Source organism: Dipodomys merriami, unplaced genomic scaffold, assembly GCF_024711535.1.
Source record: "Dipodomys merriami isolate MVZ:Mamm:240054 unplaced genomic scaffold, mDipMer1.0.p SCAF_5, whole genome shotgun sequence".
NCBI classification, from domain to species: domain Eukaryota; kingdom Metazoa; phylum Chordata; class Mammalia; order Rodentia; family Heteromyidae; genus Dipodomys; species Dipodomys merriami.
Window position 1 is genome coordinate 29,066,532 of NW_027206068.1, and position 72,089 is coordinate 29,138,620.

The window sequence follows — 72,089 nt, forward strand, 5'->3', positions numbered from 1 at the left end:
CAAGTAGTGTAGGGAATAGAAGCTGAACAATACATGGGAAGCAACTAGACAAATGCACACTGTAGTAGTCTGTGAGACAACTGTCCTCATCTCTTTTAGGCAAATGCCAAGAAGAAAGGAGCTGTGCTAGGTTAACATAGATTTAAAGGACTAAAGAGATATAGCTAGTTTCAATGGAAAACGTTGCAAGTTTAGACAATTGGGAAATTTGAATATGGTTTGAAGTAAAAATGTTTTGGAATGAGAAAGTGGAGATTGCCGACTAAAAAAATAAAAATGGTTACAAACCACGATGTCTGATCTTATGCTGAGGGACAGTGCCCAGGCCCAGACTTCAGGCCCCATGACTGACAAAAAAAGGGGGAGGGGCACTGAGAAGGTGGCTCAGTGGTAGAGTGCTTGTCTTGCATGTATGAGACCCTGGGTTCGATTCCTCAGCACCACATAAGCAGAAAAAGCTGGAAGTGGTGCTGTGGCTCAAGTGGTAGAGCCCTAGCCTTGAGCCGAAGAGCTGAGGGATAGTGCCCAGGCCCAGAGTTCAGGCCCCAAGACCGACCACAAAAAAAAAAAAAAAAAAAAAAAAAAAAAAAAAAAATATATATATATATATATATATATATATGCAGAGAGGTCGGAGGCAAGACTCAGCTGGTAGAGCACTAGCCAATGAGCAAAAGAAGCAGGTACTGAGTTCAAGTCCCAATCTTTGACCTAAAAGAAAAGAAAATAATAATATGCAGAGAATAAGATGAAGTAGGATATGCATTAAGATGTTAATTAGTGGTCATTTCTGAGTACTTGGAATTTAATGGTTTCTCTTTTGCTTTTCTACTTTTTTCAAGGTGTCCACAATTCCCTTATGTCACTTCTACGATAAAAAAAACGTTATTTTAAAACAAGAACATCTAGAAAGTGGTGGCTTTCCTTTCTCTGTTAGATAACTGAGTATAAACAGCACACAGTCCAATTCCTTGAGTACAGAACCAAAGATTTACTACCTTTCTGGTGACAGCATATCCCATTTGTGGGTAAAGTACTTAAACACAGAAAATTTTATGTCCTTAGCTTGCAAAGATAATACTAAAGAGTCACAGAAATGTCACTACACAGTAAGTGCAGGCAAGAGGCCACTATCTTTGAAATATTCAATTAAAAAGAACACAAGTAAGATACATCTTGCTATATGCATCATTCACCCTCCAAATCAAGCCTTGTCTACTAGCATTGATCCTTACCAAAAAAAAAAAAAAAAAAAAAGCTGGGATCTATTATTTCAAATGGATGGATGGATGGGTTGAGTTTTAGGTGAGGCGCTCCAACAACCCTCTCCCAGCCTGAGACCCTCCTCTATGCCTCAGGCGTGGTGGGAGTGGTGTTGGGCTCCAGGTCCTCCTGGGGAGGAGAAGCTGAGGCTTCTTGTTCCAGTGCTTCTCGATGCTGGCTGCCTAGGACTGCATCATGGATACTGTAGAATAACAGCTCCTGTAAGGCAGGATTTTCAAAAAACCTATTCCGAGTGAGGTCATTCACTACTTGTGCTGGACAAAAGAAATAAGAAGAAAGTTATTTCACTCCCTTGATTTTGGTCCTGAACAGTAAAAGTAATACTTTCATATAGCATAAACATGAAAATGCTGTAAACTCTCACTCCAATCACTGTCTTCATCACATCATACCTCTCCATCCCCAGAAAGCTACTATTATTACTATTTGGTGTATTCTGCCAGGATCTCAATGCAAATATAAATAAATATGAATATATATTCTGGCTGTTGTGATAGTGCACACCTGTAATCCCAGCCCTTGGGAGGATGAGGCAGAGAATTGTGACTTTGAGGCCAGCCTGAGCTATATAATGAGAACCTGTCTCAAAACCAAACAAAAGCAAAAACAAACATTTTCCTTATTACCAAAAAATACACTGAACAAATTATTTTAAACTATTTTTGCTATTTTAAACTATCTGCTGTTTGGTTACACAGATATAATCTTGAGTTTTTAGCCATTTTTTTTTCAGTTGACACGAGTTTTATTCAGTTGTTTGCTTTTATAAACAATTTTGTGATGACCAAAGTGATATAGATGTACATTTTGCTGTACTTGCAGCATCTAAGGCAAAGGCATTTGTAATGTAGATTTCTGCTCTTTTCCAATCATCCCTTCTGTCAGTCTCTCTGTGACCCTCCTGCCATAGCTTCCTGAGTGCTAGGATAATAGGTACGTATGAATTTCTTTCTTTTTTTCTTTTTTTTTTTGGTCTAATACTGGGACTTGAAGTCAGATGTAACATTTATTTATTTATTTATTTATTTATTTATTTATTTATTTATTTATTTATTTATTTAGTCAGTTGTGGGCCTTGAACTCTGGGCCTGGGCACTGTTCCTCAGCAATTTAGCTCAAGGCTAGCACTCTACCACTTTAGTCACAGTGCCACTTCCGTATTTTTTCTGCTTATGTGGTGCTGAGGAATCAAACCCAGGGCTTCATGCATGCAAGGCAAGCACTCTACCACTCAGCCACCTTCCCAGCCCCAGACATAATAGTTTTGCACACTGGCTGGTGCTTTCCCCCCCGAGCCACAACTCCAACCCCATGAATTTAATTTTTAAGGACTATTTTAATCAAAATATAATATAAAACAATAGCAGGCAAGGTATTCTAAAACCATTGCACACTGTACACATGAATGGAATTATTACCATGAACCCCACTCATATCACTAATGTTTGCTATTGCAAATGTAAAATTAAAAAAAAACTAGAATGCCAAGACATTCCATCTTAAAGGTGTACTCACCACTGCATCCTGCTAAATATACATAAATACCGACATCTCCGTATTCCTTTACAATCTGTAATAATGTTGAAATAAAGTTTAGTTTCTCTAGCTTCTGCCACTCACAAGCCATTTTCTACCAATATACGTTTGAGGATATGAAAACTCTTTTTTTTTACCTTGTGTTACTCAGCTTCAATAATTAGCATTTTTAGCTAATCCGTGAAAAGTAATTTTGTAGTTAAAAAAATTTTTCCCACAGTGATAATTAGTGGTATCAAAAATATTAAAATTGCTGGGCACCAGTAGCTCCTGTACCGGTAACTCAGGAGGCTGAGATCTGAGGATCATGATTGAAAGCCACCCAGGTAGGAAAGTCCTTGAGACTATTATCTTCAATTAACCACCAGAAAGCTAGAGTTCAAGTGGTAGAGTGCCCACAATGGGACAGAACTAGGCTCTGAATTCAAGCCCCAGGACTTGGCACAAAAAATATTAAAATTTACTTAGGTGTGGCCTTAGGTTTTTAAAAAGAATCTTATAGAGACAGACAACTGAAATATTTGACAGATGAAGTGATAACAGGCATGTGTTAAAATAAGAGAAAGTAGGTGAAAGGTATAAATGAAATCAGATTGTCCACAGATTTGTAATTATTGAAGCTGAGTGACAGCTACATGGAGATTCAGTATGCCATGCTCTTCACTTATGTATGCTTAATTTTTTTGCATAATCAAAAGTTGAAACAACAACAACACAGCGTGACAAAGGCCTGTAGTCCAGTTCTCTGCAGTGACTGATAGGAGAGTGGCCACAGAGAGTAGGGTCAAGGTGATGCTTACCCCTGCCAGAGTTTTTACTCCAACAGAATCAATAAAATTGACTTGTGTAAAATCCAGGATGATAGTGTGGACAGTCTCTCTGGGAGGCATGAATCTTTGTAGTTCTTCAGGAAATGTGTTTTTGATGACAATTGGAGGATATTTTACTTCATCCTCCTCCTCCTCAGGCTTAGTGCCATCTTCTTCAGGCTTGGTACCTTCTGCATCCTTTGTCAAAAATGAAATCAAATCAGAAGTCCATTTACAACTTTTGGTTTTGGATTTCTAATGGGAAATCAGCCCTTATATCTGCAAGTTACTGCCTATGCCACATTCCTTCTAGAATATTTGTTATATTCAGCTTCATAATATGACAAAATGTACATGTACAGAACACTTAGTTTTAGCTCAACTTCTTTTTCATCTCTTCCCACTGCTCCACATTTTTTATTTTTTTTGGTCGGTCGTGGGGCTTGAACTCTGGGCCTGGGTGTTGCTCTTCAGCTCAAGGCAAGCGCTCTACCACTTGAACTACAGCGCCACTTCTGGTTTTCTGGTGGTTTATTGGAGATAGGAGTCTCACGGTCTCTCCTGCCTGGGCTGGCTTTGAACCGCAATCCTCAGATCTCAGCCTCCTGAGTAGCTAGGATTACAGGCGTGAGCCACCAGCGCCCAGCTTGCTCCACATTTTTTAATCTAACACAATCTACACTTCTTAGTCAACTTCTCCATTTTGTGATAACTTCTAAAATGGTTCTAACGTCTCAAGCATGAGTTACCATAAATTTGAACAGCAAAAACAAGTCTTCGAGCTTTTCATCTATCAGCTGACTAAATCTATAACAAAGTTCCAATTTACCATTAGAGAGTGTGTAGTATTTCTCTTTCTTTTTCTTCTTTTTTTTTTTTTAAGAGTTGGCAGTGCCAGTGACTCATGCCTCTAATTCTAGATCTCAGAAGGCTGAGATCTGAGGATCATTGTTTGAAGCCAACCCAGGCAGGAATGTCCACGAGATTTTTATGACCAATTAACCACTAAAAGCCAAAAGTGGAGCCGTGGCTCAAGTGGTAGAGTGCTAGCCTTGAGCATAAAAACTCAGGTACAGTTCCCAGGCCCCAAGTTCAAGCCCTGGGTCTGTTTTCCTCCTAGTTAATTTTTATTTTTTTCAAAGCATTGTATTCAATATTTATTTCAAGAGTATCCTCATAACTAATCTTATGACATACTTTTTTTTTTGTCGGTTGTGGGGCTTGAACTCTAGGCTTGAGTGCTGTCCCTGCACTCTTCAGCTCAAGGTGAGCACTCTACTGCTTGAGCCACAACACTATTTCTGATTTTCTAGTGGTTTATTGGAGATAAGAGTCTCATGGACTTTGCTGCCCAGGCTGGTTGTGAACTGTGATCCTCAGATCTCAGCCTCCTGAGTAGGTAGGATTACAGGCATGAGCCACTGGCGGCCAGTTTATGACATACTTTTAATGCATAGAGGATAGATTATTTCCAGGCTTTACCCTATTAGTAACTTCATGCTGTGCTTAGGTTTCAACCATGAGGAAAGATGGGAGGCACTGCAGACCAAGAGGCAAAGAGAAGTGATCGTACAAAGACCTCAACTCACCACTTTGACCACTGTCGCGTTGGCCATGCTTGCATTTCCGACCTCCTTAGCATACTTTCTCATGGCCTTTCTTCTTGCACCCATTATGAGAGCTGGGTTCACTCCAGTCTTCACAAAACAGCAATGTTATAATATCACTTTATAGCTGCCAGGGAACCACTCAAATTCCACCAAATCTTCAATTCTCTCCCCATGGAACTTTCTGTGCCTAGTCCTGTTCTACTTTGCCTTTGATAACCTGAATTAAGTTACTCCATAAGAGAATATTAATAGCTTTTCTTAATTTTTCCTTTCTCAAATCATCGAAGAGAGGTTTTAGAGTGCTATTTACCACTTAGGTTTCTCAGATGCTTATATTTAAGACTTTGTCAGTTGATAGTTGGGGTTAAATTATAAACAAAACCGAAGAAACCCACATATCCCCCAAAGAAAATTTAAGATTATTTTTTCATTTTCTTTTTCTTTTTTCTTTTTTTTGGTTAGTCGTGGGGCTTGAACTCTGGGCTTGGGCGCTGTCCTTGTGCTCTTTAGCTCAAGGCGAGCACTCTACCACTTGAGCCACAGCGTCACTTCTGGTTTTCTAGTGGTTTATTGGAGATAAGAGTCTCATGGACTTTCCTGCCTAGGCTGGCTTTGAACTGCGATCCTCAGATCTCAGCCTCCTGAATAGCTAGGATTACAGGTGTGAGCCACCGGTGCCCGGCTATATTCTTTCACTGTCTTAAGGGAACATGTATACACATGTTATTTTAAAAAATGAGTAGTGGCAATAGCTGCACAACCATACAAATGTATTTATTGTCACTCACTGAGAATGTTTAAATGGTAAATTTAAGTCATGTATACTTTATCACAGTCAAAAAAGGAGGGAGGTGTAACTCCTTTGAACAATAAACAAACCATTTGACAAAATGGACACCAGGATGCTGAAACATGTTCTGGGGTGGGTGGGGAGAGACAGTGGGGGGGCCTAAGTATAGAAGGAGGCACGGTGAGCAAATATGGTCATTATATTCAATGTACACTAAGTCAATAAAGAGAAAGAAAATAAAGGAGAAGGACAATGAAATGGCGTGATAGTGTTAGGGAGACATTCAAACGGCCCTGCCAGCCCAGCCAATCCACAAGTCCCCTGCTGAGAGCAAGTACTAATAATTTCTTGTGACTCACCTTTCTTATTAATGCATTGCTGTATAAGTCACTATTTGCATAGTAAATTGGAGCATTTATTTGGAATATCTTTATTCCAGGAATTTCTTTCACCTGAGAAGTGAAACAGAGAACACGTTCACATATTAGAATGTATTTCAGAATGAGAAGTGCAATTGCCTCCCTCCTCCAAAGTGAACATGAATATAAAAATTGGGAAGGCTTTCCTCTACCCCCTTTCACTTTCTCTTTTTTGTCTTGGATAAAAACACTTATTAGACAATCACACCATACGACATCTTTATTAATATACCGGAAAAAGGTCCTACCTCCACGTATGCGTCTATGTCAATGTACACATCAGTGTCAGGAAGCTGTCCCAGGACTTTGTAGCTCGGACTAGAGACAGAGAGTGACAGCATGTGATTTAAACATGGCGTGTATAGATTTGCTAGTAAATTCCAGGATGCTTGATCGTGGCCTGGTGCCTTGGCGGAAGGTCTCATGCATAGCATATTCCCAGTGCCATTGTGTTGTGCATGGAGCGACACTGTGATTATTCATGGGAACTGAGGTCCCTCTGACTGGGGAAGCTGGGCTTCCAAGGATGAGGATTTCAACAGGCAGAGGAGGCGTGGGCTGTCTTGACTAGCCAGAGCACGCTGGCACCTGATTTGTGTAGGCTTCAATCTGATTGCTCCCAGCAAAAGTCAGTCCCCATTTACTTTCTTACTGACACTAGGGGTAAGGGAATCTCTTTCATAAGCTCCCATGGGTTTTATTACAGTATCGCTGATACTGTAGTACTTCACTTACACCTACCAAGGCACATGTAATTATATTTCACAGTTATGATGGAAGATGATAAACTGTGGCCTAAATGTCAGTCTCTAGATTCATACAAACCCACGTCTGTGTCATTGTCATATTACACAGTGATCTTGGGAAAGTTACCCAATCACATGAGGACTTAGTTTCCTTACTGTGGAGTAGGGCTAAGTAAGAGTCTTTGGGTTGTTGTAAGGATGAAATGTAAAAGTGTAAGTATTTGTAAATATCTGACAGATAAGTAACTGATAATTTAGCACCACCACTGCTTCATTACCATTATTTGCATTATCATTATTATGTGGCTGTCATCCTTAGGGAAATGGAACCTTTTTGGAGGGAAGACCTGTGTCTTATTTACTGCAATATCCTGAGAGTTTAATGCCTTCCTTGGAACATAACACACTCAACAAATATCCATTTTATTTAAGGAAAATTATAATTACTTTTACGGCACCAAACTGCAAGCTCTCTGGGGGCAGAAGTTAACACTCCATCACATTTCTAGTATCCATACTGCATGGGTGTGGTGCTTAGGATCTACTTGCTGAATGAAATGATTGTCTTGTAACCACCTCCTGATATGTAGCAGCTGATAATAAACAAGCATCCTGAGTGATGGCCAACCCCAGCAAGACCATCAATGAGTCAGGCACTGTGCAAACGTCTCTACATGCCTTCTCATTTAAATTTGCGATAACTATTTAAGGTAGCCAGTATGAGTCCCTTCTTACACACGCAGCACGGAAGTTATGTTTAATCACAGAGCTCACCCAAGTATAGCCAAGATCTGAACCCAGTTTCATCTGATTCTAAAGTTCTCTCTATCTTTGTGGTGATGTTTTTTAATGCCAACAGATTTTTTTTGAAGTATTTGATACCTAACTTACTGGGCTTAGCTTCCTCCCAGGAAGAAAGATGATAGGTTATAGTGGCCCAGAATAGAGGAAGAGTACCTAGGGAACTGTCACACTTCTAACAACTTTTTTCATTAGTTATTTGCACTCTATGCCAAAGCTTGCATTGCTGTGATCCTCCTATTGGTGATTTCTCTTGTTGCTAGGGATGACAGAAGTGCACCACCATGCCAAGCCATCCTATTTTCCCTGAAGTTTAGAAAACAGGTACACACTACTACAATCAACTTTGAGAACTTTTTTTTGTCTGGACTGGCTTTGATCCTAATGCCCTGATCTCTGACTCCTGCATAGCTAGAAATACAGGCTGAGACACTATATGGAGCTTTTTATTTGACATTCTGTTTATTTAGTCAGTGGGCCACATGAATGTTATACCACTCACACTAACTAATAATAACCAAAGGACTCTACTTTCAATAGCTTATGCTTACAGTCAACCTTGTAATCTCAGGAAGGACACTCACAGCCACTTCAAGATGGATACCCACCTCTGTGTTCTATAAATCACAGTCAGCAGAGCAATGATGACAGCAGTAATCAAACCGTAGTCCAATCCCAGGAACAAGGAGGACACGAAAGTGGTCAGCCAGATGGTCTAAGTGAAAGTCAGAACATGTTATAAAGAAGCACGTTATAATGAAGCACACAGGGGCTGGGAAAGTGGCTCAGTGGTAGAGCGCTTGCCTTGCATGCCTGAGGCCCTGGGTTCGATTCCTCAGCACCACATAAGCAAAAAGAAAAAGAGCCGGAAGTGGCGCTGTGGCTCAAGTGGTAGAGCGCTAGCCTTGAGCTGAAGAGCTGAGGGACATTGCCCAGGCCCAGAGTTTAGGCTCCACAACCGGACCCCCCCCCCCAAAAAAATGAAGCACACAAAGCCAAGTAGTATAATCCTAGCTACTCAGGAAGCTGAGGCCTGAGGATCATGGTTTGAAGCCAGTCTGGATAGGAAAATCTGTGAGACTCCAATTAACCACCACCACCACCCAAAAAAAAAAAAAGCTGGAAATGGAGCTGTGGCTTAGGTAGTAGAGTACTAGCCTTGAGCAAAAAAGCTAAGGGACAGTGCCCAGCCTTGAATTCAAGCCCTAGTACCAACAGACATGTGCGCACATGTGCATGCACCCACATACGCACAGAGCTTATCTTGCCTAACTGGACAGAACAAAGAACAACTAACTGCATTCTTCTCTATCTCACATTTTCCTTAACATCAATAACCATTGTTGCTGTGATAGGTGAGCCTAACCATCCCTTCACTTACCAGCTCTATTTTGCTGGTTCTCCAGAAGAAGGGGAGGTCTGAGAACTGCATAAACATTCCTTTCAGGTTGACGATCACAATGGCTGACAGCACAGCCTGAAACACAGTACACCACCCATGTCTCCCCTCTCCACACAACCCCCTTGCAGGGCCCTTCACTGTCCTTCCTGCTGCCCTCTTACCTCTTCTCTCCACTCACTTCCTATGTGGCACTTAGGGCATCTTTGGAGCCATGAGCCATGGGCCTTAAAAGAACCAAGCCTTGCGTCTTAGTTATCCAACCACACAGTGTGGCAGTCAAGAACCTTAGAATTAAACGTGGCAGGAGAAGTATTTCACCCATGGTCTTCTTTCTTAGGATTTTCTTTCCATTTTCCTCTTCTCTCCTGGACTACTATCTCAGCAAATAAATTTTGTATGTGTTGAGACATTCTCACGCCTTTAATAAAGGTGTAAGGTTACAAGTCAAATAGAGACTCTGGAAGTCAGCCACTCCAACCCCTTCTTTGCGGATAAGGAAAATGAGACAAAGGGATTTTGAGAAGGCTTTCCCAAGCTCTCCTGGTAGCTACCAGTTGGTTATGAGCAAGATCTTAGTTCTAGCCTTGGCTCTTTCCCATACCATCTTGCTAAGATTATAGTAAAAGCCCATAGGATGGCCACCAAAATAAAAATAAATAAAATAGCAAGATTCTACATATTACACACCTGGGGTAACGACTCAAAGAGGAATCCAGTGGCTAGTATGACCAGCAGAATCATTAATGAGGCCAAACAACCTGCAAGCTGATGAGAGAAAACACAGGGGAAGGGATATTAGGAGACTAGAATAAGAGGCAGAGCATAGGTTGGTCTTATTTTTTCCATAATCATTGTGGGAAAATCAAGAAAATATGGATTCAAATCAGTCATCCAAACCATCTCCATTTCATAAACTTACGCTCTATCCCTATCCCTCTTTGAAGTGTTTGCTCCTATTATTATTGTTATTATTATTATTTTGGTCGGAAGTGGGGCTTGCTTGGGCACTATCTCTCAGCTCTTCAGCTCAAGGCTAGCACTCTACCACTTGAGCTACAGCGCCACTTCCAGTTTTCTGGTGGTTTATTGGAGATAAGAGTGTCACAGACTTTTCTGTCTGGTCTGGCTTTGAACCACAAGCTTCAGATCTCAGTCTCCTGAATAGCTAGGATTACAGGTGAGAGCTACCAGCATCTGGCTTGATTGCTCATCTTCTACCTTTCAAACAGAGACTGAAATGCTTGGGTATCTTCAGAGAAATGCTTTTGTCATAGGAAGAAGAACGATATCTGATACCAACCTAAACCCCATTAGGGATAGAAGGTTTCAGACAATCACTTGCTGTCCCAAAAGGTAGCTACTTGCCACATGCAATTATTAGAACGTTTAAAGACTAAAATAAACATAAAAAGATTTCAGCTCTTAGTTACACTAGCTACATTTCAAATGCTCAAGAGTCGCAAGGTGCTGCCATATTGGGTTATGCAAAGACTGAACATTTTGATCACTGTAGAAAGTTCTACTGGATGTGCTGGTTTCCTGCCCATGCTTGGTGTCAAGCTTTCAGGGACAGTCTCTCATGTCTGAACTTTGAGGGTTACTGGTAGCAATCGGAATGTTGTATAGCTTTCCAATTCAACTGGAAAATATACCTCTGTCCTAGAGATTCAGTTTCTTGTGACTTGCTTCACCCAATCATGCCTTTCTCTGATTCACTACACAGCTCACTATAGCATGGATCTGCAGGCAGAGCATCTTTGTTTGGGTTCAGAATGGGATCAAGTGACTAACATTTAATTACTACCCAAACCACTGGTTCAAAGAGGCATTTTGTATACATACTTGAGTCTTCCCTCCAGTTCCCTCCTGAACCAGGCTTCGAGACAAGGAGCAAGAAATGGAAAAGGTCTGGAAGAGAGATCCAATGGAATTGCACAGTCCTAGGGCAATGAGCTCCTTTTTCATGTGAAAAAAAAACACAGAAGATATAGCTTACTCTTTAGACAGAAAAGCACTTCAGAAACAGTACAAGCTACCTCTTCGATATTCCTTCAGATACAAGAAACTCTTTAGTATAAACTCAAAATAGAAATTATGACATATTTTATGGTGGGAGAAAAAAAACCACTTTGGATTTTTATTGTGTTGGAGATAAATGCTCTGATTCCTATGCAACCTATTTCTTAAAATTTTCCCCTTCACAAAGCTTTTTACAAAAAGAAAAATAATGCAGTAAAAGGGAAAATAATTTTGTTGTTTAAAAGAAAGACTTTGATGTATATTTACTGCCCATGTTTTCCTGGGATCAGGAAGTCCTGCTCCTGGGCTGTTTAGGGATTTCTATTGATCACTGAATTTAGCAAAGATGTGGAACCTTAGATTTCTCCCTAGAAATGCACAGGGAAATTAATCTGTCATGAAAAGATTATAGCTCATGGTGTTTGGATCCAATACCCTATCTGTAGCTATGTTGTAAAACAAAAACAAAAACTGGCTTCAAACAGAATACTGTGGAATTTGGGTGATGAATCACAGAGTCAAGGTTTAATGAACAGACCTAGGTCTTCCTGATGAGCAAAAATGATTCTGGAGAGATATTTGACTCTCAGGCTGTGGAGTCTACCATGTCCTATCTAAACTTAAGGAAACCATCTGTAGGAATATGGCAGCTATATACTTCATATCCCAAACTTCACTGTGCTAGGTGAACTCCTTTTCCTGAAGTGAGGAAGGGAGGAAGACTCCACTCCTCAGAGTTTAATTACCTGCTGCTCATAAGTAACACAAGTTATACTTTGGAATAAATGTATGTTTTAAATATCTTCATTACTCCAACAAAGCGTTTTCTATCAAGACAGAGAAATCGAGTTCATTTGTCCTCAATACCAGAACATGGTAATTATAGAAGTATGACACCACTGTATGACAAAAGTGTAGCTGGTTTTTACCTGATTACCATCAACCTGGTAGCCATGTTTATTTGCCAAGGTCTTGGCCATTGAGATGGTCACTGAAAATCCAACGATGGCTATGGCAATTGCATCCACATACACGAGGTGGAAGAGGCTGGTGTCAGGGTTGGCTGGAGGGAGTAGCCTGAAAAGTTAATCTGACTTTAGCTCAAGTGTTGTGACCATGGGGACAGAAAGCAAAGACCAGAGTAGAGCATGTGAGAGGGGCATTTTGTGCAAATGAGGTGAGAAATGCTTGGGTACTTGTTTAGTCTGGTTTGGCATAAAAGAGCCCCTTCCCCCCTCATCCCTCCCCAACCCCCTACCCTGAAACAGAGAGAGGTTTTTCCTAGGTCCACACTAGAGAAGGCCAACTTCTCCTAGGATGGGTTATCAGCAGAGATCAGATGCCGGGTTATTTATAAGCAGAGTAATCTCACACCTCATGGCACCCTGATGAGAGGTGTAAGTAAGACTCAGAAGAGGAAGAGGAGAGGGTCAGTGAAGTGCTCAGATACCACAAGACATCTGAACCAGTCTAGGAGTGGGGAGGGTGTAGGACAGGGTAACTTAGAGGAGAACTCTGTCCTGGTAACATTATTCACTCTTCTCTCTTGCTATATTGGAGGTAAGGACTCTGAATCTATTAACTCTTCCTATGCCATTGTCCCTTCAATTGCTCTCTACTATGGGAAATAAGAAGCAGAAGATTAGACTCCTTGAGTCTCACTTGCAATGTAGAGAAGCCCAAAGTGCAACTCTTAGAGCCCTGTAGAAGGCAACCCAAGTTTTGTTCATTCTTAGGGTTTGGGATACTTTTCCTAAAGCATCCCAACCTGAAAGGGTTCCCTGGACTGTTAGAAGGGAAAGTGCCATAGGGGATTTTTAAAAAATTTTATTTATTTTTATTGTGAAAATACTGTACAGAGGGGTTACAATTACATGGGCAAGATAATGAGTACATTTCTTATCAAGCATTGTAGCCTCCTCCTTTGTTTCCCCTTCAGCCTGCTCCAGAGCGAGGCAATGGACTAAATAATAGTAACAATAATCACTTTATAGATTCAGAAGCTAGCTATTAGGTGCTTCCTATGTGACAGACTCTGTGTTTATTTTATTATTTCCTATAGCCTTGTCAACGAGACACCATTATAATCAGTATTTTGCAGCTGTGGAAAACAAGACCTAGTGAGGTGAAGCAAGTTGTCCCCAGGCAATCAGTTCATCTTCTAAATCCAATAACACTATGACAAAGGTGTTGGTCTACACCTGCTTCTCTTACCATATCACAGCATGGTGGCATAGAAGATGTTGCAAGTTCTGGAGTGAGGAAAGGGAGGGCAGTGAGGGGCTTCTATTACCTTTGTATGACATACTATATGTTTCATAAAATCCATCTCACTTTTCTCCACAACCATCCTATAAGATACATGCCAGGCATCCCAACTTCTAGGGGAAAACAAGTGTTTTCAGATCTTCAGTGATTTTCCCAAGATAGAACAGAAAGTTAAAACCAGGGTGCCCGAGTATAAAATGAGTTGTCTTTCCCTGCACTTTGTTGCATAAGTATTAACCAATAGGGATGGCCTTGTGGTGGGTTCTGACCTGGGAAATAATATGCAAAACGACTACTTTTGGAATGAGGTAAAAAAAAAGTCAGTTGTCACTTTCTGGCCCTGTGGTGTGTGAGCATTTATGAGTGTGTATAGCTGAGGGTGATTGTTTGCCTTCAAACCCAGTCAACACCATTCCTCTCATGCTTGCATGGGAACATGGCTTCTCCCTTGGCGATGAGGAATCTGTCTCCCCCACTTGCTGAATCAGGGCTGGCCCTTGAATATGTTTGGAACAACAGAGAATGGTGCAAAGGAGTTCATCTGAAAAGGCGTGGCAATTTCCCTGTTCTTCTTTCTTGTTACACAAGATACCCTGTAAAGCAGTGTGGCTTCCATGCTGTGGACCCTGGGGGAAATGTGATAACCAGGCAGCTCCTCGCTGTCACCGTCACTCAGGCTTGTAGACTATAAGCTAGTAGACTATAAGCTCCACAAATGCAAGGACTTTTAGCCTGTGTGACACAGATGTATGTGACTGACCATCTCTTAGGTCATTCAACAAGAGTTATACCTTCCCATGACCGATCTGCAGGAGGGACCCAAGGGAGACCAGCATCCTGGCTGCACCCAACCAAAACTGAAAAGTTACGTGTAAATGAATGCTTGCTGTTTGGGGTTATGTGGCATAGCAGTAAGACTCTCAGGTAAGAGCAATAGTATGATTGTATTTACTTAGAAAGGTAAGCTATTTGTTACTTACTAGTTTTGGGCAAAGTCCCAGAAAGATAAGGTTTCTGGGTAGCCAAGTTTCAGAAAGGTAAAATCTTCTTTATTTATTTAAGTTTAGCTATCACATATAGAAGGAAAGCAACATAGCTGACACAAGGCAAAGGGAAATGAAGGTATTAAGAATCAATTATGGTGCCTGAATTTTAACGCATCATTATATTTTTTAAAGGAGAAACTCACATGAAAGATTTTTATTTAATCAAAGTATTTGTGAGCAGAAACTAAATAGGATTATCTATTGTATCTAATCAGAGACTAATGTTTATCACAGGAGTGGGCTAGAGAGCCAGGGGTGAGGTAATGGAAAGAGCATACGCACGGGCTATCAGAAGACCAAGTTCTGGGTCCAGACTGGGTCTCACCAATGAGCTGCTGAGGCCCATACATGTGTCTCAAATATCACCTTCCCCTCTACCCAACCTGCAGCAGCAACCCCAGTCCTGCGGCCTCCTACTTGGTCCAGAGAGAGAGAGAGAGAGAGAGAGAGAGAGACAGAGACAGAGACAGAGACAGAGACAGAGACAGAGACAGAGACAGAGACAGAGAGACAGAGAGAGACAGAGAGACAGAAAGACAGAAAGACCGAGACAGAGACACAGAGAGAGACAGAGACAGACAGAGACAGAGACAGAGAGACAGAGGATCAGAGGTCGTGACTACTCATGCTCCTTCAAACAGAGAGAGAATAACAAATGTTAAAAATGTGGAGTCAGGCAGTGTAGGTCCAGTTTTCAGAGCATTTCTCACTATTTGTGTGTTAATTGCGTGATGAGCTGTGTCCAGTAGACTGTCAGCTTCAAAAATGCAAGGACCTTTAGCCTGTGTGTCTGTTTTTTGTTTTTAACTGTGGAGTCTCTGGACCCCATCGTGTCACCATACATTACTATCAACTCAAAATGGATTAAAGGCCTCAACATCAAACCCGAAACTTTAAAATGACTGCAGGACAGAATAGGAGACACACTAGAATGTATAAGCACAGGCAGGAACTTCCTGAACAGAGTTCCAGGGTCACAAGAAATTGGAGAGACCTGATAAATGGGACTACCTTAAAATAAAAAGTTTCTGCACAGGTAAAGACATAGCTTTCAAATTAGAAAGCCAGCCAACTAACTGGGAAAAGATATTTACCAGCTATATATCAAAGAAAGGCCTAATATCCATTATATACAGGGAACTCAAGAAACTAATTCCTCCTAAATCATTAAATGGGCAAGGGAAGTAAAGAGAGACTTCTCAGAAGAGATAAAAATGCAAAGAAACACATGAGAAAATGTTCATTATCCCTGTCTATAAAGGAAATGCAAATAAAAATAACCCTGAGACACCACTTTACCCTGCAGTCAGAATGGCCTATATCCTAAATTCAGCCGATGACAAATGCTGGTAGGGATACAGAGAAAGAAGAATCCTACTGCACTGCTGGTGGGAATGTAAACAAATACAACCACTCTGGAAAGCAGTCTGGAGGTTCCTTAGAAAGCAAAATATTAACCTTTCCTATGACTCAGCCATACCACTCCTAGGCATCTACCCTGACCAACAGAACCACGATACAAGGACACATGCACCTCCATGTTCATTGCTGAACTATTCACAATAGCCAGGATATGGAAATAACCCAGATGCCCCACTACAAATGAATGGATCAAAAAATTGTACAACCTATATTCAATGGAATATTATGCAGCCATTAGGAAGGACAAAATAATGGCATTTGCAGGGAAATGGATGGAACTAGAACAAATCATGTTGAGCAAGGTAAGCCAAGATCAGAGAGACAAACAGCACATGGTCTCCCTGATATACAGATATTAAATTCAAAATGCAAGAAGATATGACAAAGTACATGGGACTCAAGAAACAACGGACCTCTTCTTAATTTGTCATATCATTTCTAGGTGACTCCATGTTCTTGACCTCACATATGGTATATCCATGTGCACATCTGAGGGAAGCTAGGAGGTGGGCGCAGAATCAGAGGGAAACTGGAAAATACAACAGAGGGGCCCACCAGTTGCAGTGGACATGGATGAAAGTGAACTAAGCAACTCAAGGGCAGTGATGGGAGAGAGAATGATAGAGAAAGAGGGAACAGCTGGCATTAAGCAAAAGGAAAAAAGTGTACATAACACCTGATTTGGAAAAAATAGCTGTAGTATCAAAGTTTGTAGAGTCCATAAGCTTTATAGACCATCATAATGACAATGTGCCTCATGAAGGTTAAAATACGTTTGTGACTTTAAGTATCTATCCCATAATACTGTGAATTTTGTGAAATTTATGGAATCTGTAATCACTTAATCTCAATAAAGAAGAAGAAAGAAAGCATTGAGTTAACATATGTTGAATATAAAAATACACTTTCTTGTAAAAAGTTTATTATATACAGAATATAAACATCAACTGAGATGATAGATATAAAAGTAGTTTATCAAGCTGGGTGTGCTCACTCAAACCTGTAATCCTAGCTACTTTAGAGGCAGAATGGGGAATCAACGTTTGAGAAAATTTTGTGAGATTCCATCTTGACCAACAGGTAGAGATGGTAGTGTACCCCGAGCTACAGGGGAAGCAAAATGGCTAGATATGGTAGTGCATGTCCTGCATTCCATTGCCAAAAATAGGGGAATCACACTCCAGGCTGGCCTGGAAAGGTTAGCATGAGCATAAAGAGAGACTCTATCTTGAAAATAACCAGACCAGGGGGGAGTATGGGAAGGATGGGAAGGGGAAACAACGAGGAGGCAACAATGCTTGATAAGAAATGTACTCGTTATCTTGCCCATGTAATTGTAACCCCTCTGTACAGTATTCTCACAATAAAAAAAGAAAAAAAAAGATAATAACTAGACCAAACAGGACTGGAGGTGTGGCTTAAGTGGTAGAATGTGTGACACTAGCAAGCCTGGGGCTTGCTAGTTCAAATGCTAAAAAGTACATTTCAGAACTTTTTACGTCCATTGAAATAGAAATAAAAATGTAATTGCTATGCTATAGCTTAACACTGAGTCCTTCTAAGTAACATATCTATGGAACTGACGTTTTGTTTTGAAGTTTATAGATAGAGTACAAGTTTCCTCCCTTGACATGGCTCCATGGCTGAACTCTGCCACAGAACACTGACAACCAGACAGCCTCCAGCTGTCAGAGAGCATGCTCTGCTTCCTCGGCCTCCCAGGACACTCTAGGATGGATCTGAGGGTTCTGTTTGGCAAAAGTCTGACTGTTCTTTTGTCAGAGAGAAGAGGCTGATGAGAGAAAGAAATGGAAAGGGTAAAGGGGACGGAAAGCCAGAGACAAGCTGAGAGATGCAGAGAAAAAGAGAGGAGCAGCGGGGATCAGAAGGTGGTGACCACTTGTGCCCCTTCAAGCATAATGTTAAAAATGTGGAGTTAGGCAGTATAGGTCAAGAAAATAAGTAAGCACTAAAATAGAAAGTCTGCTAGAATAATAAGCCCCTGAAGCTGCGACCAGCCTGCCTGGGACATATGCTGGGAGTGCAGTAGCACCTGCTCTAAGCCCCTGCCTCCCGTGCTCTCTCTCACAGATGCCCTGGGGGTGAGTACATGCTACTGCATCCACCTGGCAGGCGAGGAAGCTGAAACTTTGCAAAAGTAAGTGACCTGGGCTGGGAAGGTGGCTCTGTGGTAGAGCGCTTGCCTTGCATGCATGAGGCCCTGGGTTCGATTCCTCAGTACCGCATAAGCAGAAAAAGCCAGAAGGGACACTGTGGCTCAAGTGGTAGAGCACTAGCCTTGAGCTGAAGAGCTGAGGGATAGCACCCAGGCCAAGAGTTCAGGCCCCACAACTGGCAACAAACAAACAAACAAACAAAGTAAGTGACCTGCCCAAAGCCACACTAACAAAGGTAGGCTGGGATTTAGGTATTTTTTTCTTCATTACTGGGTCATTCAAGGAGTGATAAAAAAAAAAAAAACAACTGTTAAGGAAAGCATAAGAAAACAAACCAACACAACAAAAAATATTCCCACTTTCAGTAGGATTCTAAAATGGTGCCACTGTTATGGAAACTAATACGGGGATTCTTAGGGGTGGGGTGGGGTTTTGGGGTGGGGGTGGGGGGTGGAGATGGTAAACCCTTTCAATTCAGAAGTCTATATCATCCAGTAATTCTATGTTTGGTGTATAGAATCAAAAGCTGACTCTTGAAGACCATGCCAAGAACAGCACTTTATATATGTGTGTGTGTGTGTGTGTGTGTGTGTGTGTGTGTGTGTGTGTGTGTGTGTGTGTGTGTGTGTGTGTGTGTGTGTGTGTGTGTGTGTGTGTGTATGTTTATAGTTATGTGGGTTGTTTCCACATAACTATATATGGATGAATGGAGAAACAAAATACAGTCTATACAAACAATGGGATGTTACTCTGCTTTTAAAAGGAAAGAAAACATTGTCATACTCTGTGGCATGCACAAAATCTTGAGGATACTATGTGAAGTGAAACAAGTTAGTCATAAAATTCTGTATGGTTCAACTGATAAATATCCAAAAGTAGTCAAAATTCATAGCAACAGAAAAGAACAGTGGTTATCAGGGACAGAGGGATGGTGAATGAGGGAGCTGTTTAATGGTGCACAGTTCCACATTTGCAAGTTAAAAAGTCCGAGATTTGTTTTACAGATTGAATGTACTTAATCCTGCTGGAGTGTATACTTAAAATTGGTTAAGATGGTAAACTTCGTGCAGTGCTTCTTTAAAAGCACAATAAACATACACATACACATGAACATTCTCACACCATGTGTGCCTCCAGCCCCGGGACTCCTCAATTATTCGACAGCTGGGAAAGCAATCATTTTTCATCCTAAGAATGCTATTACAGGAGGCAGAAACAGCAGACCCATGGACTGTTACTTCAGATAAACAATTTCCTACCCTAGCGGAAGTGTTCCAACAACATCCACATTGTATGATTCTTGCAAGTTAAATCCAGCTGAAATGCCAGTGCCCATGACCACCTAAAACAGACACAAATTGAAATACAGCTTTAGACAGGAATATTCAAATGTCACAAAAATCATCTTCAAAGAGTTTGCTAGCCAAGCCAAATTATTTCTCAATTAGTATCACAAACATTCAGACTTATGATACTGTTAGCTTTCAGTAATTCTAACTTCTCTCACTGACTACCTCACATAACTACAAGGGGCTGTCTGCTTCCCTGGAGTTCTGGAGTTGCTTCCTTTGCCCTTTATTCTCTTCCTGTTGAGATGTGTGGCGAGGTGACCCTGAAGCCTCTTTGGGGTTCACCTTTGGGTTATGATGATGATACAAAATTGCCCATCATCATGATGGACAATAGAATGCAGATCCTCCTGGCACCTCTTTTTCTAGGCCAGTGGCACCAATAGAGTCCGAGGCTTTTCCCAGCCTCCTACAGCTGTCTGAGAGGTGGCAGGACTTTTTTTTTTTTTGTCTTTGTGCTCTATACCAATCATTTGTTTTCATATCTCGAACCTTGTTTTTCAGTCTGGCTAAATTTGGACCAGACAACTATTGGTCTGGTTTTGCTTTTTTTGGAAAAGCTATTTACCATGTAACCCAGGTTGGCCCTGAACTCACGATCCTGTCTCAGTCTCCACAGACCTGAGACTACAGAAATGTGCTATCAGGGTTGGGCAACAAGTAGAGCTTTTAATTTTTACCTTTATAGCACCCATATTACGCACTTCAGAGCCTCAGATGCCAAAAGGATTTTACTGGGCATTTTGAATTTTAAAAGATTCACACTTGTAGTTAGAAGTAGGTCAGGGTTTGAGCATCGGTTCATAGATGACTCGTGTTTTGCTGAAGCAGGTAATTTAAACTACCCATGTGACCAGGAGGTAAGGGAATAGTGTCCACTCTGATCCCAAGGCTGAGGATTTGGACAGTTCCCACCAGGTGTACACATGAATAAATAATTGTGATTACTGAAAACTAATATTAACTTATAGTAAACTATTATAATCATTTTATGTACAAATGAAATTTATTTATCTACTGAAAATACTGTTGGTCATAAATATATATTAATGTTTGGTTGTACTACGTTTTAGAAATTTTTTTGGTCGTGGGGCTTGAACTCTGGGCTTGGGCGCTGTCCTTGTGCTCTTCAGCTCAAGGTGAGGGCTCTACGGCTTGAGCTACAATGCCACTTCCGGTTTTCCAGTAGTTTAATGGAGATAAGAGTCTCACAGACATTCCTGCCCTCCTGCCTGGGCTGGCTTTGAACCATGATCCTCAGATCTCAGCCTCCTGAATAGCTAGGATTACAGGCGTGAGCCACCAGCGCCCGGCTTGTACTACTTATTGAATGGAATGCTCAGGTATTTAGTTTGGCTTGAAAATGGCATGGAAATGAGAAAGATTGAGACCTTTTATTGAGATCTTTTATTCTTTCTGTCTTTTGTCACTATTAGAGTTTGAACTCGGGGCCTTGTCCTTGGTAAACTGGTTTGATCCTGATGAGCCACATCTCTACCCTCTTTAATTTTTGTTATCAAAGTAGTATATGCTCTTCATAAAAGAATTAGATAAAAATTTGATGAAAATAAATACTCTAAATTCCATCATTCTTGGGGACACATTAAAAATGTGAACATATAGTAGTCTTCAACTATCTTTTTTTTTGTTTTTTGTTTTTTTGCTGATACAGGGGGCTTGAACTCAGAGGCTGGGTGATATCCTGAGATTTTTGCTGAAGGCTAAGGCTCTACCACATGAGCCCAAGCCCCAGCTTTTTGATGGTTAATTGGAGATAAGAGTTCATAGACTTTCTTGCTTTAGCTGGCTTCCAAGGGCGATGCTTGAAGGTCAGCCTCTTGAGAAGTTAGTATCAAAGGCATGAGCCATTGGTGCCTGCTTCATTTATCTTTTAAAAGTAATCCATATGTATGTTTTAATTTTTTGAAAATTTTCTTTTTAGCTGTCTTTAGTTCTCTTGGAAGAACCAGCAGCAAATTAGACCTTGTGATTCTCCATGTCTTCCATGTCAGAATCCCTCATGAAGCCAGGTGCATGGGGTTGTGGGAGCTGCACAGGACTACCAGCCTGTGAGGACTTACCGCAAAGAACTCTAAAGGAATGGGTGCTGGCAGTTTCTCTTTAAATCTCTCATTAAACTCCTTGCCACCCAAGAGCAAACCAAAAACCATCAGGCCGACGCCTAGGGAACACACGTTGAGGTTTTTAATATTCTGCAACACAGCAACTGTACTCTGCAACACACAGGGAACACTGGAGGTTTATATCAAGAAATGGCCTCCTATTGCATGACTTCGTACACAGGGAGTACCTAGATCAGGCAATTCATGATCACAGAGGTCAAGGGCTAGTGGTCATCAGGGATGGGCAGAAGGCAGTGGGGAGCACCTGTTTATGGGTGTGGAGCTCCTGTTTAGGATGAGAGGGACTGGACAAGGAGGGTGTTATGATTATACACCGCTGAAAATAAATGAGTCCACTGAATTGCACACTTAAAGTGGTTCATTTTGTTAGTGGATTTTGCTGCAATAAAATATCTTCACACAATTCAGGTGAGCTCACTCTGAGGTGGGGCAGGAGGGGAAAGGGAAGGAGAATGGGAGTATGATTCCATGATAGAAGGTCATACTTAGTACGTGCAAGACCCTGGGTTCAATACCCAGCATAAATGAAGAGAAAAAAGAGAAGTCCATAGGCTGATATTTCTTTGTGGTTTATGCCAATTAGAAGACATTTTTACTTTGTTATACAATTTTGTGATTATAATTCATATTCAATAATCTTACACTTTTATTTTTGACATGCTGCTATCTTGACATTGTTACTATAAAATTCAGAAAACATAACATTGAGCTAACTGGGCACTAGTAGCCTACCCCTTTTATCCTAGATACTTAGGAGGGTCCCAGCACAAGGCCAGCCTGGGCAGGAAAGGTTATTGTGACTCTTATTTCTAGTTAACCATCAACAAGATAGAAGTAGAGCTTGGCTCTAGTGGTCAATGATCTAGTCTTGAGTGAAAAAGCTTAGGGATAGTGCCCAGTCCTTGAGTTCAAACCCCAATACTGGCACGTATACACACACATACACATTACACACACACACACACACACACACACACACACACACACACACACATCTTTAGCTTTAAATACTGAGAAAATAATTAAGGATTGACATCAGCAAAGTAATGCTGAAGTTAAACAGTCAGAAAACTTTCAGGAGCTCAAAAATGGAGAAATTATTGTTCACAGGTGAAAAAGAAATCATGTGGTCTTTGAAGTACAGAGAGTGACACTGGGGAAGAAAGACAGGAGAGTTAGAGAAGCGTCTGTGGTAAGATGCTGAAGTCACTGTCTGGGATTTCCAGATACAGTCATTCTCATTGAATAGTAAGAAGACTCCCTCCAACCCAAGCCCAGCATCCTTTCCTGTAGATGTCCTCAGCATCCTTGGGGATACTTGGATATTGCATCTTCTTGGGACAAGGAATTTTGAGAGGTCTCAGGCTAAAAAAGTACATGTTTAGCTATTATGGAAAACCATTTTTTCAATTTTAAAGTTTTTATTATAAAGGTGATATACAGTCACATAAATCAGGTAAAGATACATTTCTTTTTGGGCAATGTAATTCCTTCTCATATTCTCTCTTTCTCTTTTTCTCTTTCTCTCTCTCTGTTTTCTCTCCCTTCCCACCCACAAGTTATATAGTTCATTTTCAATATAATGTCTAGCAAGTACCACTGCTACATTTGTTCAGGAAAACCAACTATTTAGGGAATACCCTTGTAGCCTGATTTCATGTTAACCAATCAATCTTAATTTCCTCAATGAGATTTTCTTAGAAGCTTAAAGTGTAATTTGTCACTAACTTCATATTTATGTGATTTGTGATTTATCAGCAGCTATCTTCCTACTGGGCAGTGTCTACTAGTATCAGCTGTGTCCTAGTACTTAATAGAATCTGGCAAATAAATATCTGTAATAGCTAGCAGCATCTCTCAAGTTTTGGTATGGGTTATTTAACTGTCAATTGGTTCTAGGCATTTCCTAGTTTCATATTTATCTGCGTGGCATTTAGAAATGTATTTTCTGAGTTGGGCACTGATGGTTCATACCTACAATTCTAGCTACTCTGGAGGCTGAGATCTGAGGTATCTGAGACTGCAGTTCAAAGCCAACCCTGGCCAAGAAAGTCCACAAGATTCTTTTTTTTTTTTTTTTTTTTTGGGTCCGGTCTTGGGGCCTGAACTCTGGGCCTGGGTGCTGTCCCTCAGCAATTCAGCTCAAGGCTAGTGCTCTACCACTTGAGCCACAATGCCACTTCCGGCTTTTTTTCTTTTTGCTTATGTGGTGCTGGGGAATTGAACCCAGGGCCTCATGCATTCAAGGCAAGCGCTCTACCACTGAGCCACCTTCCCAGCCCCTTCACAAGATTCTTATTTCCAATTAACTACTAAAAAAAAAAGCCAAAAGTGAGGTTATTTCTCAATCGGTAAAGTACTACCCTTCAGCAAAAAACTCAGTGACTGCACCCAGGCCTTGAGTGCAAGCCCCAGGACTGGCACAAAAAAATAGGAAGGAAGGAAGGAAGGAAAGAAGGAAGGAAGGAAGGGAAGGGAAGGAAAAGTAAGGAAGGAGAAATGTGTTTTCTATTTCTTTTTTGGGGGGAAGGCGCTTCTAAGTGTACAGGACTTTTTTTGGGGGGGGGTCTGGTCGTGGGGCCTGAACTCTGGGCCTGGGCGCTGTCTCTTAGCTCTTCAGCTCAAGGCTAGTGCTCTACCACTTGAGCCACAGCGCCACTTCCGGCTTTTTTTCTTTTTGCTTATGTGGTGCTGAGGAATTGAACCCAGGGCCTCATGCATGCAAGGCAAGTGCTCTACCACTGAGCCACCTTCCCAGCCCTGTACAGGACTTTTCAAACTATATTTAGCTATTGATTTCTGGTTATTTTACACTGCATAAAAATACTGAATTTTAGATTTTTAATTAGTTTCATATAATAAATTTCAACCTGATCAGGTATTATCATTATTTTCACTGTGCTTGTAAATAATTTATATCTTCCCTCAATTACATATAGGATATATGTATATTTTATTATATTAAGTTGATTTTTGTGTTAATTAAATCTTTATAGCTTTATTATTATTTTTGTTCGAGCAGTTTTTCAAAGAGGTCTGTACTTCCACTATATTGTAATTATTTACCTGTGTCCAAAAAGCACATCATGTAGTCTTAAGAAAAAAACTATCCCTTCACCTAGTTAGATAATTGAGCCACCAAATTGTATCACCTAACAAAAAATTCCTTGTGAAGCAGGAAGAATCATAAATCAATAACATGGGATTTTAGAGTTTAATCCTTATGGCTCTCTTCTTGGAAATCCTTACAATGAACAACTCTTTTCTATGGCATTTCCTTTTCTGTAAATTCTTAAAACAAAGTAAAATGAGCCATGGAGATGAAAAGGATACACAAGAGGTGTGTGGCGGGGGAATAAAGAAGGAAGTTAGTCCTGAGAGGTCAGGATTTGCTTACTTACATACACCACTGAAAAGATCCCACTGTACCGCTTTGTTTTAACCCCGAACAGGTATTTTAACATGGAGGTGAAGACATGTACAGCCGCTGCAGTGGTGAATCCACGGACCAGAGGCTCTGTGAGGTAAATGGCCACGAATCCAAATCTACAGACACCTAGACAGAACTGGTTTTTTTTTTTTTTTTTAATGACAAAGAAATAAAACAAATAACATGGTAGGTTAGGAAGTTATGGCCAACTGAAAACATATCAAAGGTCTTTGTGGACCACATTCTACCACTGCAAAATTGAACCTGCAACAGCTCAAAGCTAGTAAATCAATGACTGGAAATAATGGGAAGTCTGCAGTGGCTAGAGCCCCCCAAGGGTCCTTACTCTCTGGGTCCCATGGAACCAGGATCATACTTGGTTATGTCAGCCACCGGGCATGATCACTGGCTATTCCTCCCCAAGCAGACAGGGGATGTCCTTTTTCCAGAACTAACAATGCTGCTATTTCAAACTTGTCTTGCTCTCGGGATCTCTAAAGTGCCTAATCTAGACTTGTTGGGCACTCCTAGTTGTAAATAAAGCCTGCAGTTGGGCTGGCATCCCTGAATGATATAAACCTTGAGCTCAGGAATTGGCTGGCTGACACTGACCACCTTGTACTAAGACTAGCTCAGATTGTTGATTAGATATTTAGTATTACCACAAACCAGAACCCATTTCCCCATCTTCAAGCCTTACCTGAATTATTCCCGAAAGCAAGGTCACAGACATGGCAACTTTGACCCTCAGGGCATCTCTGGCTTCTGTACCATTGGTGGTATTTACTCCTCCTGGAATGACTATGTCATCAGGTACTAATCGAACAGCCACACCACCAATCATCAAGCTAATAACAGCAAAAGGACCTGAAATGATGAAGTGTTAATGACTCTTGTTCAGGGACTCAAGGAAGCTCAACTGATGGGATGAGTTGAATGACTCCTGTTCAGGGGTTCAGGGAAATTGTTTCCACTGCACCTCATGTTGTAGTGGCCAGGGTGTAAGAAATGCAGTAAGAAACACAGGTCCATAGACAAGCAGAAAAGGTCAAAAGCTATGTACCTATGACCATATAAGATGATGCTAAGCGAAATGAACCCAAGATAGGGACACAGAGGTTTTTTTCTTTGTTGCTGTTGTTTTTAATGTACTATGTGATTTTTTTGGTTTCTTTTGTATGTTCCTCCCCCATGGTATAACCCCTGCTGTCACTGTATTTGATTCTAGTTCCCTGCATCTTGTATCTACATTTTTCTAATTTGGGGAATGGAAGGAAAATAACAAAATAATGAAACAAGAATACAGCTCAACCCATTATAACAATGAGACGCCCAAGACACTATGTTGAAAATGAACTTTATAATTTCAGGGGAGGGGAGGGAGGAGTTGGGGAGGTGGGGAGAAAAGGGATATAAGGGAAAAACAAAGGAGGGGTAACAATGCTCCACAGGAAATGAACTCGTTACCTTACTCATGTAAATGTAACCCTTCTGTATAGTATCTTTACTATAAAAATTTTAAAAATAAAATAAAATGACAGAATCTAGGTGGTAAGTTGGCCAGATACAAAGTTAAATTCAACATTTTTTTATGTTTGCAAAATTTGAAAATTTGGAAAATTTGAAAAAAAATGTGGCTGGAGCTGAGAGAGAGAGAGAGAAAGAGAGAGAGAGAGAGAGAGAGAGAGAGAGAGAGAGAGAGAGAGAGAGAGGGAGAGGGAGAGAGAGAGAGAGAGAGAGAGAGGAGAGAGAGAGAGAGAGGAGAGGGGGGGTGTCCAGTGCTAATCCTTAAAACTGCACTGCCCTCCTTGAGTGTCCTGACATTGGTGTGTGTATGTGCACACTGTATTTTCTAAAACCAACCACAACGTCTTATGTCACACACATGCTCTCAGGACCAGGCCATTTCCCCATCTAAGAGCTAGAGTCTAGTTCTGTCCTTGCATCTGAGTGGATTTGTGATTTGTTAGCAACTGAAAGAATAGCTCATCAGTGACCATGTGACTTCTGAGGCTAGATCATGCAAAGGGATCAGGCTTCTAACCAAGAGCTGTTAAATTGGTGCTGAAACCTGGCCACTACGTGCAAGGAAGTTCCTGGGAGCACTTGGAAGAAGAGGGAGAAGAAAGGGAGGGAGAGAGAGGGAAGACCTGCCCAGATGAACCCTCCCAAGACCCGATGTGTAGGCACTGAGAGATATGAGCTGTTTTGCATGTATGTATATATGTATGTATGTATGTATGTGTGCATGTATGGTGCTGGGATTAAATTCAGGGCCTTAGACTTGTAGGAAGGCAACTGTTCTGAGCTACATCCCCAGATCCAATTTATTTAAAAATTTTAAACGTGTATTAAAATATATAACTTTATAGTTGTAGGGTTGAACTCAGGGCCTAGACCCTGTCCCTGAGCCTCATTGTGCTCAAGGCAAGCATTCTACTACCTGAGCCATAGCGCCACTTCCAGTTTTTGAGTGGTTAATTGGAGATAACAGTCTTATGGGGACTCTTCTGCCTAGACTGGCTTTGAGCTGTGATCCTCAGATCCCAGCCTCCTGAGGAGCTAGGATTATAGGCGTGAGCCAACAGTGCCCAGCTCTTTATTGTTATTAAGGTATGGTATAGAGAGGCTACCATTTCACAAGTCAGCTAATAAGCACATTTTGTTTGTGGATGTCATCCCTGCCTTCACTTCTCTCCAATTTCTCTCTCCCTTCCCTGTCCTCTGGTTAAACAGTTCATTTTCCATGTAGTGTATACTGAATGTCTCCCTCCCTTCCTACATCTCCCTTTACCCACAACTCATAAAAAAGAAATAAAAACAAAGCAAAACCACACACCACCACCATTTAATCATATTTTTATAAAAGATATAATATATGCTGTCAAATTTTGTGTAGGGGCATTTGTTACCCAGCAACATACATTTAAAATATTGTATGACTGTTCCCTGGGCTTATAAAACATTGATACTCCTTTGAAATTCATTTGAATCTGATCCCAAATGTCTAAAAAGAAAATGTGTACAATTTAGAGTCTGAAATATGGTGCAAAATGATACATGTCCATAGTAATCAAGAATATAAAGTAACATTATTAAAATACATAAGAGGGAAAAGCAAACACAAGCAAATCATTTTAGGAAATAAAGCATGTATGTCGTTCGATAGGTCTCAATAAATGCAATGTACCTAAGAAAATTGTCCTTGTTCTAAGAATTGTAAGAAAGCTACTCATTTTAGAAATCTTATTGTGTGTGTGTGTGTGTGTGTGTGTGTGTGTGTGTGTTTGTGTGTGATGTATATGTATGTGTATTTTCTTCCAAGTGCTAGGCATAGTACCCAGGGTCTCATACATGTCTAGCAAGCACCATTACTGATCTACATCCTCAGCTGAGAGGAGTTATGTTTTAAAACCCCCATTATATATGGAATAAGTTATAAAGAAGTTACAAATAAGCAGATGCTTTGAAAACAACCACTTCTTTGGCACATTGTAAAACTTGGAAATAGAAAAGGAAATGTGTTAGAATATCAAGCATAATAATTTACCTATGGATATGTGTCTGGAGGTTCCAAGAAAACAATACATGATAACAGGATAAAATGAAGAATAGAGGCCGAATATGGGAGGCACAGCTGCAAGCATTGCGAAGGCCAAGCCTGTGGGTTCAAAAGCATAGAGGAGAGACCATTAGAAAACAGACGGACAAGGGCAAAGGTCTTGTCTTCTTGGTTTGCTTTCTCCAATGATCAGGTGAAATCCATTGTAATTAACATAAGGCAATGTGTCTTAGCTGCCTGACCTTCTATTCCAATCCCAATGTGCTCCTGTGCCTGCAAGAGGCTGGGCTAAGATAGTGCTCCCGCCATTTCCCTTCTGCCAGTGGAGACCAGTTTTTCAGCCCAGTGAGACCTTCCCAAATCCTGACCCATGGGAACCATGAAAGATGATTCCTGCGATCATCACATTTTGTAGTTCCTATGAGTTCTTTCTTATTCTCTGATGTTCTTTGCAAAAGTACCTTCTTGGGTGGAACCAGGAGGGAAAAGCTGGGAGAGAGCCAGGGAAAGCAAGCTCTTTACCTAACTTGTAGAACTATATCCTCTCTGCACTTTACCTTTGTAATAACATTTAAACAATATTCTCTTGCTTTTGTTTCATGAATTCAATGTAATTTTCTGTTTCTAAGGATTTTTCCTTGCTATCTTTTGTTTCAGGTGAGATCCTGCTTTCAAGGTGGTTTGGTCTTTCTCTTGAAGTTCATATGCCTTGACTCACTTTGTTTGTGGGTGGCATTTGTTGTCAGACAATTTGGTGACTGGCCACTTTCTTCATTTGGGGTCCTCAAGTTCTCATGATATATCTTTTATCTGGAAAGAATTCATCATCAGCCTTGGGCTGTTTTTAAATTTTAGTTTTGGTGGTACTGGAGTTTATACTCAGGGCGCTGTACTTGCTCGGCTGGCACTCTACACTTCAGCCATGCTCCAGCCCTGAGTTTTGCTATTTTGGAGGTGAAGTCTAGTGGACTTTTCCTGCTAGCTGCAAATTAGACTCCTCCAGGTCTCAGGCTCCTGAAAGTTAGGGTTACAGGTGTGAGTTACCAGCGCCTGCTGGGTATGTATCTTTGCAGGCACTTGTAGCTGAGCAGGGCAAAAGAGGAATCTTTGTCTGCATACAGTTGAACATGCAGACCTTTTCTTAACCCAGATAGCTCCATCTTTTTCACTGTATCTTCACTTTCTCAATCCATGCATAGTATGAGGGTGGGCACCTAACTATTTTTGTGTCACACAGCTTTGACAATAATTTAGAGCCTCTAGGTTCCTGGTGTTCTTCAAGGTGGTTTGTAAAGGTCAATTTCCTGTCCTCTGATAGCTCAATTGTCACTTGTCCTTGTTTTTTCCCTCCTCCCCCTCCCCTCCTCACCCCTCCCCTTCCTTTCCTTTCTCTTCCCTTCCCTTCTCTTTGTAGTACTGGGATTTGAAGTCATGCCTTGCAGTTGTTAGTGCTCTGTCATTTAAGCCACATCTCTAGTCCCTTTTGCTTTGATATTATTTAAATAGGACCTTAAACTTTTTCTGTCTGGCCTTATTTATTGATCTTCCCAAGGTCTGCTTCCTAAGTAGCTGGGATTGCAGGCATGCATCACCATGCCAGCTGGGCTTTCTATCATTCCCCACCCTCCACTGGATCTTGTTTCCTTTCTCTTTCTCATTGCTAATTCATACAATTTCTCTTTTCTTTACAGACCTTTTAGAGAGATTTAAAATGAATTAGAGACAAAACTATGTTTTCAATCTGTCATGCTTAACAAAAAATCTTTTCATAAATTTAATACTATTAATCACAATACAGTTGACTACTGCCCCTTAGTTCTCCATCTCTGCTATATTTTGTTTTTCATTTGTATCTGTCTTTATTGATTAGTGATCAACTAATGAATAGACTATGTTAAAGATACCTCTTTGAAACAAATTAGATTGTGGATGATCTCTGTCAGCAGCATCTGACCTTCCATGTTTTGAAACAATCCCTTCCTTCATATAATTCCATTTGCTCCTGGTCTTCTTGTTTCTCACAGATACTTTAAAAATTTTTTTGGTTATTTTTTTGTGCTGATTCTGGGGCTTGAACTCAGAGTCTGGGTGCTGTCCCTGAGCTTTTATGTGCTTAAAGCTAGTGCTCTACCACTTGAGCCACAGTTCCATTTCTGGCTGGTTTGATAGTTAATTGGAGATAAGAGTCTTATGGACTTTCTTGCCCAGGCTGGCTTCTAACCACAATAATCAGATCTCAGCTGCCGGAGTAGCTTGGATTACAGAGTGAGCCACCAGTGCACAGCAACAGACCTTTCTTTTCCATCTCCTTCACTGGCTCTTTCTTCTCTACGTGGCTTTAATACTATTCAGAGCCTGATTCAGCTCCCGTCTTTATCATTGGACAATCCATCCCCAGTTGTTCTGGTGTTCCGTTGTGGTTTCAATGCTCTATAAATGCCAAAGATTTCCACCTTGATCTTTCCAGGCCACATCACTCTCTTTAGTTCACCATCTACTCAAGATCTGCATGATATACCAAACTTGCTCTCTTTCTATCAGAAGCATCTTGAATTTCACATCTCTAAAACTCTCTGTCCTGACCATCTTCATTATATATGTAATTGTATCCCTCAGAGGTTTGCCACAGAAACCTGGGGTAGGGGTGTCATTCCTGATCACCCCTTTCCTCATGCTCTCAGATCCAGCTCAGCAGCCCTTAGCCTTGAAGTATGTCCAAACTACCCTCCATATGTTTAGAGAATACACTAGTATTTTAAGTTCTTAGAGTCCACATGCTCACTTAGGTAAGAGGATGCCAACTGATGTGTTGATATGCAAAACAGCACTTCCATTTTCTCTTAAGAATTCTCCCGAGAGTTAAGTTTTAAGGGTTGGGTTAGCAAGGGAATTAAAAAGAAAGAAACACTGGAAGAAATCCATTCTACTAACCTTGAGGAAGCTGAAGCACTCCAGTGCTTATCCCTGAGACCAAGTCTCCCAGCACATACTCCTTGAATTTGTAAGCTGGCAACCATTTAGTAATGGGCAAGAACATATAGATGATGTTTCTTATTTTTTTAGGAGTACATCTGAGAAGATAAAGATGATAAAGACAGAAAAAAATTAGAAATCAGGAACCTTTGAGTGGAATTCACCCCAAGCCATTTAGTTTTCTCTAAACCTATGAGTGAGGGAGAAATTTCACAACAGATTATTCAAATTACTGCTAGGCAGGTGTAGGTCAGAGATTGGAAACAAAACCATGCTCAAACCTTCTTGGGGGACAAAGGGAAGAGGTAGCTATGTCAGAGGTATGTGGAGAATTAGAAAACATGGCAAGTTTTTTGCATTTATTATTGCTATTGTAAAGATGGTGTGTGTGGGGGTTACAGTTGCATATGTCAAATAAAAAGTATACTTCTTTTTGAACACTGGGTAGCTTATAGGAATCTTTACACAATGTAAGGCATAGTGGGAATTCAGTGAGCAAAGTAAGCACTGATGAAACCTGTTTCCAATCAGTGTCTAAACTGAGTGCATCATTATGGACAGCAAGAGTGCTCAGCATTCATTTCCCCCCACGTCACCAACACATCTCCTTTACACATGGACATGGACCTCATTTCTCCTATAGGGAATAATAAACACAACATACGTGAATGCCTGCTTCAGCTTGTCCCCAATGGATTCTGAGACTTTGTCCTTCGTGTGGAGTCTCTCCTGGAGGACTGGATGGCTGAAGATGGGCCTTTCCACATGGTACCTCTGGGTTTCTGCAGGGATTTCATTTTCTTCAGCATGATCCATAGTACTTTGAAATTATTCATCAACAGCAGGAGATAAGCATTTCTGGAGTGACATTAAGGGAGAAGATAAAGAAGTTCACATTAGAGGCCCAATCCTACTGATGATTGCTGGGAATAACCAACTCCTTCAGGTTATCTAGGGTCTAAGGAATCATGTATACCCCAGAGCATGTTGGATATTGTTCTGTGATTAGCAAGCACTATTTCCTAGAATGAAGCACAAATTAATTAAAAAATGACTTAATGAATTGATTCTTTAAGCTTAGAATGATAAATAGGTGCCATATGCACTTCTAAAAAAGGCTCCTGTTATGCTCAGTGGCTAAATACCATGGTCAGTTGCCTCTGGCTCCATAGGAGAAAAGTATGCATCAGGCCAACTTGGACAAGTAGTATGTCAGGCAAACAAAACACAAGCAAGGTTGATTCTGTGTGTGTATGTGTGTGTTTGTATTTGTACTAGAGCTTGAACACAGGGCTTTACACTCATGCTTGGCTTTTTCACTCAGGGCTGGTGCCAATCCTCCACTTCCATAATTTTGATGTTAATTGGAGATAAAAGTCTCATGAACTTTTCTGCCCAGGCTGGCTTCAAATCATGATCCTCAGGTGTCAGCCTCCTGAGTAGTTAGGGTTATAAGTGTTAGCCATTAGCCGCCAGCCTGGCTCTTAATTTTCACCTTGAGTATTTTGAAGGTATATTACACTTCTTACCTAATCCCATATTTGTTTATCTACTTAAATGATCTTATGGTTCGGAGTTGAGGCTTGTGTCTGCATGAGGAAAGTGCTTGTGCTTTAGAGAAAAGCAAGGGGTGAAAAACATCAGAATATTATAATGCTGGCTTAACTTTGATTATATTGCTAACTATTAGAGTATTTGCATGGTTGATACATAGTGAATGCTGCTTAAGTGAATAAATAATTCAAGAACCAAAATCCAACATGTGGTCAGGCACCAGTGGCTCATGCCTGTAGATAGCTACTCAGAAGGCTAAGATCTGAGGATTTCCTTTAGTTGCCTGCCAGGGCAGAAAAGTTTGCAAAAGTTCTTAAAAGTGATTCAGAAAAAGTCAGAAGGGGCTCAGGGACAGCACCCAGGCACTGAGTTCAAGCCCCAGACCAACACACACACACACACACACACACACACACACACACACACACACACACACACACACACACACACGCACACACGCACACACACACACACACACACACTGTTTAATTTGAAAACAGGAACATCAGTAGAGGGAAACCCGCAAAGATTACAATTGTTACTGTAAACTTAAGTGCTCAGTAATGTTAATCACAAGTTACACTTGAGATATGAAGGTTGTGGTTCCAAGCCAGCACAGGCATGAAAATCTGTGAAACTCTTCTCTCCAAATAGCTACCAATGCCAGAAGTAAAGCTGTGGCTCAACTAGTAGGGCACTAGCTTTGAGCAAAAAAGCTCAGAGACAGCCTTCATGCCCTGAGTTTAAGTTCCAAGACTGGGGAAAAAAGATACAAACTAAAAACCTATAACCAAGAAGCTGTAAGGATAATAGCTGAGAATAAAACAAAATACTAGTAGCAATGTGACCCAGTACCAACAAGGCTGATATAAAAACCAGCCTTGCTTTCAATGCTTTGCGTGCCTCCTCCTTAGTTCACGTGGAAGCTTGCTTGTCTATGAAGTGTGAGAAGATGTGGAGACTTTAGGGGTGATGGAGTCATAAGGACTCAGCACTCACAAGTGGGATTCATGTCCACATAGAAGGGCTTTCCTTCTGTGTGGATATTGGCATTCTGCCCCTCCAGATGTTGCAGGCACATTTGACATCGGTCCTCCCTAAACAGGCACCTGGACCCTGTACTTCTCAGCCTCCAGGATCTGAGAAATAAATTTCTACAGTTTTATAAATGGCCTAACTTGTGATATTTTTTCAGAGTAGCACAAATAACTAATATAGAATTAAAAAATCTGGCAAAAGAAGGTTTTATAGTAGAATCTGACAAGTAATATATGCCTCTGTCTTTGATTAGCAAGACTGGTTGAACCTTTCAGCTAACTTTTTATGATCACTCTGGGAATGATTAAAAGACATAAAAATGAGATAACTTGCTGGGTGCTGATGGCTCATGCCTATAATCCTAGCTACTCAGGAGGCTGAGATCTGAGGATTGCGGTTCAAAGCCAGCCTGGGCAGGAAAGTCTGTGAGACTCTAATCTCCAATAAACCATCAGAAAAACCGGAAATGGTGCTGTGGCTCAAGTGGTAGAGCACTAACCTTGAGCTAAAAATAGTTTAAGCCCCACAATCAACAATGAGAGAGAGAGAGAGAGAGAGAGAGAGAGAGAGAGAGAGAGAGAGAGAGAGAGAGAGAGAGAGAGAGAGAGAGAGAGAGATTATTTCTACCAAAAAAGCTGGTAGTGGAGCTGTAATTGGAGTGAAAGTACTATTCTTGGGCAAAAGAAGTTCAGGGACAAAGCCTAGCCCAGACCCTGAGTCAAGCCCCAGGACCACCACACACCAAAATAAGCTAAAATTGCAAGTGTGCCAACATGCCTGATATCATCTTTATTGTCAAAAGTCCTTGGACTTCTCTAAAATTGGAATCCATATTGATGATGTTTAACCTGAAAATTACTTGCCACACATGAGCCAATTTTTCTTTTTTTTGGGGGGGGGGGTCCGGTCGTGGGGCCTGAACTCTGGGCCTGGGCGCTGTCCCTCAGCTCTTCAGCTCAAGGCTAGAGCTCTACCACTTGAGCCACAGCACCACTTCCGGCTTTTCTTTTTGCTTATGTGGTGCTGAGGAATCGAACCCAGGGCCTCAGGCATGCAAGGCAAGCGCTCTACCACTGAGCCAACTTCCCAGCCCGTGAGCCAATTTTTCTAGAATGTCAAATTTTCCTTTATTACTTTATCCAGAGCAACAATATACATGTTTTAAATGTTTCCCCTAACATTCAGATGCTCAGATGGTACCTGACATTCAAAATATTGGCTTTCAACTCTGGTTAAACCTAGTGACTTTAGGGACAAAGAAAACACCCAAGGCCTAAGCGCTGCTTTGTAAAGTGTCCTAAGATGATGATAAGCAATTCAAGCTGAGAACCACTGATGTCCGCTAAGAGAGGTAGAGAAGTAGTAGAAGATGATGCCTGAAGAGTGCATGAAATAGTTTGAAAGAGAAATTTCACATCTAAGGATGGCTTTGGCAGTAAACATGCTTTCATGATTGGGCCATTTTCATGTAGGGTGTGAGTTCTCCATCCTGGCTCTGCCCTGAAGCCACCTGGGCAGGCTTCACCACTACTGATGCCAGCCCATACTATCAGGATTCTGATTTAATTGGTGTGGGAACGAAGGTTTCAAAGCTCTCAGGGAATTCCATCTGCAGCCAAGGTTCAAAATCACTGGCTCAGTAGATTGCCAAACAAATGCTGATACCTATGCACTGGTGTATCTACCCCCAAGCAAACGAAGAGTTTCCCCAAACTCTTCTATATGTTTTCACAACAAAAGGGGGGCTGAATCTGGGGAGCTCAGCTACTTAGGAGCTGAGATCTGAGAATCACAGTCTGAAGCCAGTTTAGGCAGACAAATCCAAGAGATTCTTATTTCCAATTAACCACCAAAAAGCCTGAAGTGGAGGTGTGTTGGATGTAAAGCAATAGTCCCTGAGTTCAAACCCAGTATTGGCACATAAACAAAATGCAACAAAGAAGGGTTGGAGGTGTGACTCAGATGGAAGAATGCTAGCCGATGAGTGAAAATATCAGATACTGAGTCTGAGTTCTGCTCTCCAACCAAAAACCATAAATAAACAAAGCAACACAAGGGAGTTGGGAATAAGTGGTCAGTACAGTGTCCACCACACTTCAGGCAAATACAGCTTTCTATGTCACAGTCATTTTGCTGAGAGTTTAAAACAGAAGCAAATCTCAAGGACATTTAGATCTCCAAATATTAGATGCTTTTGTGCCCAAGCTGGTAGAAGCCACCAGCATTCCGCCACTTCTAGCTTCTTATGTATGTGTGATTAAGCGGAGATAAAAGTCTCATGGAGTTTTCTAACCTAGCTGGGTTGGAACCATGATCCTCAGATCTCAGCCTCCTGAGTAGCTAGGATTACAGGTGTGAGTCACCGGCACTTGGCTTACACTTTTGCTTTAAAATCACTTTATCAAGGTACAATTGACATGCAACCATAGTATTTTGCTAATGTGTATAACTGATGAACTTGGAGATATTCACCCACGAAAACATCTGTACAATCTTTGCCACGTACACAGTCATGACTTCTAAAAGTTTATTTATTGTGTTATTTTCTGACAAAAACGTAAGAGCTACTTTTAGTAAAAATTCCAGTGTAAAATACAGTATCAGCATTGCTGCATGTGCCTTTATTGCACAGCTCTTCAGGCAGGAGTTCTTGAATCTGTTCCTTTTAACTTACAAACACCTCTCAGTTAGCTCCTTCCCCTACTTCCAGCAATCATCGTTTTACCCTTGACTTCCACATTTCCTCACTTTTACTTAACAGTTTTTGTGATGATTTTCTGAGAATTTGGTAAGTTTGCTCAAAATGTCAGTTGAGTCTTGCAGGAATGGGATTCTGCCTCTAGAATAGTAATGACTTTTTTTGTAGTGGTACAGGGACTCGAACTCAAAGCCTGGGAACTGCCACTTCTGTTTTTTGATATGCAAGTTTATATATGCCATGATAATAAATCACACTTAATGCTTTTATTGATTCTAAGTAAGAGGTAATATACAACATGAGCTTGCAAAATCACACTGACGTACAAACAGTATAGCTGGTAGACACTGGTGAGTTTCATTCCTTCATGAAATGAAACAATACTTAAAAATGATGACTGAAACTTCAATTAAAGAATCACAGCATCGCAAGTGGCACTGTGGCTCAATTGGTAGAGCGATTGCTTTGAGCTGAAGAGTTGAGAGACAGTACCCAGGCCCAGAGTTCAAGCCCCACAACCAACAAAAAAGTATCACAGCATCAGACTAGGAATGGGGCTTAGTGGCAGAGTATTGCCTAGCATGCATGAAGTCTTGGGTTCGATTCCTCAGTACCACATAAACAGAATAGGCCAGAAGTGGCACTGTAGCTCAAGTGGTAGAGCGCTAACCTTGAGCACAGAGAGGCTCAGGGACAGTGCCCAGGCCCTGAGTTCAAGCCCCGGGACTGGCAAAAAAATCACAGCATCTAAGCAGGGAAGAATGGTTCACCTGTTTCAGGTTAAAGAGCTGGTACTTAGGAAGTAGTAACAGTTAGGACAAGGATTAGGTTTGCTTCATCCCAGAGCCCATGTTCTTCTCCCATGTTGCCTTATTAACTGCATATTGAATTATGTCTAAACATTTATGTGATTTTACCTAAATCATATTAATTACAAAAACACATTTGTCATAACTGTTTATGAAGCACAGTAGTTGTAAACAAATTAGAAGCAAGATAGAAGTAAACTTAGGGGTAATGGATGGAAAGCAAAGAAGTGGGCATGTGATTGTGCACAGAAATGAAAAAAGGTTAAAATTAATAGAATACGTTCATATACTAAAAGCACTGGTGGAAAGGCTACTTTGGGTAGCTCCAGGAAATGGAGCTGGATTGGATAAGTAGGAGCGGGTCTCGGGGGACTATGATTGGCGGGCTGCAGGTTTCAAGCTGAAGCCATAAGTTTAGTTATTTGATTGTATCCCCAGTCTCCTTTGTTCCATACAGAAGTGCAGATCCAGAGCCGGGCGCCGGTGGCTCACGCCTGTAATCCTAGCTACTCAGGAAGCTAAGATCTGAGGATCTCGGTTCAAAGCCAGCCCGGGCAGGAGAGACCGTGAGACTCCTATCTCCAATAAACCACCAGAAAACCGGAAGTGGCGCTGTAGCTCAAGTGGTAGAGAGCTCGCCTTGAGCTGAAGAGCTAAGGGACAGCGCCCAGGCCCAGAGTTCAAGCCCCACGACCGACAAAAAAAAAAAAAAGAAAAAAGAAGTGCAGATCCAAACCACCCTGCCATGGAGAAATGACCAATTTGGTAAGCACATTGAATCCTTTCCAGCACTAATTGGCAGTGACTCCACAGTGGATTGAAGACAAGATTTACTTTCTAAATATGAACACTGGTAAGATTATTAACACCTATAGCAGATTGTGCCTACAGAACTACTGCATAATTCAAACTGATGCTTAAGTCTGAAAGTCAGATACTTTAATAAGTTCCCTAAGTGAAATGGAAAAACCATCTACTAGTTGAGCAAATAACTGTTTTCTCCTAAAACAATAACTTTTAATAACTTATTTTTGGTTGGTTGTGGGGCTTGAACTCTAGGCCTGGGCACTGCCCCTCAGCTCTTCAGCTCAAGGCTAGTGCTCTACCACTTGAGCCACAGCACCACTTCCAGCTTTTTCTGTTTATGTGGTACTGAGGAATCGAACCCAGGGCCTCATGCATGTGAAGCAAGCATTCTACCACTGAGCCACCTTCCCAGTCTTTAATAACTTTTTAATGATACAATTGAAAGCATTATGGGAGGGCTAATAATGGAAAATACTAGTTTTATATTCCACATCTTCCCAATTCCAATTTTATTCCCTAACAATTATTTTCTTAAAATCATTTTTGTTCCTAGCTCTGATGGGCTTGTTTTCAACTTGAAACTCTCATTTCTCAAAATAGAGGAACAGGCATTTCGAGTGTGAGACTGATCTATACATTTAGCACTTCTGTTCTGGACATGACTTACCAGTAGCATCCTCCTGCCACTGTGACACATTTCCAAATCTCCTGTAGAGAGGTCACAGCCATCCATGCCTATAGTCCCAACTAGTCAGGAGGCTGATGGCCCAGAGCTGCCAGGCCAACCTAAGCAACAGCAAAATCCTGTCTCGATGTGACAACTATTTTTCTAAGCAAAAAAATTGTATTTTTGATTACATTTAGACATTATCTATGAAGGTTCACCATGGAAAGTGCATGTGTGTATTCTCAGATCGCATATATATATAAGTATATATACACACATTATCTATCTATCTATCTATCTATCTATCTATCTATCTATCTATCTATCTATCTATACCAGCGGCAAGCGTATGTTGGAAAAATATGCATAGTTTTCTATTCTTTTCATTTGTTTGATAATTGTTACTACATTCATAATCTTGTTTATATATTTCCAATAAATTTTTGAGTCAGAGTCTTGCTATATGGCTCAGGCTTGACTTCGAACTCTTGATCTCCCACCTTAGCTTCCTGAGTTCTGGTTCATGTATACACCATCACATCTGGCTCTTCCAGTGGTTTATATTTTGGGGTGCTAATTCTTATGCTTATTTTGATTTTTTTGTTCTGATATTTCTACCTGCTGGTTGATTGCTTTTAAAATTGTGAGGTGCATATTAGGTAAGAAGAGGAGCTCATGGGGCAGACAGAGGAATGGTTTTCAGGACATTCCTTTTACTTCATTTTAAAAGTGATATTGGACTCTTTTATATCTATTCTGCCATAGCTTTGGAGGTCTTAGTGGAGGCCTTGTTATGTTTAGATATTAAGTGCTCCCAAAAGGCTCTTGTCATTATGAAAAAAAGTTAGAGCCTCCTCAAAATACTGCAACCATAACTACTATATAATGCAGTCATTCTACTTCTGAATGTTATCCCAAGTTATTGAAATACACATATCAATGGTATGTTTGCACTCCAGGTTCACTGCAGCCAAAACATGGAAACAAACTAATGTACATCAACAGATGAATGGATGAAGGAAATGTGGCACATGCAGAAGAGTATACTATTCAACCTTGAAAAAGAAGGCAATTCTGTTGCCTGTGATCCTATGGATTAACTGGGAACACATTATGCTAAGTGAAATAACCTAGTCCAGAGAGATAAATACCATGAGATTTTGCTTCAGATATGGAATCTGAAAGACCTGAATTCATGAGAAAGTCCCAGTTAGCTTGCCATGGGCTGGAGGGGAGGGGAAGGAAAGAGCAGGAGATAGTCAATGCTGGCTAATAATAATGTAGTTGATATCTCAACATGAGAGTACATTTCAGATATTTTTCCCATAAAAATTATAGGGTATCTGTGGCTCATGCCTGTAATTCTAGCTACTCTGGAGGCTGAGATCTGAGGATCACAGTTCAAAGCCAGCCCGGGCAGGAAAGTCCATGAGACTCCTTTTTTTTTGGGGGGGGGTCTGGTCATGGGCCTGAACTCTGGGCCTGGATGCTGCCCCTGAGCTCTTCAGCTCAAAGCTAGCGCTCTACCAGAGCCACAGCACCACTTCGGCTTTTTTTTCCCTGCTTATGTGGTGCTGAGGAATTGAACCCAGGGCCTCATGTATGCAAGGCAAGCACTCTACCATTGAGTCAACTTCCCACCCCCATGAGACTCTCATCTCCAATAAACCACTAGAAAACTGGAAGTGGTGCTATGGCTCAAGAGGTAGAGTGCTAGCCTTGAGCTGAAGAGCTGAGGGACAGTGCCCAGGCCCCATGACCAAAAAAAAAAAAAAAAAAGGCAAACAAGGTCATGATTGTGATAATTAGATTGATTTAATCCTTCTGTAATGTGTAAGCATATTAAAACATCACACTGTATTCCAGAAATGTATATTGTTGTTTTTTAATAGAAAATAATTTTAATTTAATATTGAAACTATTTTAGCCTGTGCACAAATACTTTCTTAATTTTAAAAAATTTCTATTTGATAAATTTATTTCTTACACGTTTTTATTAGCAACTGTTGGTTGTACAAAGGAGTTTCATTGTGACATTTCTAGACTTGTTAACAATGTACACCTATCAGAGTACTCCTTCCATCTCTCTTCCTCATCTCTCTTGCTTCTTTTTTTTTCTTTTCCTTTTGGCTGATTCTGGGGCTTGAACTCAGTGTCTTAGCACTGTCCCTGAGCTTTTCTTTTTTTTTTTTGGTCAGTCCTGGGGCTTGAACTCTGGGCCTGGGCACTGTCCCTCAGCTCTTCAGTTCAAGGAGAGCACTCTACCACTGAGCCACAGTGCCATTTCCGGTTTTCTGGTGGTTTACTGGCAATAAGAGTCTCACGGACTTTTCTGCCTGGGCTGGCTTTGAACCATGATCTTCAGATCTCAGCTTCCTGAGTAACTAGGATTACAGGCATGAGCCACTGATGCTAGGCTCCTTGTCCCTGAGCTTTTATACTCAGTGCTAGCGCTCTACCATTTGAGACACAGCTTCATTTCTGGCTTTTTTCAGTAGTTAATTGGAGACAAGAGTCTCACAGACTTCCTGCCTGGGCTAACTATGAAAGGTGATCCTCAGATCTCAGCATCCTGAATAGCTAGTATTAGAGGCAGGAGCCACCAGCACCCTGCTACCATCCCTGCTTTTTTTCTTTTTCTTTTTCTTTGCCAGTCCTGGGGCTTGAACTTAGGGCCTAGGCACTGTCCCTAAGCTTCTACTCAAAGCTAGTTCTTTACCACTTAAGCCATAGTGCCTCTTCTGGCTTTTTCTGAGTATTTTTATTACAGATGAGAGTCTCAAGGACTTTCCTTCCCAGATTGGCTTTGAACTATGATCCTCAGATCTCAGCCTCTTGAGTAGCTACGATTACAAGCATGAGCCACCAGCACCCAGCCCGTCCTTACTTTTAAAATCAATTTCAACAGGTTTCACTAAACTATTTTCAAGTATACCAATAAAGCACTTCAATTATATTCCCCCTCATTCATCCCTTCCGCTCTATCCCTAAACCCCATTAACACCCATTTCCTAACAAAGCCTGATTGATCACTTCCAGTATATATTAATTGTACAGAGGGAGTTCACCATGACAGATCTCTCTTCATACAGTCTGTTCTGTGCTCATTGGGGACACACATGATCAGTCAATGGGCAACAAAGGGACTCAATGGCTTTGGGCACAGACAAAATATTTGGGAAACAAAGAAAGATGGAGACTAGATCTCTATTGCTCCAAAGCTAGAAACAAAGTTCTAACACTGAGAGGCACTAAGGGACCAAGACAGTAAGTTAATGATGATGCTAATTGGGTTAATTCAATCACTCCGGAAGTATATGAATATTGAAGCATCTCATTATACTCCATAAACTTATGGAGTTACGATTTTTCAGTTAATCATATCAAATAAAACATTCTTTGTGTAGAGTCTCACTTTATACATACATAGATGCACATGGTTTAATGAATTCTATTATGCATTTCATAACAGAATATTCTTTTGCCATTTAAGAGTCTTTTTTGCATCCGGTCGTGGGGCCTGAACTCTGGGCCTGGGCGCTGTCCCTCAGTCCTTCAGCTCAAGGCTAGCACTCTACCACTTGAGCAACAGCGCCACTTCCGGCTTTTTTTTTTTTGTGGTATGTGGTGCTGAGGAATCGAACCCAAGGCCTCATGCATGCAAGGCAAGCACTCTACCACTGAGCCACCTTCCCAGCCCAGCCACTTAAGAGTCTTATGACAGGCACATACCATCACAATCAACAACTGTGCTACACTTTACCCAGCTATTGGTCAAGATGGAATCTTTTGGACTTTTTATTTTATTTATTTATGGCAGAGGTTGGCCTTGAATCAAAATCTCCCAGTCTCTGCCTCCCACGTAGGGTAAGATAACAGTCTAAAGCCAATGCTCCTGGCTCTAAGATTGATTCTTTGGATTATTTTTCATCTTCTTTTGCCAGTACAGGGGCTTGAACTCAGGGCCTCAAGCTCTTGCTCAGCTTTGTTGCTTAACGCTGACACTATCCCTTGAGTCAAATCTACAGTTCTGGCTTTTTGATGATTAATTGGTGATAAGAGTCTCAGGCATTTCTCCTGGTTGGCTTCAAAGCACTGCCCTCAGATCTCAGTTTCCTGAGTAGCTAGGATTATAGGAATGAGCTACTGGCACTTGGCCTCATATATTCATTCTTGACAAAATAATGTGCATACCCAACCAATCTCAAAGGCAGCACTAGCAAACGACTTTGTCTCTCTCCTACTATGTAAAGTAGAAGCAGATTTTGTGCAAATATATTGAGACCTCTCTTCCCATTGTTGGTTCTGGTACTGACAGTTTTTAATCTGTAGCAATCAGGAGCACCTTTATTAAAACACGACTCGGACAGGCCAATCTTATCTTTGGGGTGATCAGAAAGTAGAGAAGGGAGGGTGGTGTCTGCTGGATTCCAGCCTGGGCAGGGGGAACTGCAAGAAAATAGTGAGGAGAGGCTGACTGGGTGGGGAAAAATGCCCATGGGAAAAATGAGAAAGTAGGCACAGTAAAGGTACAGGGCACAGAGGGCTGCTGTTATTCTGACTAACCCACAGTAACCCATCTTCACCTTACAGAACCCCCTGCAATGCCCCTGCAGGGCTTCCATGCCCCCGAAGCCTGCTCATGACTGCTGCTTCCTTTGCTGACCATCACTCATAGTTACTCTGCCCAGCCAAAGGGACCTGGCTGCCAGGCACACCAGCTACAGGACTCTGCACTGGCCACTGGAGAGTCCAGAACTTCCTCCTTCATTGTCTATGCTCTACACTCATTACCATGTCCTCACAGGAAGCTTTTTCTGACCATATATATATATATATAATATATATAATATATAATATATATATGTGTGTGTATGTATATAGTATGCATGTTGTTATATATTAACAATATATATAGTATATCTAGTATACTAGTATATATACACTATATAGTATATATATACTAAATACTATATAGTGTATATATACTAGTGTGGGGCCTGAACTCTGGGCCTAAGCTCTTCAGCTCAAGGTTCGTGTTCTACCACCTGAGCCACAGTGCCATTTCTGGCTTTTTCTGCTTATGTGGTACTGAGGAATAGAGCCCAGGGCATCATGCATTCAAGGCAAGCCCTCTACCACTGAGCCACCTTCCCAGCCCTATAAATAAGCTTTTGAGCTTAGTAATTGTTAATTTTTTCTTTGAGCTAAAGATCTGATGGCAACTCCATCTTTTTCCTAGTGTCTTTATTTCTTCATGGAAGGAAGTAGGAAGAAGTAGGAAAGAATAAATTATGAAATAATTTATTTCTTATGCAATCAGAGATAAAGGTCCATTACTGCCAAGAGCTTTCCACTCCAGAAAACCATTCTCAAATAACAGATATTACTTTGAATCAAATCAGGGCCTGGGATCAGTCAAACTGGATTAGAGCAAGTATGTCCAGCTGTGGCCCATGCAGCCACCACTGCTACACACACTGTGCATGGAAGACAGGAGGGAGCGGAGCACACAGGAAACACTGGCCACAAGCCCACCTGTACCAGCACAGAGCAGGTAGGATGCGATGCGTTGCCTGCATTGTAGAAATCTGAAGAACAAACTGAGAGCAGACTCAAGACCACCAGAGAGGATGAAGAAAGGAATTAGACTCAGTTCCTTACTTCTCAGCTGGCTCTTTCCCTTGTTCTGGTTCCTCTTTAATGTTTTCCCCCTTTTTGTAAACTCGTATCTGTTTCTTGTATGATCTGATAGCACTGATTATTGTTTTCTAGGTATTGTTGATATAAACCTGTGGGTTTACCCACAGGTAAACAGGCTAGGACAACCAAAATAAGGACCATGGATTATGCTTTCACAAGTTATATTGTTAAATCAAAAGAATAATTTTCCAAGTGTGAACATCTATAGAATTTACAATGTCATGGCAACAGAATTAAGTCCTAAGAAGTGAGTAAGGTAAACAAAATGTGCTCTCTTTCCTCTCCCAGTTTTGGTAACTCAATAGTCCTGACTACTTGAGAAGGTGTGAGGATCACTTTTTATCTTGATTTGGACAGGGAAGCTCCTATTTCAGACACGATCAAGGTGATTGTCCTTATCCCTTGCTGACACCATTCTTAGCCATTTCAAGAAGTCAAAGATCACCTCGAGGAGACAATTTCAAGAGGCAATGAAACACTGGCATGGATATCCACAGAGGAGATGAAATCGTCCCTGGGGACCTTTCAGGGGAGCTGATGATCTGGGGTAGGCAGTGTTACAATGAATTCAGTCCATCAAAATGTACAGGGAGCTCAGAACTTAGCAAAGCATTGTGGGAATAGAAGGTGGCAAGAAGGCAGAGCCCATCCCTGAGCACTGAATGACTTGGAGAGCACCACCTGTGACAAGGACATCTGATGCCTAGTAGCACTTGGTGTAGTGTAGGAGTGCTGCAAAGCTGGAGCAGCTTGTAGATAATGGGAATTTTGTGGACAAGATGACACAATCTCAGAATCAGTTCTTATTGATTATTTTAACCCAGTGATTCTCTATCAAGGTTGGATATTAACATTTCCCGGGGGCGGGACTTTTAAAAAGTAGAGATTCCTAGGCACACCCAGTCAAATTAAATCAAAATCTTAAAAAAATTAACAGTAACTAAGCTGTGCCCAGGGACTCATGAGCCATGATTCCACTTAAACCAGGCCCCCAAGTTAGTTTTGCGTTAGTCATTTTGGGGACGGGATCACGCTTTTTTTTTTTTTTTTCTGGGATGATCTGGCTCATGATCATCCTATTAACAACTTCCCATGTAGCTGAGGTGAGAGAGAATGCTGCGATGTCCAGCTACAAGCTTTTTGGTCAGACTGGCTTTGAGTCATGATCCTTCTGATCTCTGCCTTCATAGTACCTGGGATTATAGGCAGACATCCAGTCTGGAAACTGCTATTTTTTTTTTTTTAACAGGAAAACTCTCAGGCAATGCAAGTTCAATGGACCTATTCACTAGCTGTTGAGAACCTTAGGACTCATATTCCACCCTACAAGGACTCATAGACAGAGTAAGGCCAAACAATTTAACTGGTTTGTGACTTGCTCAAGATCACATACCTAGTTAGTAGTAGAACTTGGATGACAATCAATGGATTTCCCTGTCAAATGAACATTTATCAATGATATTCCAGACTTGACAACCAACTACCAAGTTGCCACTCAAGCACAGGAGAAGTTAAAGCTGTTTGCTCTCAAAGGATCAGTTAGGCTGGCCCTGATCCAAGTTGAAAGAAGCACTGGTTCTGGTCTCCCCACTTATAACTTCCTTTCAAATAATGCTGTTTGGGTCAGGCATCTGGAAATGTGAATGATTTCTCTCATCCCAGTAAAATCCATCATGACTTTTGGGTAAGTTTTCCATTTTTCTAGTTTCTGGAGGGACTTGACTTACCCAGATCCACTGAGTAGAACAAGGGGCAGGGGACAAGACCCCCAGATAAGAGCTCCAGGGCAGTTCAGTGCAATCTTGAGCAGAAGGACTGAGAGCTGGAGAAGGAAGAGCACAGCACCATCCCCTGGGTGAGAGGAGACAGCACAGTTAACCCAGCACCACAGGTTTGCCAGATACTCATTTTCTTTCATCTTTTTTTTTTTTCTTTCTCATACTAGGGCTTGAACCTTGGTCCTGAAAACTATCCTTAAGCTTTTTCACTCAAGGCTGGGACTCTAAAACTTGAGTCATCATACCTTCTGTTCTGGTTTTTGCTGTCTAACTGGGGATAAGAATTTCTTAGTTTAATTACCTGGGCTGGCTTAGAACCCCAGGCCTTAGATCTCAGCCTTCTGGGTAGCTATGATTATGAGCATGAGACACTGGTACCCAGCCCCAAATGTTTCTTCATGCTGTTTGTTCATTCCTAATGCCAACCCTTGCCCTTATAAGATACATCCTGCTATCCCATTGGTTCCCATGGAATATGGCACTCACAAAGTTACTTTTCCTAAGGGTAAACTGCTAGGATGTGTGGGAGGCATTCTATTTTTAATACATTTTTATTGTAAAAATACTGTACAAAGGTGTTACAGTTACATGAGCAAGGTAATGAGTACATTTCCTATCAAGCATTGTTGCCTCCTCCTCTCTACTCCCATACTTAGCAACCCATGGCAACAAAATTGAGTGAGAAACTGTTCTCCCAAATGCAACATCAGTTCCAGGAACACCTCAGAAGCACTTTTCATGAGAAGAACCAGAGAAGTAGAAAAATGAGAAAAGATAAAAAAATAAAAGTTAATCTTTCTAAATAAAGCAATAGGAAGCTGAGAGCTGGTGACTGCCCTATACTCCTAGCTACTTGGGAGGATCATGGTTTGAAGCTGGCAGAAAAGTTCCTGAGATCCCTTCTGGGCAAACCCATAGCTGGGAGCTGTGGCGCACTCCTGTCATCCTTATGTGGGAGGCTAAGACTAGGAGGATCATAGTTCTAAGCAAGCCTGGGGGAAAAAAGTCCATGAGACTCCATCTCAATGGAGGAAAGCTGGAAGTGGTGACATATTCCTGTCATCCCAGCAACTATGGGAAGCCTAATATAGGAGGATCAAGGTCCAGGTACACACACAGGAAGTGAGATATCATCTTAAAAATAACAAGTGAAAACCAGGGCTAGAAATGTGGCTCAGACCTGTAGTGTCTATCTGGCTGGTGTGTGGCCTCGAGTTCAAGCCCTAGTACTGCCATCATCAAAATTATCATCATCAAACTCACAATGACTTGCCTTTAGTCTCTCACAAATAGTACAATTAATCCTTCTACTGGATGAACTCTTATTTAAAAGGCCAACTTATTCCATTTGAAATGAAATGAAATTGTATTCAGTTGTGGGTTTATCCACATCAGTGCCTCATTTCCATTGGCCCCATCTCCCTGCTCTCCAATTGTTTTACTGTCCCATTGTAAAGCAAATTCTCACAATGTGATCACATGACTTGGTGTGATGCAACATTTTCTATAGGTGTAAGTTGTTCCTTCCCCTGTCCCCACACTGGTGGATAAAGTCCCAAGCACTGACAGAATTAGAAAAAAAGAAAGCCTGACTTGTCTGCATTGAGTTTCAAAGGTGAAGGGAGGGAGAAGATAATGATGTTGGTATCTACAATGAAAGATTGAAAAAGATATTGTTCTGTGGACTTACGCTTCAAAAGAGAATTAAAAGAGATCACAAAATTGGGTCCCTGATATAAAAGAATAAACCTAGATAAATACAGTTGGGAGCATCAGAGAGTGAAATTCATTTATGCTTTTATCTTCTTTCACTAATTTGAAACCATGGAAAAGAAAATCACTATTCAATATTTAATTTTTGTTGTTTGTAACTATTAGGTGGCAATGCAAATAACAGGACAAACATATATTTTCTTAGTTATAATGTTCCCTAGCAAATTGTTTATTTTGGAACACTAAAGTGAAGACTTACCTGTGGGGGAGAAAAATTATGCAATGGTTAAGTTCCAGGGGACATGCAAGGCATTGAGGATGAGATGAAAACAACTGATTTTAATTTTCAAACAAACAAGTGGTGCGAACCTCTAACTACACAAGTCAGTCCACATTGTTTTAATTAGAAAATTCCCCAGTCATCTTGTACACTTCTTAGAAAAATTCCCCAGTCATCTTCTACACTTCTTAGCAAAGTGCCCATACATGGAAAGCACTCAGATAGTTGGTAAATTGAGTGAATTCATTTGGTATCGCTCATAAATTAATGAGGAACAGGTAACTTGGTATAGTTTCAGAGTAGTTAGAGAGAGCTACACAGAGAGAGAAAGAATATGCTATGTAATAGAATTGCTATGTAACTGACTAGAAAGCTTTCCAACAGTGCACATAAGTATCAAGCCTGAGCAAACTTGCCCAGGAATTCTGGACCCTAAGTTTCTTTCTAATTCAAATGAGTTTGAATTTCGCTTTCTCCACTGGAGTCCCTGGCCTTTGGTCTTCCAGATTCAAACAATAGTATACATGACATAGCAATCTGAAGGAGGGACAGGCAAAAATGAGTTTCAGCTTGGGCTGCAGCTCTGTGGTGGAGGACTTGCATTTGTCAGGCTTTGGGTTTGCCAGCATTGCCTCCACATTCAGATTTCAAGTTCAAAAAGACACTTTGCTATTGTAATTCAACTTCCTACAGCATACACTCACATCTAAAGTACATTCTTCCTGCATGCTAGACATAAATTGCTTTGTTATATGGCAAAAAATCAATGCCTAAAATTTAAATGAGGAAAAGGGTGGACTGGGAGCGCTGGGTGAGAATGTTCGAGGGTGACATTTGATCAAGAGGCACTGTACTCATCATCTGCTCTGTTGAATGGAAACTCCTTTGTCCACTTTAATAACAATGTTTAAATAATTACATTGTTTCCAGTTTTCAGAAAAGGTTGAATCTTACAAAGTTGTAAATGTCTATTTGTTGTTGAGAGCTCTCCTTAGTGGACTTTCTCTCTCACTCTAGCCTTCTTTCCTTCCTTCCTTCCTTCCTTCCTTCCTTCCTTCCTTCCTTCCTTCCTTCCTTCCTTCCTTCCTTCCTTCCTTCCTTCCTTCCTTCCTTCCTTCCTTCCTTCCTTCCTTCCCTCCTTCCTTCCTTCCCTCCTTCTTTCTTTCGCTGTAAATACCAAGCTGATAGCACCTCATCCACCAAGGGCAGGGAATAGATTCTCACAGGCAGGGAGGCAGGCAGTCCAAACAAACTGGTCCTCATCCATGTCCCCGTCGCCTCCATAGCCAGCATGCCCTTACTACTCAGGCAGATCTGCGAGGCGCGCACCGCATAAGCAGCACAGAGGGTTTGTGGCAGGAGACCAGAGCCCATTGTGGGACGGAAAGGCTCTTAGCCACCTCGTTCCTGGAAGTGGAAATCCGGGCTTCAAGACGTGGGGTGTTGGGCAGAGGGGCCTCGCGTCCCAGCCGAGGCTCGCTGGGGGGGGGGGCGGGGGGAAGGGGCACCCGCCTCCCGTCCGCGCTCGGGACCCCGGTGAACCCCTCACTCACCGGCCGGCGTGCCCGGGGCTGCCCTGGGCGGAGCCGCCGCTGCCGCTGCGCTGAGCTCCGCTGCGTCCCGTGCCGCGGTCCGGGCGGGCGGGCGGGCGGTCAGTGCGGGCGTCGGGGCGGTCAGTGCGGGCGGCTCGCTGCTCCCGTAACCCGAGTCCGCCCGCCCCGCCCCGCGGGGGGCCCGGGGCCGCGGGCCGCCCGGATCTGCCAGACCAGGGCTCCCGCAGAGCACCGAGAACTTTCTAAGATGCCCTCGGGTGTCAACGCCATGGTCCAGGGAGCCGCGCGGGCTGCGGTGCGGGGGCCAGGGTCCGTGTCCGCGCTGCCCTCTGGTTTTGGCGTGGGGAGGGCTACCAGATTCGCCGCGAACTTCTGCTCTGCCAGGGGACACGGAGGTCACAGGTCACACGGGGGGTGAACCAGCGATTTGGGACCAGCTTAAAGCTGGAAAGTCCGCCTGGGCGCACCTGGGACACCTGTCTTCAGGATTGCGGTGTCATGGCTAGGAGCGCCACTGCTATGAGACCCTGTGTGCTCCCTTGTCCCTTCCTACTGTGTAGCCCTCGTTACAAAGCCGATTTTAAGCCGGGCTCCAGTGGCTCACGCCTGTAATCCAAGCTACTCAGGAAGCTGAGATCCGAGGATCTTGGTTCGAAGCCAGCCCGGGCAGGAAGGTCCGTGAGACTCTCATCTCCAATAAACCACCAGAAAACCAGAAGTGGGACTGTGGCTCAAGAGGTAGAGCTCTCCTTGAGCTGAAGAGCTGAGGGACAGCACCCAGGCCAGAGTTCAAGTCCTGTGACTGACAAAAACAAAACAAAACAAAACAAAGAAGCCTATTTTAAAAGCTGTGCATGGGGTAAAGGCAGGTTCGAATCTGGAGGCAGCTGTACAAAATATATCATACTATGTTAATCAAAGACTTTCTCTAAGCCATTTCTTGCCAGATTTCATGCGTGTAACATGGGGTAGGCCTGTGTTGTAGGTGAAAAAGGTCACCTTGCAGAAACTATAACAAAACCCCTTAAGTAGTGTTTTTTTTTTGTTGTTGTTGTTTTCACCAACAGATACTGATGGTTCACAGAATAGAAGCAGTAGGTCCAAGACCAAGGCCTGAGCCATGCTTTCTGGATCAGAGACAGCAACTCTTTAGTGTCCTTGCATGGCCAGGAAGTTGCCTCGGTCTCCAAAGTGCTGTGATTTCATCCCAGAGTACCCACTCTGGTGGTGTAAAGTATAGCAAAGACCTCACCCCTGACATCCTGAAAACAGTAGTCTAGCCTCCTGATAGGAAGCCACAGGAACAAAGCATTCTTCCTTTCCTCAGTCTCTGGGAAGGTTACAGGACCAAGCCTCGTTCCTCAAACTCACCACCATCCTCTAAGGTCAATTCTAAGTCAAGATCCTACCTCAACTAGGGAAATTATAGTCCCTTAGGTCCCACCAAAGACCAAATCACCACCCCTAAAGTAGAGTCTAGTGTCTATTTTCAGGAAAGCCTCTACTTAGGACTTGTGAGCTATAGTCAGTCAGAACCCACACAGGACCAAGCCATTCCCCGCAGCCTATTCTCTCTACCTAAGGACCCTGTTCCACGCAGGAGAGCTAGAGACTACCAGCACCCACAAAGACTAAGCCACATCTTCTCCCCAGAGCTCTTTCTCTGCCTGGGCTCTCTCTCCTCTCAGTCCAGACACTGCATCCTAATCACAGTGGAGATGATCTGCACATGAAAGTGGTTGTCAGGTAACCTCAGCTGGACTTGATGTGACTAGCAGGAGGGGTTCCTTTCAGTCACCTGACATTCTGAGATGCCTTGGTTTTGTGTGACTTGGAGAGACAGGGAAGGACCACAGAGGGCTGTTGTCATGTGTTTTTGGACTCAGTGTTTTCATCTTTTAGTGTCATTTCCCCCTTCTGCCTTTGTCATAGGGAATGTAGAAATCAGGATGAAAAAGCATTTTAGGTGAGGTCTTGCAGGGGCTTGTTCAAGGTCTGTTTCACATGGTGTAGACGCTACGTTTCATCCTTATGTCTGAAGTCTCAGGCTGCCACTTACAGGCAATGAGTATCTTAATACACTACTGTTTAAGGACTTGAAATGCATGAGTTGCTTTTGGCATGTAAAAAGAAGAGGTCTAGTTTGTACAAACATCCATAACCATATCTTTTCAGAGTTTCTCTTCATCCCTCTAAGGAATAATTCTAAGGAAGTTGAACTTGACCATGAAAAAACCACTTTTTCAGAGAAGATCTGTAGGTAAATTAAATTCCTCAAGCTTCATGTCTGAAAGTTTTGTCACCATTCATTTCTGAAAGACCCATATGTCAGACAGGTTACTGATGACAAAATTTGGATTTGGTAATTAGTTTGTTCAAGGCTGAATATATTCAGCTACATCTCTCTGGCCTCCCTTGTTTTTGATGAAGAAATTAATAATAAGCTTCTATGAAATCCTGTTTGACCCTCATCTGAATTGAATGAAAAAATAATGTGTTCAGAGTAGCCTTTCTGTGGTCATTCTAAATAAAGGTAATGGTACTATTAAAGCAGAAACAAAAAGGGTGATGAAGAAGAGGACAGGTTTGTGTTTTGGTGAAGTAGCTGACTTTAGACTGACCTTCTGACACTGAATCCAGCTTCCAGACATTTAAATCTGTGCTGGTGAGTTTTGAGAAAGGGACTTGCTTTTCTTGCAGGCAGAGCCTGAATCCCATCCCATTGTCCATTTGCCACCTTAGCTGGGATGAGGCATGCAGCGCTGCTGGCTTCTTCCCTTGCCATGAACTCACATGGACTATTTTGCCCAGGCTGGCTTCAAACTGCAGTCTTCCCAATTCTAACTCTACAGGGAGCCAGGGTTATAGACATAAGCAACCATACTCTGACTAGATTGCAATTGAGAGAAATATTATCAATATAAATAACCATCTAAGAAAACTTGTGCTGTACTTATATTATGATTAACTCAAATTGTCTTGTAAGCATAAGGCTAATAATGCCTGTCATTTTAGCTAAGCAGGAGGCTGGCATGCGAGGATGCCAATTCAAAGGCAACCAGGACTGAAAATCCCATAATCTCCCAGGAACCACCAAGAAGATAGAATTTGGGCTGTGGCCCAACTAGAAGGGCACCAGCTTTAAGTGTAAAAGCCAAAGGACAGTGCCCAGGTCCTGAGGGCAAAGCCAGTGCAGGCACACACATCCTGAAGGCCAGGAACTGGGATGGTCACAGGGGCCCTTGGCAGCTCTGACATCATAGATGGCAGTGTGAGGTAACTGTTACTTAACTATATATATATATTGATGGACTCTTGTAGGTAGTGGGGAAGTTGGAGTTCAGTTGGTTGGTTGTATGATGATTTTTTGGGTTTCTGGATTTTGTGTGTTGATTTGGCTTTGATTTTCAGGTTTGTGCATTTGGATTGTGATTTGGCTTTGTTGTAGTGACCGTCTACTCGACCAGCGAGGAAAAATGACCACCACACCAGGAGTCTTCTCAGATCACGCTTTATTGGAGAGCCTTTTAGTTGTAGGAGAGCTTGGGCGCGAGAGAGCGTGCACCCGAAACACAGCCGCTTATATAGGAGAATCGCGGGTCTTTCTATTGTTGGTCGCCTGCCTTTCACCATCACCAGGTGTCATGGGATTGGCTGGGAACTCTACCTGGCTCGTGCACGCGCACAGCCCAGGCGTCCCGCCAAGCACCAAGTGGGCGGAGTCTCGCCTCGGCTCCCTACAGTTCCCCCTTCTTTGTTTTATGGCAACAGGTAAGAGTAGAGGTTGGGCCTCTGTCTAAGACATTAATGAGAGGACCTTGCACTGGCCTTCGCCTGAGGGGTGCGCCTTCCCCAGTGATGACCAGGCCCGTCTGATGCCTTTTTTGCAGAGGTGGGATCTTGGGCATCAACCCACTTGCAACCCAGCATGCTCTTCTTGAGGAGATGAGAACCATCTCCTCAAGTGCAGTGCACTTGCCTTGCACCCTGTCCCAAATTGCAAATTGCATACCTGTCCCGGTGCAATGGGATCCCCTGATCCCTCGGGGTGCTAAGGCTATGCAGAATAGTAAGGCTTAACTGCCTCTTAGGGCCGACAGCCAAATCTGGGGTGAGGATCTACTCTCCAAAGTGGCTAATGCTTGCGAGATAACAACCTTGTCCCTTCTGGTTTGGGCTCGAAGGCGACAGACCAACCATAGGCAGACCACGCATCCTCCCAAGCAGCAGGCTAAAAACATTCTGACTCCCACCCGCTCTTTGGAAAAGGACACCGCAGAGGCAATCCAGTCAGTAAATTGTAACAGCCCACAGCATCATCGGTTTAGCTATCACAGGGATTGCTATTAGCACTGTTGCTAACAGCAGGAAGATCAGCTGAGTGGATGGCATCTTCAAGATGGGGTTCTTCTGCAGTCTCCACTGGCCTGGTCAGTCTCGTTGGCACCCAGTGAGGTACTTCTTGACTCTGTGGAAAAACACAAACAGCTCCCCTGGATCTCGTTATTACCGGATCCGGTCCATACCATTTATTATTAATAACATCCTTCCACATAACCATGTCTTTAGTATCCATGGAGTCTCTTGTCATATGCCGATCTGCGGCAGACTGATCGTTGTCATTTAGAATTAAAAAATTAAGGGTAAAGAGCGCAAGAGAAAGTCTTTCCCTGGGGGACGCGGACTCAGCAACTCCCCCTTTTTGTTTTTGAAGCATTTCTTTTATGCTTCTATTAGCTCTTTCCACTATACCTTGTCCTTGAGGATTGTAGGGCAATCCGGTGGTGTGGGCAACCTGCATTTGTGCGCAAAAGGCGCGAAAACCATGGGAAGTATAAGCAGGGCCATTATCCGTCTTGAGTCTAAGGGGCTTTCCCCAAGCTGCCCAGGCTTCTGAGCAGTGTATTCTGACGTGAGACACCTTTTCTCCTGCCAAAGGTGTGGCATGAATGACACCGGAAAAGGTGTCCACAGACACATGTAAATATTTCAACTTACCAAATTCCGTCAGATGAGTAACATCCATTTGCCATAGGGTGTTTGGTCTCAACCCCCTGGGGTTTACCCCCACATGGGGAGGATGAAGAAAGGTGACACAAGATTTACAGGCTTTAACAATATCTCTTGCCACATGCCTGGACAAATTATATCTTTTCCTAAGGGTATTAGCAGGTACATGATACAATCTATGAAAGTCTTTTGCCAATTCTACAGGATCAGCAGCAACCAGAGCCACAGCCCGAGTTGCCTGGTCCACCAAATCATTACACTTTGCCATTGGGCCCGGCAACATAGAGTGGGCACAAATATGTCCAATATAAAAAGGATGTTTTCTGTTTAAGATAAGGGATTGAATCTGTAACAAAACATTAGAAATTGTACTGGCCTGCTTAACTGAAGCAGCAACTTCAAGAGAAGCAACGGCATTTACAACATATAATGAATCAGAAAATAAATTAAAAGGTTGATCAAATCTTTTAAAAACTTCAAGCACAATTAAACATTCAACAGCCTGTGGGGCATTCGGCCGAAAATTAAAAACTACCGGCTGTTTGTGTCCTTGAACAAAAAAGGCACCTTGTCCAGATTTTGATCCATCCGTAAAGATGGTCAGAGCATCAACCAAGGGCTCCTTTGAAGTGACAACAGGAAAATACACTAAATTTTTGTTAACTATGGCAAGCAGAGGATGCTTAGGATAATGATTATCAATTACATTTGGAAATGAGCAAACAAGAATTCCCCACATATCCATTGTGGCTGCTAAAATTTCAACTTGCTCACGGGTGTATGGAATAATTAATTTATCTGGAATTTTTGCAAAGTGCATTAAACAATACTTTATACCCAAAATTGCCTCTTTTTTTATTTTTTATTTTTATTTTTTTATTTTTTTTTCTCAGATCAAAATTGCCTGTTTAGCCACTAATTCAGGAAAATATTGAACAGTTTTTGCTCCCACAGAATCATAGCATTAATAGTTAGCCTTTGAAGCAAGGCAGTGGTATAATTGGCCGTCACCCCATAAGTCCTGACTGCCTCAACTAAATCTTTTAACTGGGAGTAGGAAACCGGCTCAAAATTTCTTTCAGCAGTAATTGGATTTTCAAAAACTGGGAAAGCGGCTGCCAGCCGCGACCAGGTATTTTCTTTTATAAAGTGACTCTTCCCTGCCGGCGGGCACGGCGGGGGGGGGGGCCGACGGGTGAGGGGCAGCTCCGTTTCCTCTCCCTGGCTGCAGCGGTACTCCCACCCCTAGGGGGCGCCACCCTCCATATCTGTCTGCCTCGTGCTCCGCCGCAGCCTCTTCTAAGTCTTCACTATCAGCTGGATCGAGCTGCTCTCCCTCCTCCTCTAACATTTCTTCCTCTGAGTCACTCACAAGATTACTATATTCTTGGTCCCGCCCTTCCACATGTAGGGCTGAGAACCGGTTTGCTTTTAAAGAAGGGCACGGGGGTCTCCTTGAGACCCCCTCCTCTCTGAAACCCCTTCTCCTTTTGTGAAGGCTGCAGCCCCTCTTGCTTTAATTCTTTAGGATCCTTTTGTCTTTTTTCCCTTTTTCTTTTAGGCCTATTTTCCTCCCCCTTACTGGATGCTGACTCTGATAGACTATCCTGATGCCGCGTTAGTACTTTGCATCCTTCCTGGATTAAATCAAACCCTCCCTCCTCGAGGCAAGTGCGCACCATCAAAAAGACAAGCCACAAGGGAAGAAGCAATGCAAGCAACCAATAAATATCTAAATCTACAGTGAACAGCATACCGGGGGATATTTACCGACGTCTCCTCTCCGCGTGTTGAGTTCTGGCTCCAATTCGGCCTCTCGCGCTGGTCCCGTCCCAGGTTTGTTCCCGGGTTTCAGCACCAGTTGTAGTGACCGTCTACTCGACCAGCGAGGAAAAACGACCACCACACCAGGAGTCTTCTCAGATCACGCTTTATTGGAGAGCCTTTTAGTTGTAGGAGAGCTTGGGCGCGAGAGAGCGTGCACCCGAAACACAGCCGCTTATATAGGAGAATCGGAACGCAGGTCTTTCTATTGTTGGTCGCCTGCCTTTCACCATCACCAGGTGTCATGGGATTGGCTGGGAACTCTACCTGGCTCGTGCACGCGCACAGCCCAGGCGTCCCGCCAAGCACCAAGTGGGCGGAGTCTCGCCTCGGCTCCCTACACTTTGTTGTTTGGATTTTGGGTTTGTTGTTTTGCCTTTTTTATTTTCCTGTTGTTTTAGTTGTAATTATTTTCTTTATATATCATTTCCTTTAATTTTCACTTTTTACTTTTACTGTTATTATTTTAGTTTGTCTTTTTCAGTTTTTCATTTTAGTTTTTTCTTTTTTTTTATCATATTGGCTTCATGTTATTTTATTTTTTTAAATAAGCTTTTTATTGTGAAAATACTGTACAGAGGAGGGGTTATAGTTACATGAGCAAGGTAATGGGTACATTTCTCATCAAGCCTCCCCCTTTGTTTTTCCCCTACCATTCCTTCTCTCCCATCTCCACAACTAGACTACCCCCCCAAACCTCCCTATTTTTTTCTTTGACTTAACATTTTTGCTGTTATTTTATTTTCCTTATTTTAAATTAGCATTTAGGCGTTTTGTTAATTATTATTATTATGCAATTATTCCTTCTATATTTACATATTAGTTTTTGTTTTCTTATATATATTTGTTAGACAGAGGTTACATTTTAGTGTTCATTTATTTACATTTTATTGTTTGTTTATTATAGCTATTATTATAGATCATTTACATTTCATTATGTTTTATTATATTTTGTAACATTTCATTCTATTTTTTCTTTTTTTAATTTATTTTTTATTGTGAAAATACTGTACAGAGGGGTTACAATTACATGGGCAAGATAATGAGTACATTTCTTATCAAGCATTGTAACTTCCTCCTTTGTTTCCCCTTTCCATCCTCCCCCCTACCCCCTACTCAATCCTCCCCCCCATCAAATTTGTAAAGTTCATTTTCGACATAACGACTTGTACATCTCATTGTTGCACTGGGTCCACCTGTATCCCTCTTTAAATGATTTGTTTTTTCCCTTCCCCTCCACAAAGTATACCAACATCAAATACAGTGAAAACGGGTTATACCGTGGCGGAGGGACATACAAAGCAACAAAGAAATCATCTTATAAATATGTTAGAAACAATAGCAAGAATTGGGGTTCATTTCACCTAACATCAACATATCTGACCTTTTCTACTTGTCTCAGACATATACTAGTTATTGCAAATAAGAGAAACCCTGGGACCTATGTTTCTTTGGGCCTGGCTTGCTGCACTTAATATAATTTTTTCCGTCTTTCCATTTCCTAACAAATGGGGCAATGTCATTCTTTCTGATAGAGGCATAGAATTCCATTGTGTATATATACCATTTTCTTGATCCATTCCTCTACTGAGGGGCATCTGGGTTGGTTCCATATTTTAGCTATGGTAAATAATGCTGCAATAAGTCATTCTATTTTTTCTATTTTGGTTCATTGTATTTTGTTCTGCTTGGTTATATTTCATTATCTTTGGTTTGTTCATTTTTTTTTGTTTTTTTTGGGGGGGGTCGGGTCGTGGGGCCTGAACTCTGGGCCTGCGTGCTGTCCCTCAGCTCTTCAGCTCAAGGCTAGCACCCTACCACTTGAGCCACAGCGCCACTTCCGGCTTTTTTCTTTTTGCTTATGTGGTGCTGAGGAATCGAACCCAGGGCCTCATGCATGCAAGGCAAGTGCTCTACCACTGAGCCACCTTCCCAGCCCCTCTTTGTTCATTGATTTTCTCCCTGGTCAGCATCGCTAGGGTGCTGTGTAGAATGACTAGCCAGAGTAAAGAGGCGAGGTCATGGCAGGGCCTTGAGGCCAGTTCCTCAGACAGGAGCCCCTCAGGGCTCACTACCGGGTGCTGAGGACCATCGGTGAGGGGGGCTATGCCCCCGTTGAGTTGGCCAAGCACCTGCCCATGGACACCCTGGTGGCTGTCAAAGTCCTCGACAAGAGGGATTGCCCCTCCTTTACCACAGAATTGGGCATTTTGAAATCTGTGGTGCACCCCAACACCGTCTGACTGTATGAGGCAGTCGAAGCAGAGCAGCAGATGTACTTGGTGATGGAGTACTAGGTGGAGGAGACCTTGTGGACCACCTGCAACAGGTGGACAGGCTGGGGGAGGAGGAGGCCAGGCCCGTGTTCAGGCAGGTATTGAGGGTGGTCAAATACTGCCGTGACAATGGCATTGTGCACAGGGACATCAAGGCAGAGAACATCGTGCTGGACCATAGGGGCACAGCCAAGTTATGTGACTTTGGCATGAGTATGCTGTTCCTGCCCGGGCAGCAGCTGGACGAGGAGTGCGGGACTCTGGCCTACTGGGCCCCTGAGATGATCAAGCAGCAGAGTTACCAGGGCCCCAAGGTGGGTGTCTGGAGCCTGGTGCTGCTGTACTTTATGGTCATGGGCGACATGCCCTATAAAGGCAGGTCATGGGTTGTACTCAAAAAACAGGTTTTAAAATTATATTAACTAAGCCAGGAGCAAAGAAACATAGGTCCCATGGTTTCCCTTATTTGCAATAACTAGTATATGTCTGAGACAAGCAGAAAAGGTCCAATAAGATGATGTCAAGTGAAATGAACCCCAACATAAGGACACAAGTGGTTTTTCATTCTTCCTATTGTTTCTAACGTCTTTATAAGGTACTACGTGATTTTTTTGTTTTTGTTTTTTGTATGTCCCTTGCCCATGGTATAACCCATTTTCACTGTATTTGATGTTGGTATACTTTTGGGAGAGGAAGGGAAAAAACAAATTGTTTAAATAAGGATACAGGTGGACCCATTGCAACAATAAGATGTACAACACGCTATGTCGATATACGAACTGTACAATTTAGGGGAATGGGGGTGGTGGTGGTGGGAATGTAGTGTGGAGAGATGGGAGGGAAACCAAAGGAGGAGGCAACATTGCTTGATAAGAAATGTACTCATTACCTTGCTCATGTGACTGTAATCCCTCTGTACTGTATTTTCAGAATAAAAAAATTAAAAAAACCAAAAAACAGGTTTTAGATGGCAAGTTTGACATACGAGAATGCTTTTCCCCTGAACTCCGAGGCACGTTAGCCTACCTAAATGACGGAGGACCCCAAGAAGAGGCCCTCGGTGAGGAAAGCGATGCGCCATCCCTGGCTCAAGACAACTAGGGTAGCCTCACCCAGCCCCAGCCAGACTGCTGTGAACCAGCCGGACCCTGCCACCCTGCACCTCCTGGGCACTTATATGGGAGTTAACCCAGGAGAGTGCGGGCAGCCCTGTCTGGCAGGATGTTCAACGCTGCGATGGGAACCTACTGGAATCTACAGGAGCAGCAAGACCAGGGGCTTGACCTGAGCTGCCTGGTGAAGCACCTGCTTCCTGGGCGTCCGCCTTGCCCCTGGCCTACACACCCCGCCTGCCTAAACGTGCAAGTCAAGAGAGCCAGTGCGCCTGTGCGCCACCCTGCTGAGCAGCAGCAGGAGGAGGGTGGCAGGAAAGGCACTGTATCTGTGTGCCTCCCCTGCCTCCTCTGCAGCCCCTGCATAACCAGCACAGAGGGGGAGACTGAGGGCAGCAAGCCTGCCCCTGCTCCAGCAGCAGCAGCAGCAGCAGCAGCAGCAGCAGCAGCAGCAGCAGCAGCAGCAATAACACCGCCCCTCCCCATAGGCCACCCCAGTGAATGGACCTGCCCAGCGCCTGAGCAGGAGAGGCAGGTGGGCAGCAGGGCTGATTCTCTCCCCCATCCTATGTAATATGTGGACAGGGGCCCCACAGGGGGAGAGGGACCTCAGCTGGGCTGCCCAGATCCAGAAGCATCTGATGCAAACTGCAAGGGCCCAGGGGAAACAGGGCAGAGCAACAAGCTCCCCTCAGGATCACCACCAGCAGAAATGTCCACCAGGGCCACGGAGGCAGAGCTGGAGGGCAGCGCCCCTCCTGCCCCCGGTCCTGCAGCAAATGGAAGAGGCACAATCTGGAAGAGACTCAAGAGGAATGCTTTAAATGGCTTTGAACGAGTGTGCTGCTGCGGCTGCCTTGTTAGGACAGCCCCAAAGGTCGTGCTTCCTCCTGAGTGGAGAACAGCATGGACAGCCTGCAAACAAGCAGGTGGGCCCTGAGCTGTGCTCTGTGTTTTATCCATGCGTCAAGGAAATCATTTTAGCTCATCACCTCTGACTGGTTATCTGTCTGGGAGTGGGGTGGGGAGGTTAAGAGAAAGGAGGGTATGGGGTTGGGGGGATGGAGGGGGGAGATGGAGTGTTGTGTAGTTGTGTAAAGGGACAGAGTTTCAGAAGGAAGGGATGGTGACTTGTCAAGTGTTGTTCGGTGCAATTCAGTCCCTGAGTTTCCTTTCCTCCTGCAGCTCAAGTGGAGAGGCAGAAAACCATCAGCATGCTACTCGCCTTGCAGACATACTCAACACGCCTGCAGACAAGCTTCCCTCTGATGCCACCTCCAACAACGCTCACACACTGCACACACCTCTTTTTCTTTTTGTCTTTATTCCTACATTGGACATGGTGTCTAATGTCATTCCTGTGGTGCTCATCAACTTAATAAGTTGGTATGGCTGTGACAAGATCACATGTATTCTTTTTTATAATGTTTTTTAATTGTAAAAATACTGTATAAAGGAGTTACAGCTAAATGAGCAAGGTAATGAGTACATTTCTTATCAAGCATTTTGCCTGTTTTTTTAAATTGTTTTTTTATTGTGAAAATACCAATCAGAGGGGTTACAATTACATGAGCAATGTAATGAGTACATTTCTTATCAAGCATTGTTGCCTCCTCCTTTGTTTCCCCTTACCATGCCTGCCTTCCCATCCTTCCCTGCCCCCCCCCCCCAAAGTTATAAAGTTCCTTTTTTTTTTTTTTTCGGTCGTGGAGCTTGAACTCTGGGCCTGAGCGCTGTCCCTCAGCTCTTCAGCTCAAGGTGAGCGTTCTACCACTTGAGCTACAGCGCCACTTCCGGTTTTCTGGTGGTTTATTGGAGATTGGAGTCTCATGGACTTTCCTGCCCAGGCTGGCTTTGAACCGCGATCCTCAGATCTCAGCCTCCTGAGTAGCTAGGATTACAATAAAATCTTGTACATCTCATTGTTGCAATGGCTCCACCTGTATCCTATTTAAACAATGTGTTTTTTCCCTTTCCCTCCACAAATTATACCAACATCAAATACAGTGAAAACAGGGGTTATACTGTGGCGGAGGGACATACAAAGTAATAAAGAAATCATCTTATAAATATGTTAGAAACAATAGCAAGAAAGAAAAACCATTTGAGTCCTTATCATGGGGTTCATTTCCCTTAACATCAACTTGTCTGTTTCTGCTTGTCTCAGACATATACTAGCTATTGCAAATAAGAGAAACCATAAGACCTATGTTTCTTTGGGCCTGGCTTACTTCACTTAATATGTGGTGCTGAGGAATCGAACCCAGGGCCTCATGCATGCAAGGCAAGCGCTCTACCACTGAGCCACCTTCTCAGCAGTTGTTTCTTTGAGGATTTGTTGTTGGGAGAATTAATTTTTTGAGTTCCAGGTATATTTTAGATATTAGACCCTTGTCCATTGTATGGCTAGTGAAGATCTTCTCCCAATCCGTGAGCTATTATTCTTGCTTGCTATGTCCTTGGTCATGCAGAAGCTCTGTAATTTCATGCAATCCCATTTGTCCAATCTTTCTTTGATTTGTTGTGTTTCTGCCTGTGCCAAGCAGACCTAGGGTTTTTAGAGTGTCTGCTTTCACTCCAAGGTCTATTATCCACTTGGAGTTGATTCTGGTGCAGGGTGATATATAAGGACCTAGCTTTATTTTTCTACAAGTGATTAACCAATTTTGCCAGCACCATTTACTGAAGAGGCTGTCTTTCTTCCATTCTATTTTTTTTTAGCTACCTTATAGAAGATTAGATAGCTATAGGTCTGTGGATTCATTTCTGGGTTTTCCATTCTATTCCATTGGTCCTTAGGTCTGTTCTTGTGCCAGTACCAAGCTGTTTTGATTACTATGGCATTGTAGTAGAGTTAGAAATTTGGTATTGATATTCCTCTAGCACTGTTCTTTCTGTTAAAGGTAGTTTTTGCTATTCGGGGTCTTTTATTGTTCCATATGAATTTTTGTATTGCCTCTTCTGTTACCTTGAAGAATGAGGTTGGAATATTGATAGGTATCGCATTGAATTTATAGATAGCCTTGGGAAGTATTGCCATTTTCATGATGTTGATCCTTCCAATTCAGGAACGTGGGAGCTTTTTCCACTTTCTAAGTTCTGTTTTGATTTCCTTTTTCAAGTTTTTAAAGTTTTCATCAGAGGTCCTTCACTTCTTTGGTTAAATTAATTCCTAGGTATTTTATTTTTTTGTGGGGCTATTACACATGGAGTTGCTTTCCTGATTTCAGCCACTCTTTTTTCATTGTTGGCATACAGAAAAGCCCTGCTAGGCTGGGAAGATGCTCAGTGGTAGAGCGCTTGCCTTGCATGCATGAGGCCCTGGGTGTGATTCCTCAGTACCACATAAGCAAAAAGAAAAAAGCTGGAAGTGGTGCTGTGGCTCAAGTGGTAGAGCGCTAGCCTTGAGCTGAAGAGCTGAGGGACAGTGCCCAGGCCCAGAGTTCAGGCCGGACCTAAACAAAAAAAAAGAAAAGCCCTGCTACTTTGCTAAACTTTTGAATCTGCTTGAGTAATTTGGGAGTGGAGTCCGTGGGATTCTTTAAATACAAGATCATGCCATCTGCAAAGAGGCAGAATTTTACTTCATCTTTCCCTATTTGAATCCCTTTTATGTTAGCATCTTGTCTTATTGCTGTAGCTAGGCATTCTAATACTAAATTGAAGAGAAGTAGAGAGAGTGGACATCCTTGTCTCATACCTGAGTTTAGAGGAAATGGCTTTACTTTTTCACCATTAAGTATTACGCTGGCTGTAGCTTTATCATATACAGCCTTTATTGTATAGAGGAATGTTCCCTAGATTCCTAGATTTTCCAGAGCCTTCATCATAAAGGGGTGTTGGATCTTGTCAAATGCTTTTTCTGCATCTATTGAGATAACCATGTGGTTCTTAACTTTGCTCTTGTTGATGTGATGAATTATATTAATTGATTTGTGTATATTGAGCCAGCTTTGCATCCCTGAAATGAATCCTGTTTGATCATGGTGTATGATTTTTTGGATTAATTGTTGAAGTCGATTGGCCAAAATTTTGCATCAATGTTCATCAAAGAAATGGATCTATAGTTCTCTTTCTTTGATGAGTCCCTGCCTGCTTTTGGGATGAGGGTTACAATGGCTTCATAGAATGAGTTAGGTAGTGAACATTCTATTTCAATTTCATTGAAGAGATGGAGGAGTATTGGTGTGAGCTCTGCTTTGAAGGCCTTGTAAAATTCCACTGTAAAGCCATCTGGTCCTGGACTTTTCTTAGATGGGAGGTCTCATTGCTGTTTCTATTTCAATGCTTGATATGGGCCTGTTAAGTTGGTTTAACTCATCTTGGTTTAGTTTCGGCATGTTGATATTTGCTAGGAAAAGGTCCATTTCTGCCAGGTTCTCAAACTTATTAGCATAAAGTTTTGAGAAGTATTCCCTTATAGTGTTCTGAATCTTGGTTGTTTCTGTGGTGATGTTTCCATTCTCATCTCTGAGTTTGTTTATTTGAGTATGTTTGCTTTTTCTGATAAGATTTGCTAAGGGTCTGTCAATTTTGTTAATTTTTTCGAAGAACCAACTTTTTGTTTTGTTCTATGGTTTGTTTTTTATTTTTTTTGGGCCCAGTTATGGGACCTGAACTCTGGGCCTGGGCACTGTCCCTCAGCTCTTCAGCTCAAGGCTAGCACTCTACCTCTTGAGCCACAGTGCCACTTCTGGCTTTTTTCTTTTTGCTTATGTGGTGCTGAGGAATTGAACCCAGGGCCTCATGAATGCAAGGCAAGTGCTCTACCACTGGGCCACCTTCCCAGCCCTCTATGGTTTTTTTGATTCTAATTCATTTAATTCTGATTTAATTTTAATTATTTCTTTCCATTTACTGGATTGGGGTTTTGCTTGCTGCTCTTTTTCAAGGAGTTTCAAATATCTTATTAAATTGTTGGTTTCAGATCTCTCCAATTTGTTGATGTAAGAACTCGGAGCTATAAACTTGCCTCTGAGTACTGCCTTTGCTGTGTCCCAGAGGAGCTGATAATTTGTGTGTTCATTTTTGTTGTATATCATGAGCATTTGAATTTCCTTTCTAATCTCTTCCATGACCCACTGGTGATTCAACAGTGTGTTGTTCAGCCTCCATGTGTTACAGGACTTTCTTTGGTGGCTTTTGACATTGAATTCTAATTTTATTCCCTTGTGGTCTGAGAGAATGAGGTATAACTTCAATGTTTCAGAATTTCGGCAAGTTTGCTTTGTGACCTAAAATGTGGTCTATTTTGGATAATGCTCTGTGTGCTGCTGAGAAAACATGTATTCTGATGCTGCTGGGTGAAATATTCAGTAGATGTCTGTTAAATCTAGTTGAAGATCACATGTATTCTGACACATGTATTTGTGTCCTTCATTTTGGCCATGAGGTCTGATGTTTGACTGGGAGTTAGTTGAAGAGTGTAATGGAGCAACAACTAGTCTTGCCTGTAGTCCTAACTATTCAGAGGGCTGAGTTCTTAGAGAATTGACTTTCCAAGGGAACCAATACACAAGTCCTTTCTCATCATTATCATCATACAGCAGGGAAGAGGAGATCAAGCAGTAGATGGTTAACCTATTAAGCACAGCAAGTGCAAAATCCTGAATTCTAAACACTAAGAAAGGGACATGGTGACTCCATCTCCATCAGCAGTAAGGAATGAACAATGTTTCTCAAAATAGGAGCTCTAGAGTATAGAAATACAACTTCAAACTCTTGTTCTGTTTTGTGGTTGATTTTTTTTTCTTTTGTGCAAGTCCTGGAGCTTGGATTCAGGGCTTGTGTGCTATCCTTGAGCTTGTTTTCTAAAGGCTAGTGCTCTACTGTATGAGAGTGATGGCTCCATTTCTGGCTTATTGGTGGTTATTTCCAGATAAAAGTTTACCACTAGGCTGGCTCAGAAGCAATATCCTCAGATCTTAGCTTCCTGAGTAGCCAGGATTACAAGTGTGAGTACCAACACCAGCTATGTTTGTCCTTTTTAGGAGGACAAAGAGGGTATTAGGTAGACATGTCTATTCAACTAAGTCTGCCTGGAAGTGTGCAATCCCATGGTAAACTCCAGTACCAGGAACAGAGAGCAGCTGTGATGCAGCTGCAGCAGGAATCTGCTCCCAAGAGGCATGGGGATTGATGATGGAGATTGAGAAAAGGTTGAAGGCACAACTCTGTTTAGTCCAGCAAAAGCCTCAGCTATATACACTTTCTATATTTGTCACATGCTTGCATCCCATTGTTCTCAGACCCACTGTGCCAACAAGTGCAGACAGTCCAGCATCCTCCTCCTATTTCAAATAATCTTTGGTTACCATACTCCCTCAAATAAGCCCCAGGCCCAGAAGCTGAGAGGAACACTTCCTCAAACAAAAGGGCAAGTACCTGCAGCCCCGAGGCTTGGAGTCAATGGCCTGGAGCCTTTGCTCACCATTGCCAGCTCCTGGCACCTCAGGGTCTGCAACAGGGACTAAGTATGCTCACAACTCAGGGGCTCTGCTGAGCTACAGCCTTTTAATTTACCATCTTTCCAGAAGCAGGAACTCAAGAGGGTCTTTAGAACTCCAGGAAATGGAATAGGTCTAGGAACAGACAGATGCTGCTCTCTCACACTTGAAAATCTAGCTACTTGAGAGACACATCTGAGGACTGATTCAAAGGCAAAGCAAGCAGAAAAGTTTGAACACTCCTATCTCCAATTCTTCTGCAAAATGACTGGAATTGGGGATGTGGTTCAAATGATAAGTGGCATTGAGCAACCAAAGCCAAGAGAAAGCACAAGACCCTAAGCTCATGCCCTGCTCCTGGCACAAACAAAAGGAAAATACGATGCCACAGAGCTACTTCTCAGCCCCCTTCTGAGTAGTTCAAAAAGGGTCTCAGAAAGTTGGCCCACATGGAGGACGTATTTCGCCAAGACATACACTTAGAAGATGAAAGAGAAACTCTTCAGAGAGCAGAAAAGAAGGGAAGCTTGCAGAGGTTTATGGGAAAGAATGTTAAAAATGTAGGTGAAAGCAATTATGTAACAGACAAACTGTGCTCTTCTGACCCCAGAGGAAAGCATAGGCAAGGTGGCCTGAGATCTGCAGAGCCTGCTTCTGGCTTAGGCCTGGCGAGCACAGGATACAGTTTGATAATGGGTGATTCTTCCCTGCACCTCAGCGTCTATGATTTAAGGACTTTTCTCTAAGAAGAATAGCATTTGTATCTTTTGTGTATCCCATTGAATTTGTACATTATCTTTGGGCTTTTCCTAATATTAATTCTGTCAAAGCAGAAATATAGGAGGTATCCACCTTCTAGTGCCATCTTTCATTTCTTTCTTCATTTTTTTTTCTTGTTCTGGTACCAGGACACATGGTCCTAGGGCACGGGAACTTGGTTCTGTCCCTGAGCTTTTTCTGCTTAGGGATCACTCTAATATCACTTGAACCACAGCTCCATGACCAGCTTCTTTCTGGGGATAAGAATCTCAGAATTTCTTGCCCAGGCTGGCTGGAAAAAACTGGGTTTCTCCAGTCTCAGCTAGCATTACAAGCATGAGCCACTGGTGCCTGTTTCTTCAAATTTTTATAACTTTCACGGTCTAAAGCCTTTATCTGTTGGTGAGTTTTCTTACTAGGTCCCTCATTTCATTGAAATTGACTAGCTTGATGTGGCTCTTTTCACAACATTGTTCCAACAAAGGAGCATGTGATCTCCAGCTAATATGATGAAGGACTTGGAGCCATCAGGGTGCAGCAGATAGTCTCAATTTGGGTTTCTATTATGGATGCAATCAGCCATCTGTCTACATTTGTGAGACAAGGGATGGCGTGAGAATCAGCATTTTTCTTATCCTGGGGCTGAATTTGATATGCCCCATCACCCTTTAAACAGATAGTTAAGGGGCTACAAACATCTATCTCAAACCTTAAGGAAGTGTAAGATATTGCAGTGCCTTAAAAATCAAGAGGGTGCCAGGTGCCCCTGGCTCACGCCTGTAATCCTAGCTTCTCAGGAGGCTGAGATCTGAGGATCGCCGTTCAAAGCCAGCGAGGGCAGGAAAAGTTCGTGAGACTCTTATCTCCAATAAACCACGAGAAAACAAAGTGTCTATGTGGCTCAAGTGGTACAGTGCTCCCCTTGAGCTGAAGAGCTAAGTGATAGCATCCAGGCCCAGAGTTCAAGCCCTATGACTGACCCCAACAACAACAAAAAAAAAAAAGGAAAAAAAAAAGATGGGAATAAAAAGAGGGGAATAAATTAAGGAGAGTAAATGGAGTATGTAGCTTCAACTTGGGAAAGGCCTGACATAGCAAAGGGAATTTGATCTTTCAAAAGCCTTTCTACAGCTTCCATATCCCTAAGAGAATAGAGCTGACAATAACTAGGGGGTTACTTCGGGGGAGCCCCAAACTGGTAAGCCAGTTAGGGGGCAAGTAAAGTGAAGTTCTGGGTGAAGGGAGAAGGGGACTCAAGGTGATGGGAAAGAAAGAGACAAGTAGGATCTTGAGATCTGAGTTGGGCTACAGGTTAGAAGGTTGGTATAAAGAGGTGGGGGTCCTTTTAAGGAAAGGAGCAAAAGGAACTTAAAAAGGAGGGAGAATGACAGAAGGAAAGAAGAATCTGATTAAGAGGAACGTTTTGAGGGTTCTTAGTCTGGAGCAGCATCTCAACAGAGCTCATCAGGATTTCCCCCTGGGAGATGCAGAAATGAAGATAAAAATGAGCATTCAACAGAAGCAGTGAACATCTAAACACATGGACAGAGTCAGGAAGTTTAGAATGTAAGGGATGTCTAACAATTTCCAAGATTCTAACAGTTACATTGAGAAAGCCACACTTAGGCCTTACCTCTTGGTCACCCAGTTTGTGTTCTGGAAAGGCATATTACATTAGGTGGCTTAGGGCTTTCAGTTTACATCAGTCAAGCCTAACTTCTAGCTTTGAAGAAACACTCAAGAAGAGTCATTATTGCATGCTGAATGTGTGTTTCTCACAATGACAAAGCATAAGAGGGGAGGGAAGATGGAACAGGACCACCCTTTCATTTCAGATGAGGCATCTCCTCTTAGAGCAACTCAGAAGAATTACATTGGTTTCTGAACTCCAAAAACCACAGAGAAAACTTTGACTCAATGTCTGAGTGGACTGGAGAGAGAGCATGGTGTCCCTGCATGACTTACCTAGAGGTAAGCAGCACATACCCTTTTAGGGTCTTAAGCCCTGAGGCCAAGAATTTACTCAGAAATATATTCTCACAAAGATAACTATACAATAGACTACATTTTGGACATGTTTATCTTAGCAACTGTAGCAGTTAGCAGTTGGTGACATATGAAGTGTAAAGTCTAGGGGCTTCAGCAGCTACTTTGCTATGAAAGAATTCATGAAGAGTCATGGGGTTAAAGCAAGGAAGTAAATGTCTATTTATTTTTCTTTTTTCTTTCTTTTTTTTTTTTTGGGTGCAGTCGTGGGGCCTGAACTCTGGGCCTGAGTGCTGTCCCTCAGCTCTTCAGCTCAAGGCTAGTGCTCTACCACTTGAGCCACAGCGCCACTTCCGGCTTTTTTCTTTTTGCTTATGTGGTGCTGGGAATCGAACCCAGGGCCTCAGGCATGCAAGGCAAGCGCTCTTACCACTGAGCCACCTTCCCAGCCCTCTATTCATTTTTCTAAGAGAAGAAAAAAAGAAACCAGAACACCTTGGGCAACCTGAGCCTGAATAACCATTGCAGAAAGTGTTATCATCTGTCTTTTAAAGGTGAGTGTTATAGAAGCTAGATGTGGGCTGGAATGGGCAGATGTAGGGTGTGTAATTTGATCAGACCTGTGAAGTTGTTTCTGACAGGTTCTGAAAAAGATAACCAAGTTAGACAGGAGCCTGCAGAAATGAAATTCAGACCCAAAGAGTGGTGCCTTAGGCCTGTTTGTTGGTATCATAAAACACACAGACTTGCACATTTTTAGCTGGCTGAAAGGGATAAGGTTCAGGACACTCATTCAGTTGTTGAATTTGGATCCTAGGATGTCAGGATCGGCTGTGGGTCAAGAGCCATGGGAAATCCAAGCTGAGGCAGAGTTGCCATGACTTGAGTTCAAGCCCCATGCTTGGAAAAAAAATTATAGGACATTATGATATATTAACATACATATTATACCTAAGATGCAGGACTTTCACACACGCAAAAAATATGTAAAAATTGTCTTCTTACTCCAGTTATAAATTTTTGGCAATGCTGGGATTTGAACTCAGGGCCTAGAATCCCCAGTTCATCAATGGGTCAGTGGTATCACACCAGCCTTCAGCAAATTCAGATGCTGTGCAGTTCCAAGAACCTGAGATCAAGCCCCAGGAGTGGCCAATATATAAATTGGTAGATATGTAGATTGCTGTATATCCATCTCTATCTATCTATCTATCTATCTATCTATCTATCTATCTATCTATCTATCTATCTATCTATCTATCTATCTAAATGAGAGACAAGTCTATACAATATTAAATTATATATATTACTACCAATTATTAGGTATTAAATTATGCCTCCATTTAATTATCATGGTTTAATACTTAATAAAGTATTAAAAATTAGTCAATGTCCTACAACTAATGTGTATAATTGTAAAATATAATCATTAACTACTAATTTAATTACTTTTCTAACATTCCCTTAGTATTCATATATATAGGAACGAGTTTCTTAGCATCTCCCGCCATTTGTATGTGCCAGCCCTGGGTTTTGAACACTGATAGCCTGCCAGCCTGCAGCAATGAAAGGTCGTGTCCAGTTTCCAGGCTGTGTCATTAAGACCCAGGATGGTCACAATGCAAAGAAAAAAAATGTAAAACCTTTGTCTGGAACTTCCCATTTTTTTTTGTTCTGTTTTTTTTCTTGTTTGTTTGTTTTGTTTTTGGCAGCCAGGGGAGTTGAACTCGGGTCCCAGGATACCAGGATCTGCTGTCAAGAGGTTGCATGCCAGCCTAGTGTAGAGTTGCCATGGCCCAAGTTCAAGCCTGGTGCTGGGATTTGAACTCAGGGGCTGGGTAACTCCATTGTGTTGTGAGTGAAGTGGGAGCCCACCGTCCTTGAACAAAAGAAATTCAGGCCCAGTTCCCATGCCTGAATTCAAGCCTCAGGACTGGAAACAATAATATTTATATACACTTGTGATATATTTACATATATATAATGTATTTAAATGTTATTATATATATATGTAAATATACCTAAGATCCTGGACTTTCACACAGACACACAAACCATGTAAAAATTGGCTTCTTACTGCACCGATATATATTTGGCAATGCTGGAATTTAAAATCATTATATTGCAAGTAAATTTCCTAGCTTGGTGCCTTTCATCATAGCCCCTCTGGAGTGTCACCAATAGAAATACATCCATAGATACACAAAGACATGGACTTACTGTTTTTTTTGGGAGGGGGAGGGGCAGGTCCTGGGGCTTGAACTCTAGGCCTAGGCCCTGTCCCTGACT

General features: G+C 42.2%; 1 protein-coding gene across 1 annotated transcript; it reads right to left on the reverse strand.

Annotated features, from left to right (window-relative positions):
• Positions 1-1,347: 1,347 nt before the first annotated feature.
• Slc26a5 (solute carrier family 26 member 5) lies at positions 1,348-46,860 on the reverse strand. Its single transcript, XM_069997261.1, has 19 exons — positions 46,791-46,860; positions 32,452-32,645; positions 31,746-31,885; positions 28,803-28,913; positions 25,953-26,119; positions 25,224-25,388; positions 21,760-21,912; positions 19,589-19,671; positions 12,346-12,493; positions 11,240-11,353; positions 10,085-10,162; positions 9,377-9,472; positions 8,604-8,710; positions 6,697-6,766; positions 6,389-6,481; positions 5,219-5,326; positions 3,621-3,827; positions 2,800-2,854; positions 1,348-1,538 (listed from the first exon to the last, which is right to left on the reverse strand). The coding sequence occupies exons 2-19, from the start codon at positions 32,601-32,603 to the stop codon at positions 1,348-1,350; spliced, it is 2,238 nt and encodes a 745-aa protein (XP_069853362.1). The 5' UTR covers positions 32,604-32,645; positions 46,791-46,860.
• Positions 46,861-72,089: the final 25,229 nt, after the last annotated feature.

Excerpts from the sequence above, each read along its gene's own strand:
- Slc26a5 (XM_069997261.1), bottom strand. The coding sequence starts at position 32,603 with ATGGATCATGCTGAAGAAAATGAAATCCCTGCAGAAACCCAGAGGTAC. Across the intron at positions 12,494-19,588 it reads GTTGGAACACTTCCGCTAGG|GCTACTCCCTCCAGCCAACC; the intron begins GTAGGAAATTGT and ends TTAACTTTTCAG. Across the intron at positions 10,163-11,239 it reads GAACTGGAGGGAAGACTCAA|CTTGCAGGTTGTTTGGCCTC; the intron begins GTATGTATACAA and ends TTCTCTCATCAG.